The sequence below is a fragment of the Calliphora vicina genome, chromosome 5 (genome assembly GCF_958450345.1).
Source record: "Calliphora vicina chromosome 5, idCalVici1.1, whole genome shotgun sequence".
Lineage (NCBI taxonomy): Eukaryota > Metazoa > Arthropoda > Insecta > Diptera > Calliphoridae > Calliphora > Calliphora vicina.
Window position 1 is genome coordinate 17,134,337 of NC_088784.1, and position 67,808 is coordinate 17,202,144.

General features: G+C 27.6%; 1 protein-coding gene across 1 annotated transcript; it reads right to left on the reverse strand.

Moving 5' to 3' along the window:
• Positions 1 to 5,535: 5,535 nt before the first annotated feature.
• On the reverse strand, positions 5,536 to 50,551 carry Cam (Calmodulin). The gene is made up of 4 exons (XM_065510636.1): positions 50,295 to 50,551; positions 28,941 to 29,115; positions 19,872 to 20,114; positions 5,536 to 7,109 (listed from the first exon to the last, which is right to left on the reverse strand). The coding sequence occupies exons 1-4, from the start codon at positions 50,295 to 50,297 to the stop codon at positions 7,081 to 7,083; spliced, it is 450 nt and encodes a 149-aa protein (XP_065366708.1). The 5' UTR covers positions 50,298 to 50,551; the 3' UTR covers positions 5,536 to 7,080.
• Between the last annotated feature and the right edge of the window lie 17,257 nt (positions 50,552 to 67,808).

Sequence of the window (67,808 nt, forward strand, 5' to 3'; positions counted from 1 at the left end):
AATTGTTGCCAACCTAAAAATAACCTCACTTTTTTGTAACCTTTAAAAAATTAAAATCTACAAATTTTAAAACTGAAATTTTTGCATTTAAAGATTCAAAACTTAGATTCAAACCTTATATGTTTAATAAAACTGATTTTCTACAAGAAAATCATTAAAAATATTTGTTGCCAACCTAAAAATAATAACCTTTAAAAAATTTTAAAAACTGAATATTTAAAAACAGAAATTTTAGTATTTAAAACTGAGTTTCTACCAAAAATTCATTAAAAATAATAAAAATAACCTCACTTTTTTATATCATTAAAAAAGTGAGGTTATTCTAAAAGAAATTTTATGTTATTTTATTAAAAACTTGATAAACCAAAAATTTACAACAAAATATTTCAATTTAACCTCATTTTTCTTTTAAAAATAGTGAAAACTTTAAGTTAACCTCACTATTCTGAAAGATATAATGAATACTTCACGTTAACCTCACTTTTCACTATGAAATTATATAGAAAAAATCTGTCTTTAAGCAGATTTCCCCAAGTCTTTATATTCTTTAATTTCTTTTCTTGATTTCCTTTAAATTTACCCAAATTTATTTGCTAAAAATTTATAAAAAATTTACAAAATTATTGCCTGCTGGATGTTAATTGCTGAAAATGTTGAGTGGACCCTAAATCTTTTTTTTTTAATCCGAGGCTCTCTGTCGCGGATGTTGTTTACAGAGAGTAGAGAACATAGGTATTATTTCTTTATCAATTCAGTAGATGGCGTTGCCAACCAACAAATAGCAATATTATTATAAATTCTTTATAAATTCTTCGGCAAATAAACTAATTTAAATTGTAAAACACAAAACATTAAAAGAAATTAAAAAATACTGGTAATAACATTTAAATAAACTTTAAATCTTTAACATATGAATGAAGTTAATTGAAATTGTTTGCTTTAATAAATCATTTTCCACAAAAAATAATAAAAAATAATCTCAATTTTTACTAAAATACACTTTTAATTTAAACAAAATCTTTAATAAACCTAATACTCCTACAATTTCCTTTAAGAAACTAAGAAAATTTCAACTTAACCTCACTTTTCCTGCAGAAATTTAGAAAATTTCAACTTAACCTTACTTTTCTTTTAGACATTGAAGAGTAATTATAAAACTAACCTCACTTTTCATAGAGAAATTTAAAAAACAGCAACATAACCTTACTTTTCTTCAATTTAACCTCACTTTTCCTAGAGCAATTTTGTCATTTTAAAACATTTAAAAGAAATTGTAAAACTAACCTCACTTTTTCTACAGAAATTGTTTGCTTATAGTTTTTTTTATATTTTTAAGTCACTTTATTTAGCCAATTTAAAAATTCTTTAAGTCATTTGTTTTTCTTGTTCAGCTTTAACTTAAAAAGAGACAGACATATTTACGTTTTAGCTTAAATGTTTTGTTTTAAATTAATGGAATTAGTTTTACTTAATAATAATTTGTTTTAATTATATGTATAGAATAATAAAATAAAGATTTTTTTGTTAGTTTTACCATTAAAGACAAGATTTTGTTAGTTTTAATGAATAAATTAAACGAAAAAAAAAATATTTTGAAATTTTGATAAAAAAAAACTAAAATTTAAAAAACGTAAATATAAGTTATTTTTTTATTTTAAAAGATATTTCGTTGTTTTCCTTAAGAAAATAACTTAATTAAATGATTTAATAAAAAATAAAGGAAAAATTTCACACAGTTTTTGACATAAAAGCATACTTTTGAAGCTTATTCAGCATTGAAATCCGTAAGAAACTTTTAAGCCTTAAAGTAGGCAACAATATTCGAATATTTATTAAAGCAACTATTTGGTTTTCTAAAATTTTGAAGACTTGTTGCTTTTTTTAATGAACTTCTTAGTACTGAAGCCTCTTTTAAGCTTTATAATAAACTTGAAATGCTAAAGACACTGTTTAAACAATTATAAGCCTAAAAATAGGCCATATAATTAATATTTTGTCAAATAAATATAAGGTTTTCTTAACAATTTCTTAAATTTAGTAGTCAAGGATTATTTTACAAGAATACCTTAATAATTTGAGCTATATTTAAGCTCAGCAATGAAGTTGTAATGCTAAATAAACGTTTAAACCATTTAAGCCTAAAAGTATGCAATATTTTGTAAAAACTAAATAGTTTTTTTTTAAGAATTTCTTACATTTTGATAAGTTGGCATAGTTTGCAAGAATTTGTTAACAATTGGAGGACTATTTAAGCTTTACAAAGAACTTGAAATGTAAAAGAAACTTTCAGACGATTTAAGCCTAAAAGTAGGCAATATTTTGTAAAAACAAAATAGATTTACTTTAAGAATTTCTTACATTTTGATGAGTTGGCTTATTTCTGAGAGAATTCCTTGGGTCTATTAAAGCATTGCAATGAATTTGAAATGTCAAAGGGACTTCATAAATTGTAAGCCTAAAACTAGGCAACATTGTTAACAGAAAAATTTAAAAATTTTTAAATTTAGAAAACTATTCTTATCTTTAAAGAAATTCTTAATAATTTAAGGCCTATTTAAGCTTTGCAATGAAATCGAAATTCAAAAGAATCCGCTAAAACTGTTAAACCTTAAAGTAGGCAATATTTTGTTAAAACATTGAATCCTTAAAGTAGCCAACATTCACTCCCTATTAAGTCGTGGTCGACAGCAAAAAAAAAAAATGGAATGTTTATTGATAACAATGGGTTACAAAGTCTGCACAGCGTTTTGTACTTTCCAAAATCTGTCAATAGTAACCAATTGCTATCTATATCGACGAAACATATACCATTTATTTGATGTCGACGTGACTTTGAGTCGACAACGACTTACATACTAGTGGTGATTATTAAAACTTTGTTGAACTTTGCTAAAAATGTTGTTAGAAGATTTAACTTAACAATAAGCAGAAGGGAAGTAATATTTTAAAACCCTAAAGAAACTATTTAAACAATTAAACCTAAAAGTAGGCAACGTTGTTAATAAATAGTTTACAATTAAGAAAAATTTTTAATGTCTGCTTTTAAGCCTAAAAGTAGGCAGTATATTTTTAACAAACAGTTTTAGTAAGCTAATGTTTCGATTATGGATGGCTACTGAGATTCAGTTAAGTTGTCAGTTGCCTAAATGCTATTGCAGATGGCAACTGGCCCTCTATCATTTTCTATTGCCAAATTGGCAACCAGAAACAACCCATAAATTAAGCCTTGAAATAGGCCAACTATGTTTTAAGTTTATGTTTTAAAAAAATAAGTTTTTCGCTTTAAATCATGTTCGAGTTTTTCTTTTTAAGCCTAAAAACAGGCTATAGTTAACAAACATTCCTTTCAAAAATGCTTCGTGCTTAAAAAAATCTTAAATTTCTCATTTTAAGCCTAAAAATGGGTTACAGTTTTAGAAAATTATTTTAAAACCATTTTAAGCTTAAAAAAAGCCTTAAAATATTAAACACTAGGATTTTATTAACGTTTTAAAACAAGATTTAAAACATTTATTTTAGGCCTACGAATTTTCATAAAAAAAATTCTTAAATTTCTCATTGTAAGCCTAAAAATGGGTAACAGTTTTAGAAATAGTTTGAAACATTTATTTTAGACTTAAGAATTTTCTTAAATTTCTGCCATTAAGCCTAAAAATAGGCTATAGTTTTAGAAAATTATTTTAAAATAGATGTTTAGCTTAAAAATCTCTTAAATCGATACTTTTAAGCCTAAAACTAGGCTACATTTTTATAAATTTATTTAAAAATCATGTAAAGCTTAAAAATCTTTAAGACTTTAAAAGGATTCTTAACGTTTTACAACAGTTTTTGCAACTTTTATTTTGAAAATTTTCTAAACTAAGTTTTATGCTTAAAAATTCTCTTAAATTTCAGCTTTTTACCCTAAAAACAGGCTATAATTTAAAAAAAGTCTTAAGACTTTTTATATTTATAAAGAATTCTTATTCTTTTTAAACTGTTTTTAAAACATTTATTTTGAAAAGTTTCTAAACAGAGTCTTACCGCTTATGAATTCTCTTAAATTTTAGATTCTAAGCCTAAAAATAGACTATAGTTTTTAGAAAATAGTTTTAACCTTAAAAATTTTTTAAATGTTGAAAACTTTTAAAGAATTCTTAACGCTTAAAAGGATTCTTAACGTTTTACAACAGTTTTTGCAATATTTATTTTGAAAATTTTCTAAACTAAATTTTATGCTTAAAAATTCTCTTAAATTCAGCTTTTTAGCCTAAAAACAGGCTATAATTTAAAAAAGTCTTAAGACTTTTTATATTTATAAAGTATTCTTATCGTTTTTAAACTGTTTTTAAAACATTTATTTTGAAAAGTTTCTAAACAGAGTCTTACCGCTTAAATTTTAGATTCTAAGCCTAAAAATAGACTATAGTTTTTAGAAACCTTAAAAAAATTTTAAATGTTGAAAACTTTTCAAACATTCAACTATTCAAATTCAATGGGAAAAAACTCCCGGGGAACAAACTCCTCGGAATTTTTTATTCATAATTGGGCTGTTAACGTTATAAAACATTCTAAAAATTTTAAAAGAATTCTTATTCTCTTTAAACAGTTTTTAAAACATTGATTTAGAAAAATTTTTAAGAATTATCTTAAATTTCTGCTTTTAAGTTTAAAAATTGGCTATAATTTTAAAAAGTCTTCAATGTTTTTTAAAGACTTTTAATATTTAAAAGATTTTTTAACGTTTTCAACCTATTTTTGAAACAATTATTTTGAAAAATTTCTAAATAAAGTCTTACACTTAAGAATTCTCTTAAATGTTTGCTTTTAAGCCTAAAACTAGTCTATATTTTTTACAAAATAGTTTTAAGCTTATAAATCTTTAAAATTTTGAAAACTTTTAAAGGATTCTTATCGTTTTAAAACAGTTTTGGAAACAATTTTTTAAATTTAAACCCAAAAAAGAGACTATATTTTAGTAAAGCTTTAAATTTTGTAAATACTTTTTATATTTAAAAGAATTCTTATCATTTTAAAACTGTTTTTGAAAAATTAGGCTTAAGAATTCTTTTAAATTTCAATATTTTTTTATTTAAAAGAATTTTTAAGCTTTCTAAAACTCTTTTCTAAACATTTCTTTTATGATATTCACAAATTTTAATGATTTTCTTACATTTATAAAATTAAGCCTAAAAGTATGCTTTTTTTGTTCATATTTCATAACAAAACAGTAAAATAAAAGAAAATTACAATTTTTACACACAAATTAGTGTATTAAACAAAAAGCCTAAAAGTATGCTTTATTTTTGTTACAAATTTCATAACAAACTGTGTGTTTGAATAAAATCATAATTTCAGTTTGTAAACCAAAAAGACTTATAATTTTAATTTAATTATTAGTTTTAAAGAAAAAAAAATGCCTTATAAAGCTGTAGTTATTAGTTAAATTTCTTACCCTTTATTTTTTGCACATTTAATGCAAGAAATTCAAAATTATTTTTTTTTTATTAAAAAAAAAATGATCATTATCTTAAAAGCTTAAGAGAAAAAGAATGGTTTGTTTTTAGATTTTTTAAAGATTTTTTTGTTTTATTTAAAGTTTTGTTTTTCATTTTGTTTTATTTTTTTTTGTTTTAAATAAAAAGTATGTTGTTGGTTGGTTGGTTACTCGTTTTTAAAGCCTTAAAAACGCATCAGCAAATAGACAGAAGTTAACAATAATAATTATTGTAGGTAATTGGAATATTAAACAATAATTATTATGCATTCTTTTTTTGTATTAATTAAAATTAAATGAAATCTAAGAATTTTTATAGAATTTTTAGGCCTTATGGTTTGTTAAAGCTAGAAACGAGTAAAAAGTAAGAGAAAGTTTTTGTTTAATTATTACATTTATATAAATGTGTGTTTGGTTTTTTGTTGAAAATTTTCTTTTAACATCTTTTTTTTTGGATTTTAATATATATATAGATATATTTTGTTTTCGGTAATATTTTTTGTTTTGTTTGTTTTGCAAATAGAAGTCATGTTAAGAAAGTGTAAGAGTGTTAAATTTTTTTTTAGATTTTATTATTTTTTTCTTTGTATTTAAATTAAATTTAAGTATCTGATTCAAAAAAAGTGTTTTTTTTGTAATTTTTTTTAACTAACTTACTATCAACGAGGACTGCAAGTGTGTTTTTTTTTTTGTTAAGAAAAAAAAACTTTATTTTAATTAGAATTAAAAACATTTAAGAAATTGTTTTTAACATTAATTACTAAAAGTTCTTTTCAGGCTGACTGCTTTGCTTTGTTTGTTGGTTTGTATTTGTTTTTAATAAAATTTAAAATTGAAAAAAAATTTCTTGAAAAATCAAACGCTAATTTAAAAAAAAACTTTTTTTGCAAAAATATCAAAGAGGATTTAAGGTTTAATTAATTAGTAATAATAATTAATTCATAGCTAATTTAAATTTAATTAATGAGAGCGAGCCTTTTTTTGCTTTAGAAAACAACAGTGTTTTTGTGGTAAAACCAATTGTTTTCCATCTCTGCCAAGTTTTTTTTTATTTTTATTTAGCTTTTTGTTAAAACTTTTAATAATTTGCAACTGTTTTGTTTGTTTTCTTTCATTTTTTTAGCTTAAATAATAAAGTTTTTCTTTTTTTTCTTTGTTTGATTTTATTATTATAATATATTTTCTGGGTTTTTTTGTATTTAATTTAAATGTTTTTTGTTTTGTTTTATTAATTTTTTCTTTTATTTATTAATTGTATTTATATTTAAATGTTGTTGTTGTTTTATATATTTGTTGTTGTTTTTTTTATAAATTTAAGTTTTAAGTTGTTGTTGTTGAGGGGGAGGTGTTATTTTTTAAAATTTTCTTGGTAATTTTTTTTTACTCATTTTTTAAATTTATTTATATATATAATATTTATATTTTGTTTAAATTTTTAAGATTTCAATAGTGTTGGTTGTTGTTGTTGTTTCTCCATTTAAATATATTTTGTTGTTGTTGTTTATCCATAGCAGCAGCAATTGCGCGATGTAAATGCGCCCAGCTACAGTCTTCGTCAACATCTTAAAAACATAGAAAAGCTTAAAAAGAAGTAATTTAGCTGCTCACTTTGATGTCATCATAGTCACGAATTCTGTAAAAGAAAGAAAACAAAGAAAAGTTATAAATAAAAGCTCACTTCAATAATTGAAATTTTTACATAAAACATCCAAAAAATTCCACAAATTTGGAATAATTTTCAAAAATAGCAAACAATTTGTTTAAATTTCCTTGAAAATCAAGTAGCACACCCTTAAATTGTTAAAATATCAAGTAGCACACCCTCTCAAACAAAGCTTAGTAACATAACCAACAAGAATCTTCAAAAATATTTCAAAATTTTAGGTAGCACACCCAAAAAAGTTAGCAAATTTGCAATAATTTTCAAGAATTGTAAATAATTTGTACAAAATCTTCAAAAATATTTAAAAATTTTAGGTAGCACACCCAAAAAAATCAAAATTTTGCAATAATTTTCAAAAATTGTAAATAATTTGTACAAAATCTTCAAAAATAATTAAAAATTTTAGGTAGCACACCCAAAAATTTGCAATAATTCTCAAGAATTGTAAACAATTTCATCAAATTTACTCAAAAATAAAGTAGCACACCCTATATTTATTAAAATATTAAGTAGCATACCCTCTAAATGTAAGCATAGTAGCATAACGAACTAAAATCTTCCAAAATAATTAAAAATTTTAGGTAGCACACCCAAAAAATTCAACAAATTTTCAAGAATAATAAGCAATTTGTTCAAATTATCTCTATAATCAAGTAGCACACCCTAAATTTATTAAGATAATTCAAAATTTTAGGTAGCACACCCAAAAAAATCAACAAATTTTCAATAATTTTCAAGAATTGTAACAATTTGTTCAAATTCTCCGGAAAATCAAGTAGCACATCCTAAATTTATTAAGATAATTCAAAATTTTAGGTAGCACAGCCAAAAAATTCAACAAATTTCCAATAATTTTCAAGAATTGTAAACAATTTGTTCAAATTCTACGGAAAATCAAGTAGCACACCCTTAATTTTTAAAAATATCGAGTAGCACACTCTTACAAACAAAGCTTAGTAGCATAACCAACTAAAATCTTCAAAAATATTTAGAAATTTTAGGTAGCACACCCAAAAATTTAAACAAATTTTCAAGAATTGTAAATAATTTGTTCAAATTCTTTCGAAAATCGAGTATCATACCCAAGAAATACAACAAATTTCCAAAAATTTTCAAGAATTGTAAACAATTCTCTCGATAGTCAAGTAGCACACCCTATATTTATTAAAATATCAAGTAGCACACCCTTTGAAACTACAAAATAATTGAAAATTTCAAGTAGCACACCCAAAAAATTAAACAAATTTAATAAAATGTTCCTAAATTATAAACAAAAATGTATAAATTCCCCTTAAATCTTCTTGGAAAAGTTGTTCTCATCATGGGAGTTAAAGTTAAATATGTTTCCAAAAGTTTAACTTGTTCCACTTTTAATTTATTAAATATTGTTTAGATTGCCTTAGTATTTTTAAAGTTCTATCTTTAGTTTTTCTCTCATCCAGACAAATATGTATTGATCTTGATAATTTTTATGACTTCCTTGTTAATAATAATAAATTAAATTGTTTAATAGTTGTTTGATTAAACGATAAAGTTTATAAAACAATACAAAAAAAAATTATTCAAAATTTGCTGAAATTGTTAATATTTTAAACCAAATTAATTATAAACAAAAATATACATACAGGCGGAGAGTATATAAATAAATATATAGAAAAAATTGCGTGTGGGGGTATTATTAATTAATAAAATGGGGAAAATGAACAAAAAAAAAACAAACAATTAAAATAATGGAAAATTACAATTTTTACACACAAATTAAAGTGTTAAACAAAAACATGTACATATTCACTTACTTTTAAAATAAAACAAAACAATAAGTGGCAAAAAAAATGTAGCAACTAAAGAATTTGTTCAAATTCCCTTAAAACTCAAGTAGCACACCCTCTCAATGTATGCTTAGTAGCACTCCAAACAATGTATGCTTAGTAGCACTCCAAACAAATTAAACAAATATGCAACAATTTTCAAGAATTGTAAACAATTTGATAAAATTCTCTTGAAAATCAAGTAGCACACCCTTAATTTATTAAAATATCAAGTAGCACACCCTATCAAACTAAGTTTAGTAGCATAACCAACAAAAATCTTCAAATATAATTAAAAATTTTAGGTAGCACACCCAAAAAATTAAACAAAATTGCAAGAATTTTCAAGAATTGTAAACAATTTTATCAAATTCTGTTGAAAATCAAGTAGCACACCCTAAATTTATTAAAATATTAAGTAGCACACCCTTAATTTATTAAAATATCAAGTAGCATACCCTCTCAAACTAAGCTTTGTGCAAAACCAATAAAAATCCTTAAAAATAATTTAAAATTTTAGGTAGCACACCTAAAAAATTAAACAATTATGCAATCATTTTCAAGAATTTTATAAAATTTTATCAAATTCTTTCGAAAATCAAGTAGCACACCCTAAATTTATTAAAATATTAAATAGCACACCCTTAATTTGTTAAAATATAAAGTAGCAAACCCTCTCAAACTAAGCTTAATAGCATTACCAACTAAAATCTTCAAAAATAAAAAAAAAATTAAACAAATTCCTTATGATTTTCATATATTTCATACTACTTGTTAAGATTTTGCAAACAATAAAGTAGCACACCCTTAATTTAATAAGAAATGAAGTAGCACACCCTTTTAAATTAATTTTTAAAGCTCGCCAAAATAAAATGTCTAAAATATTATCAATAATTTTAAGTAACACAAGCTAAAAATTACAAAAAAAAGATATAATTCCCTTAGATGCAAAGAAATATATAAAATTCTGCAAAAAATTAAGTAGCACACCCTAAATTTACTAATAAATTAGTAGTTTGAAGGTTTCTTAATAAATTGTTAGACAAATACTCTCATAGATTCTAAGAAATTTAGGTAGCACACCATAAAAATTAAACAAATTCCTTATAATATTCATATATTTGGTACTACTTGATAAGAGTTGGCAAAAAATTAAGTAGCACACCCTTAATTTACTAAGAAATTAAATAGCACACCCTTTTAAATACATGTTTAAAGCTTAAATTCTAGGAAATTTAGGTAGCACACCCTAAAATTTAAACAAATTCCTTATTATTTTCATATATTTTGTACTATGTGTTAAGATTCTTCAAAAAAATGAAGTAGCACACCCTCTATTTACTAAGAAATTAAGTAGCACACACTTTTAAATTAATTTTTAAAGCTCGCCCAAATAAAATGTCTAAAATTTGGCAGAAAATTAAGTAGCACACCCTAAATTTACTACAAAAAATTGTGACATGAAGGTTTTATAACAATTTGAAGAGCAAATACATTCTAAATTCCAAGAAATTTAGGTAGCACACCCTAAATATTGCAAAATAATTAGGTAGCACACCCTTTTAAACTAATTTTAAAAGCTTAAACAAATAAAATCTCTAAAATATAAAGAATAATTTTAAGTAGAACATGAAAAAAATCCTTAGATTCAAAGAAATATATAAAATTCGGCAAAAAATCAAGTAGCACACCCTCTATATTAAAATTAATTATCAATTTAAATGTTTCATAGCAATTTCTTAAACAAAAACTTTTATAAAAATCTAAAATAAATTTATTTAAATTGGAATTTGAATATATTTCAGATTTTATTTTCTAAGAAAAATAATAAACCTGCTTTGCCATTCACTGTTTAATATTAGCTTGTTGTTTACACTAATGTATCCCATGATATTGTATTCCTAATTTTTTTATTTTTTTTTTTTGGTTCCTCATTCTTGGGGTATGTTAAAAATGTGTATTTTATTCTTAACAACAAAATAAGACACATACAACGAAAATAAATTAACAAAAAAAAATAAATGAAATTAAATTATTTTTAGCTATTGAATGCAAACACCTGCTAAAATTGGGGGCACAATTTTCAAAATACTAACTAAAATAATGCTCTACTCAGTACATAAAAGAGGAAGCAAGATAAGATGATCTCGGAGGCAGGAGTCAAGACAATTTCTTGTTTTATGTTGCTCGAGATGTCTGTCTTACATTGTACAGAGTCTATGTGTGAGTGTAAATTAATTTAAAACTATTACTAATAGTTTTATTCAAACAAGAAAAGAAAAACGAAACGAAAATCAATTCAACATAGTTATTTTTATTGTGATTAATTTGAAAAATTACCCCAAATAAATACAATATAAATTGGATACATTCCCAGTCACGATTTTGTGGTAAAACAAGAAAAAGTAGTGACAGACAAAGCCTCAAAAAAAAGAGACAAATAAATGTTTGAAAACTACAAAAGATAAAAGACATTTTTGTTTTATACCTGAAAGTGTTGTCATAGGTTGGGATACAGAGAATTAGAAAATTTGTTATGTTTTAAATCATCATGTGGTTTTTTTTAGCAGAAAATTTATTTAAAACATCATTAAACATGTGATATGATGGGTTATTGTTTGAGTCTTATGATTTGTTATACATTTTATTACAATTTATAAAGTAAATAAGCATTAAGAGGTACTTTCTGGGTCTTCCTTCCTATATATCTCAGAAAATCAAGTAGCACACCCTAAATATTGCAATAAATCAAGTAGCACACCCATTAAAATTAACTTTAATACAACACCCAAATGAAATCTGTAAAATATTATGAACATTTTTAAGAAAATTAAGTAGCACACCCTAAAACTTAAACAAATTTTATATTATTTTCATATAATTCCCATTAGTTGGTAAATTTATACAGAAAATTAGGTAGCACACCCTAAATATAGCATAAAATCAAGTAGCACACCCACTAAAACTAACTTTAATACAGAAATCATAAGTAAAAATGCAAAAAATTTCAAAATAAATTTAAATTTTAATAAATTTCTTTAGAAAATTTAGTAGCACACCCTAAAAATTAATCAAATTTTATATTATTTTCATATAAATCGCTTCACTTACTAAATTTATACAGAAAATTAGGTAGCACACCCTAAATATACCAAAAAATCAAGTAGCACACCCACTAAAACTAACATTAATACAAAAATCTTAAGTAAATATGCAAAAAATTTTCAAAATTAATTGAAATTTCTTTAGAAAATTAAGTAGCACACCCGAAATTTAAATATTAAATTTAAATATTCCAATAAATCAAGTAGCACACCCACCAAAACTAACATTAATACAAAAATCTGAAGTAAATATTAATTGAAATTTCAATAAACTTCTTTAGAAAATTAAGTAGCACACCCTAAAATTTAAACAAATTTTATATTATTTTCATAAAATCGCTTTACTTAGTAAATTTATACAGAAAATCAAGTAGCACACCCTAAATATTCCAATAAATCAAGTAGCACACCCACTAAAACTAACATTAATACAAAAATCTAAAGTAAATATTAAAAAATTTTCAAAATTAATTGAAATTTCTTTAGAAAATTAAGTAGCACATCCGAAAATTTAAAGAAATTTCACATTATTTTCATATAAATCGTTTTACTTATTAAATTTGTAGAGAAAATCAAGTAGCACACCCATTAAAACTACCATTAATAAAACAATTAATAGAAATTGCAATAAATTTCTTTAGAAAATTATGTAGCACACCCTAAAATTTAAAGAAGCTTCACATTGTTTTCATATATTTCGCATTATTAGAAAAAATTTTACAGAAATGAAGAAAATTTAAGTAGCACATGCAAGAAACTCAAGAAAATAAATTAAAATTCTTATAAATTTCAAAAATTACATAAAATTTTTGGGAAAATTAAGTAGCACACCCTTAATATAATAACAATTTAACAAATTCTTTTTAATATGTTAAGAAAAACAAGTAGCACACCCTAAAATTTAAACAGATTTCTCATTAATTTCATATTTTTAACATTGCTTCATAAATTCATACCGAAAATTAGGTAGCACACCCACCCAAAATATTGAACTATGACCTATAACTAATAAAATCTCTTAAATATTACAAAAAATTAAGTAGCACAGGAAAAAAATTAAATAAAATTGCCATAGATTTCAAATATTACATAAAACTTTTCACATAATTAAGTAGCACACCCTAGGAAAATGTTACTAATCATTCAAAAGCCACTTTACATGACCAAACATAACCACAAACATTGTTAACCAAATCCTTTTTAAAGGCTCTTGAAAAATTTGCCAAACTTTACACATTTAATTAAAAAGAAATTTTTAATTAAAAACTTAATTTAAAACCACATTATAAAAAACATAAACTCCTCTGTGATAGCCCAAAAACATTATCAATAAAATTAACAATTTAATTTTCGCCAAAAAAAAAAAAATCAGCCAATAATACACAATTATCAAATAGTTTAGTTTAAATTTGATTTGGATTTAGCGGCACCAACACCACCAAGACCCAGAGTAATAAAAACAACAACTATTATCATCATTTAAATACAATTTTTTTTACGGTTTAATATACATTAGACAAAATAGAAGAAAAAAATAGATATAAAATTGTTCAAATAAAAATGATGATTATTTGGCTTAAAGCCAAAACCAAAACGAAAAACAACAATATTGAAAAATATTTGTATTAGTAACAGATAAAAATTAAGAGAGAGAGAGAGTGAGTGAGAGGGAGAGAAGAGAAAAGTTTTGATGAAAAAATTAATAAAAAAAAATTAAGAAAAATAATAATTCAACAAATAATAATACAAAACAAATATGTAAACAAAAAGTGGTCAGAGAAAATTGCACAGAAAAGGCGAAATAAATTGTAATAGAAAATAACGAAAATGCCGGTTTTAGCTGTTCGCAAATTGCTTTTCAATTCTAGCTACATTTGTAGTTCTTTAAGTAGTTAAATTCTAGCTTCAATTGTGGTTCCTTTTGTAGTTCAATTCTAACTTCAATTGTGGTTCAATTGTAGTTCTTCTTGCAGTTCAATTTTAGCTTCAGTTGCAGTTCTTAGTGTAGTCCAATTCTATCTAGCTTCAATTGTGGTTCTTTTGTAGTTCAATTCTAGCATCAATTGTGGTTCAATTGTAGTTCTTATTGTAACTCAATTAATGTAGTCCAATTCTAGCTTCTATTGCAGTTCCTTTTGTAGTTCAATTCTAGCTTCAATTGTGGTTCAATTGTAGCTCTTCTTATAGCTTCAATTGTATTCTTCTTGTAGCTTAATTCTAGTATCAATTGCAGTTCTTAATGTAGTCCAATTCTAGCTTCAATTGCCGTTCCTTTTGTAGCTCAATTCTAACTTCAATTGTAGTTCAATTCTAGCTTCAATTATAGTTCTTAATGTAGTCCAATTCTAGCTTCAATTGTGGTTTCTTTTGTAGTTCAATTCTAGCTTCAATTGTGGTGCAATTGTAGTTCAATTCCAGCTTCAATTGTAGTCCAATTCTAGCTTCAATTGTGGTTCTTTTTGTAGTTCAATTCTAGCTTCAATTGTGGTTCAATTGTAGTTCAATTCTAGCTTCAATTGTGGTTCAATTGTAGTTCTCCTTGTAGTTCAATTCTAGCTTCAATTGCAGTTCTTAATGTAGTCCAATTCTAGCTTCAATTGCGGCTCCTTTTGTAGTTCAATTCTAACTTCAATTGTAGTTCAATTCTAGCTTCAATTGTAGTTCAATCCTAGCATCAATTGTAGTTCAATTCTAGCTTCAATTGTGGTTCAATTGTAGTTCTTCTTGTAGCTTTATTCTAGCTTCAATTGCAGTTCTTAATGTAGTCCAATTCTAGCATCAATTGCGTTTCCTTTTGTAGTTCAATTCTAGCTTCAATTGTAGTTCTTTTGTTGTTCAATTCTAGCTTCAATTGTGGTTCAATTGTAGTTCTTCAATTGTGGTTCAATTGTAGTTCTTCAATTGTGGTTCAATTGTAGTTCAATTCTAGCTTCAATTGTAGTTCTTAATGTAGTCCAATTCTAGCTTCAATTGTAGTTCAATTCTAGCTTCATTTGTAATTCTTAATGTATTCCAACTCAAGCTTCATTTCATTTTTTTCTTTTGTAGTTCAACTCTAGCTTCAATTCTGGTTCAATTGTAGTTTAATTCTAGCTTCAATTGTAGTTCAATTCTAGCTTCAATTGCAGTTCAATTCTAGCTTCAATTGTAGTTCTTAATGTAGTCCAATTCCAGCTTCAATTGTGGTTCAATTGTAGTTCTTCTTGTAGTTCAATTCTAGCTTCAATTATGGTTCTTTTGTAGTCCAATTCTAGTTTCAATCGTAGGTCTTTATATAGCCCAATTTTAGCTTCAAACTTAGGTCTTTATATAGACCAATTTTAGCTTCAATCGTGAATCTTTATATTGAACAATTTTAGCTTCAATCGTGAATCTTTATATTGAACAATTTTAGCTTCAATCGTGAATCTTTATATTGAACCATTTTAGCTTCAATCGTGAATCTTTATATTGAACAATTTTAGCTTCAATCGTGAATCTTTATATTGAAAAATTTTAGTCAATCTTATCTTTAATCTTAGGTCAATTTTAGCCAATTTTATCTTTAATCTTAAGTCTTTCTATAGTGAAATTTTAGCTTCAATCTTAGGTTTTCCATAGTCTAATTTTAGCTTCAATCTTAGGTCTTTCTTTAGCTTCAACCTTAGGTCTTTCTATAGTGCAATTTTAGCTTCAATTCTACTTCCTTTTGTAGTCCAATTCTAGCTTCAATCGTAGGTCTTTATATAGCCCAATTTTAGCTTCAATCTTAGGTCTTTCTATAGTCCAATTTTAGCTTCAAACTTAGGTCTTTCTATAGCCAAATTTTAGTTTCAATCGTAGGGGTTTATATATCCCAATTTTAGCTTCAATCGTAGGTCGTTCTATAGCCCAATTTTAGCTTCAATCGTAGGTCGTTCTATAGTCCAATTTTAGCTTCAATCGTAGGTCTTTCTATAGTCTAATTTTAGATCCAATCCTAGGCCTTTCTATAGTCCAATTTTAGCTTCAATCGTAGGTCTTTCTATAGTCTAATTTTAGCTTTAATCTTAGGTCTTTCTAGAGTCCAATTTTATCTTCAATCGTAGGTCTTTATATGGTGCAATTCTTGCTTCAATTGTAGTTCAATTTTAGTTTGAATTTCATTCCAAATAAGTCAATAAATAACAGCGAATCCAAAAACCCATCCATATCATAATCTTTGTTCTGTTTAGTACTAAATAAATGTTGAAAATTTTGCCATAATTTCATTCTATTTAGTTAATTTCTTTGTGTACTCAGAAATATTAGATCACTCGTTTAGGAATTCATTATTATTGTTATTATTTTCGTTGATGTTTTCTCTGGCCTGCTTTTGGTTGCCACCACCACCACACCACCACCAAAATAACTAAAGTAAATATTTATTCTGCCTTTTTCATTCCATCATTTTCCTCTAATTTCAGAATGTACACAAACATTATTTCTATTTGTATTTATTTAAATGCGTGCCAGTGTGTGTGTGTGTGTATTTTAACTATTGTCAAAAGGTGTGAAATCAGCTCAACATTTTTAGATAAAATAATTGGAAAAAAAACACATCAACACACCACCCTATACAACTTTATAGCCCCTCTCTTTTCTGCACTATATTCTCCCTAGAGAAAATAAAAAGTAAACATTGTTATTACTTTTTTCCTTCATTCTCTATCCCCCAATTCCCTGCCCTTAGTTTCTCTGAATGAAAAAAAAAGCTTTTACCATGTGACGCCGCTTTTATTTTAATTAAATTTTAAACAAAGTTATAATCGTTCATACATACATACCGACCATAGAAAACTATCTCTATCTATCTAATTTAAAAGTTAAATATTATAAAAATGAAGATAAAAAAGAACGCAAAAAGTTTTTATTTAACAAACTTCTTCAATTAAGGGAAAAACACACCTTTTTTGTGTTGTTTACTTTGTTTGTATGCGTAATAAAGTTTTGCCTGGTAGCTGTTATTAAATAAATTTTTTTTCTTTCAATATTTTATCTATAATTTTGTTTATATAATGAATAATTGTAGCTATATTGCTCCAAATTAAATTAGCACAAACTGTTTCCACTAGTTAAAAGGTTAGATTTTTCAAATTCGGCCTTAAACCTGACTTGTCTTGCTGACAAGTAACTGATAGTGATGACAGATGAATAAATAACAGAACAAAGCTTAGTAATGTAGAAATTGCCATACCAATCATGATCTTTCTTCGCCTCAAATTACAAGAAAAAACTTACAAAAATTTAAAACAAAAAATCTACTTTTTAAACAAAAAATTCCTATCGTTTCTGTCATCAAAGAAAATGTGTAAAATAGTATCAGTTCCTGTAGCAAAAGGGATGTTTTGCTGCTGCTTAATTCCATTCAAACGAGAACATTATTAAATTTCAATGTAAAATTCTTGGAAATTCTAACTTTACAAAAAGGACCCCCGGGGGTTTACTGCTTATTTTCTTCCTAAAAGCTGTAATTTTCCAACTACAATGTGTAATTTATACAAATTTGTATAGGAAAATCATTTTTCTCGAATCAATTGAAATTATTCTATAATTTTTTTGGGGATTTTTGGTAAAATTTTGTATCAGCTGAAAAAACAATAGAAATTTTCTGAAAATCATAAATTTTAGCTGCAAAATAGGTTACAAAATGAAGATTGTTACTGTATATTATGATTCAAACGCAAATAATATTGAATTGCAATATAAAATGTATGCAAATTCGAACATTTCAAAAAGGTCCCCCGGGGTTTATTGCTTATTTTTCACCCAAAAGCTAAAAATTTTCAACTATACTGTGTATTTTATACAAATTTGTATAGGGGGGTTATGGTCTCATTCGTTAAGAAATAACTGTTCGTTAAGAAATAAATGTTTAATTCATAGTAAATCGAAGGATTTTCCTTTCAATTGGAAAAACAAAGAAAAAAACTATTGAAATTGTTATTTTTCCAGGGGAAAATTTTTTGTTCTTTTTGAAGAAGTCGTTCATTAAATTTATGTCCGAAAAAGCCACATTTGACCTAAAATCAAACATTATTCAATTTGCTTTATAAAATTAATAAAAATTCGAACATTACAAAGAGAGGTCCCCCTGGGGTTTAGGTAGTAATTTTTATCAAAAGAGAGTAAAAAGTTCCCCCGGGGGAGTTATGGACTAATTCGTTACAAACAAAGTGATTTACCATCAGCCCAATTATGAATAAGAAAGATTTTTCCCATTGAATTTGAATAGGATAAATGGGAAAAAACTCCCGGGGAATTTTTATTCATAATTGGTCTGTCTGTTTAATTTATACAAAATCCCAGCGTTTTAATTTCGAATTGAAAAATGAGGGAAACATATTTGGAAGATATAATTGTCGAAGAAATAATTTTCAAGTAATTGGGACCCCTCAGTCTTTTGTTTTCTTTCCTTGGGGAAAATTTTGTTCTTTTTGTGACAAACTGTCGCTAAATTTATGTCCGAAAAAGACATATTTGATCGAAAAACAAACATTATTCAAATTAGAACATTAAAAAGGCTGGACCCCTGGGGGTAGTTCGTCATTTTTATCGAAAGAGACTAAAAATGTCCCCCGTGGGCGTTATGGTCTAATTCGTTAAAAACAAAGTGATTTACGTAAACATAGTACCAGCGTTTTGCTTTCGAATAGAATTGAAACTTGTTATTTTCATAATTTTCAAGTAATTGGACTCCTCAGTCTTTTGATTTCTTTCCTTTAGGAAAATTTTTGTCAAACGATCGCTAAATTCCTATCCGATAAGTCATATTTGATCAGAAATCGAACATTATTCAATTGCTGTATAAAACTCATACAAATTCGAACATTGCGAACAGGGTCCCCCTGGAGTGTTTGATTCAAAAGTGAAGATTTTTGTATTAAAATCTATAATTCATATGATTTTAAACGATTTTCAATGCGAATCAAAAGAACCTCTCTATCAACATGAAAATTTTTGTTGGAAAACAGGGATTTCGTTGTAAATTCCAACTTTACAGAAAGTTCCCCTGGGGGCTTATTGTCGAATTTGATACAAAACAAAGGATTTGCAATGTTTAATTCATACAAATTCGAATAATAGTTCTTTGTTTTTCTATTCGAAAGGAAAATAGTTTAAATTTTGAAGAAACCGTTTAACAAAATTTAACAAATTCAGGGAAATGGACCCCCTTCAATCAGTTGTTGTCTTTCCTGGCGAAAAACTTTTTCTTTTTGAGACACTAGATTTTATATCGATTTTTTAACTAAAAGCGATTCAATTGCAATAAAAAAATACAAACATTTCAAAAGGTCCCCCTGAGGGACGATTTTTTTTCGAATTGAAAAACAAAGGAAAAATATTTTGAAAAACCTGTTGGAGATTTATGTCGATATTTAATCTAAAATCGATTCAATTGCAATAAAAAATAATACAAAAATTTCGAAGAGGTCCCCCTGAGCGACGATTTTTTTTCGAATTTAAAAACAAAGGAAAAATATTTTGAAAAACCTGTTGGAAATTTTTGATAATTTTCAAGGAAAAGACAAGGATGTCTATTAGTTTCTTTGCTGGGAAAAATTTTATCTAAAATTCATACAAATTGGAACATTACGAAGAAGTCCCCCAGGGTGGTTTGTGGCCTAATTGTATTTAAAAAATAAAATTTTCTATAATTCTTTCCAAAATTCATACAAATTCCATCATTATGAACTAGTCCCCCCTGGGGCATTATTGATGCAAAATACTTTCATATTATCAACATGGTTAGGATGTGCCCCCAAAAGGGATAACCACAATTTCCCTAACAATTTTGTAATAAAATCCTGGGAAAAACTTACCTTCGTAATTGACTTGACCGTCACCATCGATATCAGCTTCTCGAATCATTTCATCGACCTCTTCGTCTGTTAACTTTTCACCCAAATTTGTCATGACGTGACGTAACTCAGCCGCTGAAATGAAGCCGTTGCCATCTTTATCGAATACTCTGAAGGCTTCTCGGATTTCTTCTTCACTATCGGTATCCTTCATTTTACGGGCCATCATTGTCAAGAATTCAGGGAAATCAATTGTGCCGTTGCCTATAATATAGAGAAGGAAAACAAAAAAAAAACAAAAGAAAATTAGTAAAAATTTTAGCTTAGAAACAAAGTTTTCTTAAATAACGTCAAAATCTATATTTTATTTCTATTTTTCTTACATGTTGGCAAAAAAAATAAAAGTTTTCTGTATATAAATTGTGTTTTTTTTATCAAATTTAATGAACCATAAAAATTCCATCATTTTTTTTTTCATTTTGTTGCCCCTGCTACTATGATGCCAAAAAGTATAAATTTCAATTTAATGCGAAGTGGAAAAAATAAGAAAATATTGCAATTTTTTTTTCTTCTGTCAAAAATTCCATAAATATTTAAAATGGTTTTTTGAATGCTCAATACAATCATGGAAAAAAGGGTGTGTTTTTCTTATTTTCTTTATGGCCCGACTTAAACTCTTAGTAGGAAAATATGAAAAAGAATATTTTATTACAGAAATAAAGGAAATTGCTTGCCAACAATCCCCCCTCCTCCGCCTCTCTTGCCACCCTTTTTCCCTATAAAAGGCTATAAGAAAATTGGAGCCAATCCTTAAAAAAAAGGATATTTTTGGGGCTTTGGAAAACAAGTTAAAATAATCTATTTGTTGTTTGCCATAAAACAAACAATAAAATTAAATTTATTTCCTTAAAAACACAATCAAAAAAAAAAAGTTTTTTTATTTGATTAACATTTAAACCAAATAGGATTAAAGAAAACTGATACTAAAATAACATTTACAAAGTGATTTCAAAGTAATATTTAAGGGAAAAAAAAGTAAAGTAAATTTTTGGGAAAAAAAGGGCTACTAAATTTTTAAATTTTTTTCCTGGAATTTATCAAAATTAAAGGAAATTATTGTTGCTACAGGGGCCTCTTTATTGTCATCTGATTCGTAAGAGAACATTTTATTGAATTGGTAACAAAATTCATACAAATTCGTTAATTATGAAAAGGTCCCCATGAGGGGTTATGGCTTAATTTACTTCAAAAAACCAAAATTTTCAAATAACAATGTGGAATTCTTAAAAATCTATTTGATTTTCTATTCGTAAAGCCCCTTAAGTAGTTTGTTTTCACTTCCTGAGGAAAAAATTACTTTTTGTTGAAGCCGTTTCAAAATTTTTTTTTCCAAATTGTTGCTACAGGGTGCTCTTTTTTTGTAATCTGATTCGAAACAGAACATTTTATTGAATTGGAAACAAAATTCATACAAATTCGTAAATTATGAAAAGGTCCCCCTGGGGGTTTCTTGCTTAATTTACTTCAAAAAACCAAAATTTTCAAATGACAATTACGAATTCCTACAAATCTATAAGATTTTCCCTGTGCAAAGCCCCTTTAGTAGTTTCTTTTCACTGCCTGAGAAAAAAATTACTTTTTGTTGAAGAGTAATTTTTTTTTCCAAAAATGGAATTTATCAGATTTAAGAAAAATTATTGTTGCAACAGGGGCCCCCTTTATTGTCATCTGATTCGTAATAGAACATTTTATTGAATTGGGAACAAAATTCATACAAATTCGTAAATTATGAAGAGGTCCCCATGGGGGTTTCTAGCTTAATTTACTTCAAAAAACAAAGATTTTGAAATAACAATGTCGATTTCTTACAAATCTATACGATTTTCTATTCGTAAAGCCCCTTTAGTAGTTTGTTTTCACTTCCTGAGGAAAAAATTACTTGTTGAAGAAGCCGTTTCAAATTTTTTTTTCCAAAAATGGAATTTATCAGATTTAAGCAAAATTATTGTTCCTACAGGGTGCTCTTTTTTTGTAATCTGATTCGAAACAGAACATTTTATTGAATTGGTAACAAAATTCATACAAATTCATTAATTATGAAGAGGTCCCCCTGGGGGTTTCTTGCTTAATTTACTTCAAAAAACAAAGATTTTCCAATAACAATGTCAAATTCTTACAAATCTATGTGATTTTCCCTTCGTAAAGCCCCTTTAGTAGTTTGTTTTTACTTTCTGAGGAAAAAATTACTTTTTGTTGAAGAAGCCGTTTCAAATTCTTTTTTCCAAAAATGGAATTTTTCAGATTTAAGCAAAATTATTGTTGCTATAGGGGAGCTCTTTTTGTAATCTGAATCGAAACAGAACATTTTATTGAATTGGTAAAAAAATTCATACAAATTCGTTAATTATGAAAAGGTCCCCCTGGGGGGTTATGGCTTAATTTATTTAAAAAAAACCAAAATTTTCGAATGACAATTACGAATTCCTACAAATCTATATGATTTTTTCTTCGTAAAACCCCTTTAGACGTTTGTTTTGACTCCCTAAGGAAAAAATTAATTTTTGTTAAAGAAGCCGTTTCAAAACTTTTGTTCGAAAATTTTTTTTATGGAATATTGCTAAAAAATGTAACTTAAAAAGTTACTGTATGTGTAATATCAATTAAAAAAGCATAATATTGAATTGAAATATAAATTTCCTCCAAAATCCTAGAAATTCTTTTATTATGAAAAGGTCCCCCTGGGGGTTTTGGCTTAATTTGCTTCAAAAACAAAGATTTTCAAAGAACATTGTCGAATTCTTACAAATCTATACAATTTTCCCTGTGTAAAGCCCCTTTAGACGTTTGTTTTCACTCCCTAAGGAAAAAAATACTTTTTGTTAAAGAAGTCGTTTAAAAAATTTTGTTTGAAAAATGTTTTTTTATGGAATATTTCGGGCTCTACATTGTAATCTAATTCGAAATCAATCATTATTGAATTGGGAATAAACAAATTCACACAAATTGGTTTATTAAGAAAAGGTCCCCCTGGGGATCTAAGTCAAAAATCAAGTATTTTGCAAAAAACAATATTGAATTCATAAAAATCTATACGATTTTCAATTCTTCAAGCCCATTTAGAGCTTTATTTCCCTCTGTGGGAATAAAATTACTTTTTGTTGAAGAATTTCTTTCAAAATTTTTGTTCGAATTTTTTTTTTTTATTGCTAAACAATATAAATATTCATGTTACAACAGAGGTTAGTGTTCCATGAAAGATAAAATTACTGAATTGAAATACAAAATTCATTAAAATTCCTACATTACGAAAAGTCCCCCTGGGGGTTTACAGCGTAAAAGCAAAGTATACTTCAACTAAATTCGAAAAATATGCTTTTTAATACAACATTATTCAATTGCAATGAAAAATTCATACAAATTCCAACATTTTGAAGTGGCACCCCCAGGGGGTTAAAGCTTAAGTGAAGCCTAAAGCAAAGATTTTTAAATTGCAATATATAGTAATTCATACAGAGAGAATTTGTGGTAAATTTCAGCCAGCTAGCTCCATTCGTTTGGGCCCTATAGTGTTTTAACAGACGGACAGACATACGGATGGACATACTAGATCGTCTTAGAATCTTATGAGGACCCAGAATATATATAATTTTTGGTTCTACGACCAATATTTCGTTGTGATGTTGCAAATTCTTTCCTTCTTTTTTGATTGCGGGTATTACGAAAAGGTCCCACTGGGGGTTTACAGCGTAAAAGCAAAGTATACTTCAACTAAATTCGAAAAATTAGCTTTTTAATACAACATTATTCAATTGCAATGTAAAATTCATACAAATTCCAACATTATGAAGTAGCACCCCCGGGGGGTTAAAGCTTAAGTGAAGTCTAAAGCAAAGATTTCTATATTGCAATATATAGTAATTCATACATAGAGAATTTTGTGGAAAATTTCAGCCAGTTAGCTCCATTCGATTGGGCCCTATCGTGTTTTCAACAGACGGACGGACAGACGGATGGACATACTAGATCGTCTTAGAATCTTATGAGGACCCAGAATATATATAATTTTTGGTTCTACGACCAAAATGTTACAAATTGTTTCCTTCTTTTTTGATTGCGGGTATAAAATTACTTTTTTATGAAGTAGAGGCTTTAAATCCCCCCTCCATTTTACAAGAAATTTAATAAATTCTTAAGCAAAATTCCATTAAAATTTTTAAAAACTTTATTGATTTGTTAGATACCTAATTAAATTGCCTTTGTTTGAAATGAACCAGTATAAAAAAAAGCAGATGTTTAACAAAATATTTAAAGGGGTTATGGATGGGGGATGTGAGGGTTCTATGTTTTTTGCAATTGTTTTCAACTTTTTACAATTTATTCATAAAAATTTCTCATTTAAAAATAGTTTAGCGTAATTTATTTTTTAAAAACAAAAAACCTCACGCCCCTCTTACAACAGCTAGAAAATCAAACAGAGAGAAAAAAAAAAAAATCTTTCATTAAAAATGTCATTTCATTTATGTGCATCCCATGGCTCGCTAAAAATTTAATTTTTCTTGCTTGCTTGGCAATTTAGAATATACGTACAATATATTAAGAACAACAGCAACAAAAAAGAATAAAAGTTTATTTTTGGAAAGGTTAAAATCCTCTAATGTCTGATGATGCTGCTACTACTGCTGCTGCTGTAGTCGACAGCCACAAGTATCCCAAGAAATATGCATAGAATTATTAGTATTTGAAATGAGAAATTCATAAAGAATTTCACCATAGAGTTTTTTTTTTATTAAAATAACAAATAAAAAATAGTAAAGACTCAAAGAATATAATAACAAAATTAGCATTTTTATAATACAAATATTCGAAGAGAGAGGGTGAATTAGTTTTAAACTCCCGGGGGGGCTGTAAAGTCCCCCCATTACTTTTTTATCATAAATATTATTCATAAAGGCAGTAGGAAGAGGAGGTGGTGTATTGGTTTAAACTCCCTGGGGGCTTAAAGTTTTCTTTTTGTCTCGTGTTTTAATGTTTTCCTTCTAAGGGCTGGTTGGTGGTGGTTGATTTGGTAAATCAGGGGTTGTTGTGATACATACTGGAACAACAAAAGATTGCCATGGATTTCTTTTGTTAAATTTAGTGATTTTTTAGGGATTGAAATCTATGCTTTATTTGTTGCAGATTTTTTACCCGGGATTTGGTTTGATATTACAAAATTTATGAGCCATATGACAAAAAGCAAGGATACTTTAATAAATCAAGGACATGCGCAGGATAATATCCTGAACTAGCTCATAAGTTAACAATGAAATTTAATATAGCAAAAGGAACCCCCTTTTCCTTTAAGGGCAATTTAATAAATTGTTTTTTCTTGCACCAACTATCTACTGCCCTATTCTGGAAAACATGCTCAAACATGCTGCAAATTCTTTAACAAATCACTAAACTTTTGCTATAAAATTATTAGAAAAAATAATTAACAGCCATATTTATTCTAACAATTTTAAATTTATTACTAAAACAAGCAAAAGAAATATGTTCTGCCACTTTCCAGAAAAAATCAAACAAAAAAAAAATCATTTTAATTTTTATTATTAAGAAATTCATAGCCACTTTCACTAAACTCACATTAAGACAAATACAATTCCATTAATTTATTCTTCAAAAAAAAAATTTTTTACAAAAGAAAAACACAAGTATTATTTCAAGTCATAAAATAGCAATAATAGAAATGTTCTTATTTTGCAGTTAATGAGAAGAAAAGAACAACAAAATGATGTAGACCGAGCCCCCTCCTCCTACCTCTCCCACACATTTCACCAATAGCCCACTGAAAGCTTCTAGCAAATTAAAATGAAAGTCTTACACTGAATTTTGTGTACCATTTAAATGTAGTCGTTTAATAATGTGTTACTGTTACTATAAAAAAAAATCGAAAAAAAAAAAATATTTTGAAAATTTATGTCTACTTAGATAAAAAATAGCAACAAAATACAAATAATAATCAGCTAATATTTATTATTTTTTAGAAAATCAAACATTCATCACTACTACATTGTGTAGACTAACTAAATTGCCTCAAGCATTTTGCCCGCACGTTTATCTCATCAGTCTAGCTACACGATTAATTTTTTACACTAGCTGTTAAACAACTTGAAATTTTAATCGTATTGGTCTTGAAGAATATTCAATTCTTAATTAAGGGGGGCTAAATGAATTTTAAATAAGCCCTACAATAGTTGCCCTCAAAAGAGGCAACTTTTCCATAGAAAAAATGCCTACGGAAGAGGCAACATTTTGATAGAAAAGTTGCCCTCCAAAGAGTCAAGTTTTCTTGACGTTTTCGCATAGAAAAGAACTAGAACAGAACTAGAACTAGAACAGAACTAGAACAGAACTAGAAAAGAACTAGAACAGAACTAGAACAGAACTAGAACAGAACTAGAACAGAACTAGAACAGAACTAGAACAGAACTAGAACAGAACTAGAACAGAACTAGAACAGAACAGAACTAGAACAGAACTAGAACAGAACTAGAACAGAACTAGAACAGAACTAGAACAGAACTAGAACAGAACTAGAACAGAACTAGAACAGAACTAGAACAGAACTAGAACAGAACTAGAACAGAACTAGAACAGAACTAGAACAGAACTAGAACAGAACTAGAACAGAACTAGAACAGAACTAGAACAGAACTAGAACAGAACTAGAACAGAACTAGAACAGAACTAGAACAGAACTAGAACAGAACTAGAACAGAACTAGAACAGAACTAGAACAGAACTAGAACAGAACTAGAACAGAACTAGAACAGAACTAGAACAGAACTAGAACAGAACTAGAACAGAACTAGAACAGAACTAGAACAGAACTAGAACAGAACTAGAACAGAACTAGAACAGAACTAGAACAGAACTAGAACAGAACTAGAACAGAACTAGAACGAACTAGAACGAACTAGAACAGAACTAGAACAGAACTAGAACAGAACTAGAACAGAACTAGAACAGAACTAGAACAGAACTAGAACAGAACTAGAACAGAACTAGAACAGAACTAGAACAGAACTAGAACAGAACTAGAACAGAACTAGAACAGAACTAGAACAGAACTAGAACAGAACTAGAACAGAACTAGAACAGAACTAGAACAGAACTAGAACAGAACTAGAACAGAACTAGAACAGAACTAGAACAGAACTAGAACAGAACTAGAACAGAACTAGAACAGAACTAGAACAGAACTAGAACAGAACTAGAACAGAACTAGAACAGAACTAGAACAGAACTAGAACAGAACTAGAACAGAACTAGAACAGAACTAGAACAGAACTAGAACAGAACTAGAACAGAACTAAAACAGAACTAAAACAGAACTAAAACAGAACTAGAACAGAACTTGTTTTCCATAGAAAAGTTGCTTCTCAAAGATGCAAGTTTTCCATAGAAAAGCTGATTCTTAAAGAAGCAAGTTTTCCATAGAAAAGTTGCTTCTTAAAGAAGCAAGTTTCCTATAAGAAAGTTGCTTCTTAAAGAAGCAAGTTTCCTACAAGAAAGTTGCTTCTTAAAGAAGCAAGTTTCCTACAAGAAAGTTGCTTCATAAAGAAGCAAGATTCCTACAAGAAAGTTGCTTCATAAAGAATCAAGTTTTCCATAAGAAAGTTGCTTCATCAAGAAGCAAGTTTTCTATAAGAAAGTATCTTTATTAAGAAACAAATTTTCCATAGAAAAGTTGCTTCTTAAAACAGCAAGTTTTCCATAGAAAAGTTGCTTCTCAAAGAAGCAAGTTTTCCATAGGAAAGTTGCTTCTTAAAGCAGAAAGTTTACCATAGAAAAGTTGCTTCTTAAAGATGCAAATTTTCCATAGAAAAGTTGCTTCTTAAAGATGCAAATTTTCCATAGAAAAGTTGCTGCTTAAAGATGCAAGTTTTTCATAGAAAAGTTGCTTTTTAAAGATGCAAGAATTCCATAAAAAAGTTGCTTCTTAAAGATGCACGAATTCCATAAAAAAGTTGCTTCTTAACGATGCAAGTTTTCCATAAAAAAGTTGCTTCTTAAAGATGCAAGTTTTCCATAGAAAAGTTGCTTCTCAAAGATGCAAGTTTTCCATAGAAAAGTTGCTTCTTAAAGAAGCAAGTTTTCCATAGAAAAGTTGCTTCTTAAAGAAGCAAGTTTTCCATAGGAAAGTTGCTTCTTTAAGAAGCTTCTTAAAGAAACAAGTACCATAGAAAAGTTGCTTCTCAAAGAAGCAAGTTCCATAGAAAAGTTGCTTCTCAAAGAAGCAAGTTTTCCATAGAAAAGTTGTTTCTTAAAGAAAAGAAAATAGCTTCATCACGAAGCAAGTTCTCTTATAGAAAAGTTGCTTCATCAAGAAGCAAGTTTTCTTATAGAAAAGTTGCTTCTCACAGAAACAAGGCAAATTCATTAGCCCTCCCTGATTTTTAACAAAATCTATCCCCTTAAATTGAACTACAGTAAACAATAACAACTAAATTAAGTTAAGAAAGAATAAAACGCACGTGGAAATAAATAACATTAATCTGAAACACACAACAAAAAAAAAAACAGCTACCATAAATATTTATATAGAATTAAATGAAAATAAACAGAAATAAAAAAAGCCAGCAACCATGACAACACACACTTAGAAAAACCATAAAAATTATAGAGAAAATCAAAAAAGAAAACGCGAATATTTAAGGGACAGACAAGAAAAACATTCGATATGTTTTTTTTGTTCCACCATAATATTAAATCAATATAGAAATAAATTAACAAAAAAAATAAAAGTAATAATAACAAAAGTATTAAATGAAATTTGTTATAAAGATTAAATCGCATTAAAAATCTATAAAAAAAAGTTCAAGGAGAAGTTAAAAGGTTTGGGGCGTTTTATTAAACAAGAAATCTCGGTTATATTACAAGCAATGACATTGGTTTAACTTTAGTTTAAACCTAATATAATGAGAAGTTTAACAGAGAATCTTAGTTGGTTAAACTTTGGAAAACTTTTGTTTTTAATTTATGTTCCTCTGTGGCCTTATTGTTCTAATAAATATGATTAAAATAGTTTAAAAAATATTTGCTTACCATCAGCATCGACTTCATTGATCATGTCCTGCAATTCAGCTTCTGTGGGATTTTGACCGAGCGATCTCATGACTGTGCCCAATTCCTTTGTTGTGATGGTGCCATCACCATCTTTATCGAAAAGTGAGAATGCTTCTTTGAATTCAGCGATTTGTTCTTCTGTTAGTTGATCGGCCTATAATAAAGAAAGCAAAAAGTTAATAATGTAAAAAAAACCAAAACCTTTTTTTTTAGAAACATCTAAAGAACTTTAAAAAAACCCCACCATTGTTCACGGGCTTTTCCAATAAAATCTGTTTAGTAGCAAAAAATATTAAAACCACAAAACCGTTAAATACAGAAATAATAAAACTGTTATAAATCAGAGTTTGGTTTTTTTTTCTTCTTCCAACAATTTTATTGTGTCAGTTTATTTGTATAGAAATCAAAAATTTGAATTGTAAATCGTATGCCTTTGTGTTTTTTTAAATAATTCAAAAATTTGAAACAAAGTAATATGCAAACTCAACATGGAATAAAAATCTATAACTTGAATAAATTGTAGGCAACATAAAAAGACTGTTAGGAGACAATTGCCAGATACATAAAATATAATAATATTCAAAAGATTCTAACTTCAAATTTAATAAATAACTTAAAAAAAAAAAACATTATCCAAAAATTCGAACAAAAAATTTTGGAAATTGAAATATAGATTTAATTTTATTGAAAATAAAGTAAAAAAATTGGTTTTTACCAAGATTCTTGAATTTCGAAAAATTCGAAATTAAGTTCGAATTTTCGAACATAACAAAAAATGCTGGAAATTGAAATATAGATTTAATTTTATTGAAAATAAAGTAAAAATTATGGTTTTTACCAAGATTTTTGAATTTCGAAAAATTCGAAATTAAGTTCGAATTTTCGAACACAACAAAAAATGTTGGAAATTGAAATATAGATTTAATTTTATTGAAAATAAAGTAAAAAATTTGGTTTTTACCAATATTCTTGAACTTCGAAAAATTCGAAATTAAGTTCGAATTTTCGAACATAACAAAAAATGCTGGAAATTGAAATATAGATTTAATTTTAATGAAAATAAAGTAAAAATTATGGTTTACCAAGATTTTTGAATTTCCAAAAATTCGAAATTAAGTTCGAATTTTCGAACACTACTAAAAATATTGAAAATTGAAATATAGATTTAATTGAACTGAAAATAAAGTAAAAAATATGGTTTTTACCAAGATTTTTGAATTTCGAAAAATTCGAAATTAAGTCCGAATTTTCGAACACTACTAAAAATATTGGAAATTGAAAAATACATTTAATTTTATTGAAAATAAAGTAAAAATTATGGTTTTTTTGAATTTCGAAAAATTCGAAATTAAGTTCGAATTTTCAAACATCTAAAAAAAATATTGGAAATTGAAAAATACATTTAATTTCATTAAAAAAGTAAAATCCTAGATTTCTACCAAGATTGTTGAATTTCGAAAAATTCGAAATTAAGTTCGAATTTTCGAACATATCAAAAAATATTGGAAATTGAAAAATATATTTAATTTTATTGAAAATAAAGTAAAACTTAGATTTTTACCAAGATTTTTGAATTTCGAAAAATTTTAAATTAAGTTCGAATTTTCGAACATAACAAAAAATGATGGAAATATATTATTTAAAAATATATTTAATTTTATTGAAAATAAAGTAGAAACTTAGATTTCTACCAAAAATTTTGAATTTCGAAAAATTCGAAATTAAGTTCGAATTTTCAAACATCTAAAAAAATATTGAAAATTGAAAAATTCATTTTATTTTATTAAAAAAGTAAAATCCTAGATTTCTACCAAAATTTGTGAATTTTGAAAAATTCGAAATTAAGTTCGAATTTTCGAACATCTCAAAAATTTTTGGAAATTGAGAAATTCATTTAATTTTATTTAAAATAAGGTCAAAAATTGTATTTTTTACCAAGTTTCTTGAATTTCAAGAATTTCGAAATTAAGTTCGAAGTTTCGAACATTAATAAAAACGCTGCAAATCTAAATATACTTTAAAATTTTTTGAAAATAAAGTAAAAACTTAAATTTTTGCAAGGATTTTTGAATTCGAAATTAAGTTCGAATTTTCGAACATAAAAAATGCTGAAAATTAAAAACTAAATTTAAATTTATTGAACATAAATTCAAAAATGTGATTTTTACTTAGAGTTTTGAAGTTCGAAAAATTTCGAAATTATGTTCGAATTTTCGAACATCACCAAAAATGCTGGAAATCTCAATAAAAGCATACAGTGTATGAAATAAAGTAAAAAATCTGAATTTTATCAATATTTTCGAATTTTGAAATTATGTTCGAATTTTCGAACATTTCAAAAAATTATGGGAATTAAAGAATTAAATTAAATTTATTAAAAATAAAGTAAAAACTTAAGAGTTTTACCAAGATTTTTGAATTTCGAAAATTCCGAAATTATGTTCGAATTTTCGAAATTCTCTAAAAATGCCGGAAATCAAGTTATCAAACAAAAATTATGGGAACAATGAAAAAAACAAATATAAAATGTTGAAAAATTCCAGAACATTAAATTCTTTACAGCATTTTTTTGCAAATTTAATTCCCCCTTGAAGAATGATTATTATTAAAGTCTCTTATTGTGTCTACAAACAACAATAACTTTGTAGCAAAAAAAGGTGTTAAATTACAAAAATATGTTCTCATAGGTGCCAATTACACACACAAATGAAAAGACGACAAATAGAATATTGAAACGACAAAAAAACTGACGTCAGCAAATGCCTAAAATATGCTAATGATATTTGCATACCTGAAGCGCAAAAAAAAAATTAGACATCCATCTAATGAATCAATGAATGAATAAATGAATAAACCTTATTATTAACATCGTTATTATTGAGTGGAAATGGAAAAAAACAACGTTTCTTTTTGTTGCAAAAGAAAGATGAAAATGATGCGTATATTATTAACATGTATTTGCATATAATAAAAGTATAGCTAGATCTCTGACAAATATTTATTGCATACAAAAAAACAGTTGTTTACGTTTATAGTTCGTTATTTTTTTTAGATCAAATATCGATATTTAAATATTTGTTCAAAAGTATTGAACGAAAAAAAAACAGAAAAACAATAAGTGTATATTATTCATCATGCAATGAATGTATGTATGTATGAAATGTGTGCGTTTTATTTTAGAAAAATGATCATGATGACGATGAGTTTAACTTAAAACTACACTGACATTATAATATATGAATGTACATATGAATGTATCTGTACAGTACACAGTTTAAGCAATTGCAATAGAAACAGTAAACAAAATCAACGTAATTCCAGAAAAATTTAAGCTTTAAATCCAACTTAAACTTATTTTCGAATTTTTCGAAATTCTTAGTAAAAATTTATTTTTTACTATATTTGAAATAAATTCAAGTGTATATTTCAATTTCCAAGTTTTTTAGTAATGTTCGAAAATTCGAACATAATTTCGAATTTTTCAAAATTCAGAAATCTTAAAAAAAATCCATTTTTTTCTTTATTTTTTAAAGATTGTTCAATACAATTGAATTTCCATACTTTCTAGTGATTTTCGAAAATTCAAAATTGATTTCGAATTTTCGAAATTTCAAAATCTTAGAAAAAAATATATTTTTTGCTATATTTTAAATAAATTCAAGAGTATATTGAAATCTCAAGCATTTTTAGTGATGTTCGAAAATTCGAACACGATTTAAAATTTTTCGAAATTCACAAAATTCTAGTAAAATTTAAATTTTTGTCTCTATTTTAAATATTTTTAATCCTATAATTAAATTTCCATTAATTTTAGTGATGTTCGAAAATTCGAACATAATTTCGAATTTTTCGAAATTCCCAAATCTTAGTAGAAATTTATTTTTTGACTATATTTTAAATAATTTTAAAATATATTGAAATTTCAAGCATTTTTAGTCATGTTCGAAAATTCGAACACGATTTGAAATTTTTCGAAATTCAAAAATTCTAGTAAAATTTAAATTTTTGTCTCTATTTTAAATATTTTTAAACCTATAATTAAATTTCCATTCATTTTAGTGATGTTTGAAAATTCGAACATAATTTCGAATTTTTCGAAGTTCTTAAATCTTAGTAGAAATTTATTTTTTTGACTATATTTTAAATAAATTTAAGTTTATAATTAAATTTTCATTCATTTTAGTGATGTTCGAAAATTCGAACATGATTTCGATTTTTTCGAAATTCCAAAATCTTAGCAAAAATCCAATTTTTTTCTTTATTTTTTAAAAATTCTTTCATATAATTGAATTTAGATAATTTCTAAAGATCTTCGAAAATTCGATCTTATTTTCGAATTTTTCGATTATAGCAAAAATTCAAAAATTCTAGTAAAATTTAAATTTTTGTCTCTATTTTAAATACTTTTTAAACCTATAATTAAATTTCCATTAATTTTAGTGATGTTCGAAAATTCGAACATAATTTCGAATTTTTCGAAATTCCAAAATCTTAGTAGAAATTAATTTTTTTTACTATATTTTAAATAAATTTATGTTTATATTTAAATTCCCTTAAATTTTAGTGATGTTCGAAAATTCGAACATAATTTCGAATTTTTCGAAATTCCAAAATCTTAGCAAAAATCCATTTTTTTTCTTTATTTTTTAAAAATTCTTTCATACAATTGAATTTAGATCATTTCTATACATCTTCGAAAATTCGAATTTTTCGAACTTCGCAAAAATTCTTTATTTTTAATGTAATTTATGAAAAAAAAAAAAACTTCAAATATTTTATTTATTTCCTAATTTTATGCCTAACACTGTACTACAGATTTATTGTAGCATTTTCTATATTCATTTTTAAATAAAACAATATGATTCATTTTCATAATAATGAGCCGAGTCAAGTTTTAGCTACAACCACCAACCAACCAACCAACACAAAAATACTAAAAACACAATCATTTGTTTTATTTAGAAAAAAACGATAAAATAAAATTAACAGCAAAAAATAGAAATTAACAAACAGAAAAAGCAAAAAAAAAAAACTTAAAAAGTTGATTCATTAACTTAAACAAACATACATAAAAATGCAAATAAAAATGAAAACTAAAAAAAAAAAGTAATACAAAAAAAACCAGATATAAAAACTAATAAATACTTGAAAACAAATTTATTTTTACATTCAAAATCTTATCGCTTTCTTTAACCAAACCTCTCTAATCAAAAGGATTAATTAAATTGTTTAGAAAAAAAATCTAATCAGCAATTAATTTTATAATATTTATTTCTACCTCAATTTTATATTAAAAGTTTAATAACTATGGTTAAATTCTTTTTCTTATCGTTAAATATTGCTGTGGCTTTTTATGGAAATATTATATATAAAATCCCATAAATTGTGGTAATATTGCAGCATAATCATCATTATAAAATGCCATACTTCTTTCTATATTTATTTCTTATTTTATTGTTATTATGCCTTTAGAAAAAAAATATCAACAAATTTTATTAAAATTTATGACTAAATAAATTACAATCTTTCATGGGCAACAAGAAAATTATTTATAATTTAAAACAAACACATAAAATACATAAGACTTGAATGAAATCAATATAAGTATAACCAGGTAATTACTAGACTAGTCCTTGGTAGTTAACAAGAGAACTAGTTCAATGGATCCAAACAAATCATGTTTTTAAACAATTATTTAAAGAAAACAGAGGTTTATTTTGTAAACAAGAAGCCAAAAATTTGATTTTTACTTGGATTTTTGAATTTCGAAAAATTCGAAATTATGTTCGAATTTTCGAACATCACTAAAAATATTGGAAATTGTACTATACTCCTAAATTTATTTGAAATAAAATATAAATTAGAATTTTTTGCAAGATTTTGGAATTTCGAAAAATTTCTAATTAATTTTGAATTTTCGAACATTGCTAAAATTGCTAAAAATTCAACTATATTTCGAAATTTATTTAAAACAATGTAAAAAATTTGAATTTGGCCAAGATTTTTGGAATTTCGAAAAATACAAAATCAAGTTCGAATTTTCGAATATAGCTAAAATTGCTGGAAATTTAAATATATTTTGAAATTAATTGAAGCAATGTAAACAAATTTGAATTTTGCCAAGATTTTAGAATTTCGAAAAATTCAAAATCAAGTTCGAAATTTCGAACATCACTAAAATAGCTGGAAATTCAAATATATTTTGAAATTTATTTAAAATAATGTAGAAAATTAGAAGATTTCGGATGTTCGAAAAATTCCTAATCAAGTCCGAATTTTCGAATTTCACTTAAGATGTTTAAAATTAAAATATTCGTTAAAATTTATTTAAAATAACGTATAAATTTTAATTTTTGTTAAAACTTTGGAATTTCAAAAATTCAAAATCAAATTCGAATTTTCGAAATTCAATAAAATTGCTGGAAATTCAACTATATTTCGAAATTTATTTAAAACAATGTAAAAAATTTGAATTTTGGAATTTCGAAAAATTAGATTTTTTTGCTAATTTTAAATTTCGAAAAATCTAAAATCAAGTTCGAATTTTCGAACATCACTAAAATTGCTGGAAAATTCAAATATATTTAAAACCATGTAAAAACTTAGAATTTTGCCAAGATTTTGGAATTTCGAAAAATATGAAATCAATTTCGAATTTTCAAAATTCACTAAAAAAATTTAAAATTAAAAGATTTTTGTAAATTTATTTAAAATAAATTATAAATTTGAATTTTTGTTAAAATTTTGGAATTTCGAAAAATTCAAAATCAAGTTCGAATTTTCCAACATCAATTAAAATGTTTGTAATTTAAATATAGTGTAAAATTTAGTAAAAATAAAATTTTTGCTAAAATTTTGCAATTTCGAAAAATTTGAAATCAAGTTCGAATATTCGAACATCGAAAAATTGATCAAATTAATTGAATTTAATGAAAATCATGCTAAACTTTAGTTTTTTTAATAGTTGCCAATTTTGTGTTAAAGAAAACTTTTTAAATATTTAATAAATTGCTTTAAATATTTTTTTATTTGGAAAAAAAGTTGCAAAATTTTCAAAATTTTAAACACGTAAACTAAGCCATATATGTATGTATAACTGACTAGTAAAATGTCTCTTAATTAATAAACAAATCATGCTCTCTCTCAAGTAAAATTTTATTAAACGAAATTCCAAAAAACACAGACAATTGGTTTATATAAAAGGTTTTGGCCTATTTAAACAATTATATTAAAATTATTTACGTTAATTAATAGCAAATGATTATAAAATCGAATATGTATTAAGTTTAATTAAGATCTCTTGGTTTAGAGAGTGTTTAAACAAAGTTTAAACTAGCAGTTTTCTTAAACTGTATTTTTGATCTACTCAGTTTAGTGTTTAAACAAAGTTTAAATTTAATTTAACTAAGTTAGATGAATTTTTTCAAAATTGTTATTCAAAACTAAACAAGCCTTTAGAACTTTACAAAATCGTCTATAAGTAAAATGTTTTAAACCTAAATTTGGAGGGCTGTAACATTTTTCTTTCATTTCTTAATACAGTAAAGGACAATTAATTATGCATAATTATTATTAATTTTATTAACATAGAATATTCATTTGAAACAAAAGCCTTTCGTTTATTACATTATTAATACCTTTAAAAAAATGACTAATATTTTTCACCTATAATTTATTTCATATATAAAAACGCTCTTGAATTATAATTATGTATTGACCTATTTATACCAAAAAAAAACACATAAAATTAATAAATAAATCATAGTTATAATTGATAAAATACAAGTGAACTGAACTAAAATAAAAAAAAAATCAAAACGAAATAGGAAATAAACGTTATCACATGCCATCAATTATATTTATGAGCTCATATTGTCGACTTTTTTCTAGGAACCAGCTGTACTCAATTGTGTTATTCATACTAATAAATACATTTGTTAAGGGTTGTTGTTTGTTGCTAATAGCTATTAATTTGTAGCATATTTAAAAGTGTAATGTTTTTCCTTAATTTGTATTCAATGTTAATTAGAAGGTAGTCAATACAATACAACTTTCTAAATCAGTGATCGGCTCTCATAGCTATCAGCAGTGTTGTTTTCTTCAATGTTGTCTAGTTCAAAGAAAATATTGAGCAATGCGAGCAACAATGGGAGAGAAAAGATCATCAAAACAAGACTTGAGACGAGACTAGAGACTTGACTAGTCTCTAGACTAGAGTTTAGACGAGAGACTAGACTAGAGACTAGACTAGAGAATAGACTAGAGAATAGACTAGAGAATAGACTAGAGACTAGACTAGAGACTAGACTAGAGACTAGACTAGAGACTAGACTAGAGACTAGACTAGAGACTAGACTAGAGACTAGACTAGAGACTAGTCTGGAAACGAAACTATAGACGCGACTAGATACGAGACGGACTAGAGAGGAAACTAGAGACGCCAATAGATACGAGAGAGGCTTACTGATGAGACTGGCTGGAATTGACTATAGAAAACACTTGAAACAAGATTAAAGACTCGACGATAGAGTCGTCTACATCATGTGGATTCCGAGTAAAAAGAACTGCTCATCTTTTGATGCCAAGAATAAATCAAACCAATTTAGAGGCAAAACTTCCCAACCACTTAATTCTAGATACATTTTAACAGGTATTGCAACATTTGGCCGAACATTGTCATTATGGAATATTAAGACTTCATGTTTGGCCGCATATGCTGGGCGTATTTCGAACAATGGTCGCTTCAAACGCATCGCTACAGGTTCCCTGTGTTGGTATGGTCAGATTTCAGTAGCTCATAACAGAGCATTAACTTAGCGCCATGGATTCGATTTGGCTGGTTGACAGGGTTTTACATATGATCTTTTCCGCTTCGAGTTATCCTCATGAATCTATTTTTCATCACAAGTAATGATCGTATCCATTTTACCTGCTTTTAAATGAATCCTGCTTCCTCTCGCAAACGTTTTGAACTTGCTGCTTGAGTAGTTTTTGTTCAGTTTGGAGTAATAAGTTATACCGACACTGGTTACATGTTAACTTCATGTTAATGGCAGTTAATTCCTCTTCAATTTCCAGAAAATTTCGTTCAATTTAGAAAAATATTTGCTGTCAACTCTAAAGTACTACTAGGCTCAGATTATTCCTTTGGATACATTATTTTGTTGGCCTTTTACAGGTCACTGCCCTAAAAATTAATTAAGTTTAAGCTTATTCACACTTTAGCCAGCATTTAGGTTGAACATTTTAAAGGAAATCTAATCTATTTAATCCAATTGGGTTGTCTCGACAAGAATGAATTTTATTTTGTTCAAAACTTTTAGTTTTCAGGTTCTATATTTATTTTATATCAAAAAAAACTATAAATATTTATTTAAATTATTAATTAATTAACATATTAGATCATTTCTTTATTTATAATTTAATAATTCCGAACTTATAAAAAAAATTTCCACCATTTTACTTTTGTTAACTTTTTTTTAACTATTAGCCAAAAAACTCTAAATAAATGTTTAATTTATTAATTAATTAAACTTATTAACTCATTTATTTTCTATAATTTTTAATAATAACTAATTGCTTAACATATTTTAAGAAAAACTTGCCACAAATTCTATTCTAAAAACCTTTGTTCAGTCTCAAACTTCTATTATCAAAAAATTTCTAAATAAATGTTTAAATTATTAATTATTACACATATTAACACATTCATCTTTATTATTTATTTAAATTTCTATACCTTGGTTTCCTATTTATTTAATTATTAACATATTTTTATGCAAAAATTGCCAAACAAATTGATACTAATTTCTTTTGTTTACTTTTTTGCATTTCTGCTGCTTCTTGCAATTCTGCTGCTGCTGAGTTGTGCAGAGATGCAAAAAGGGGAGTATTTCTAACGTTGTAAAAATAAGCAGCATCTTATTACAAAGACAGTGATGTAGGTGGGGGGGAAAACGTAGGAAAATTATATGACTTCATTTAAAATTAAAAAAAATGTTTAAATATGGTGAAAAATAGCTATTTATCTAATTAAATTGCTATATAATTGCAATAAAACCAATAAAAACTTAAATATACCTTAAAAATTCCCCAAAAAAATACATTAAAATGAAAATTCCAGAAAAAAATAAAATTAAAAACCATAAAAAAAATGTACCTAATTCCATTAAAAAAAATCACACTTCATAGCGTTAAACAAAAAAAATAAACTCAACATATTGTACAAAAAATAACGACAAAATAAATATGTAGACATATAAAATAATTAAATTAAAATATGAGCCAACAACCAGCAACAATAACATGTACAAAATCATAAAGAAAAACAACAAACAAATAATAATGAAAGCAAAAAAAAAAAAAAAAAAAAAGTTCAAAAAACCAGTGTTATCAAGCAGAAAACAAGAATTTGTTGTTTATCGCTGAATTTTCTCTTTTTTTTTTGCACAAACAAATCACCAAGCATTTTTATTCATTGTTGTTGCGCTTATCTGTTAAATACTTGGTACATTTTTTTAATAAAGTTTCTTTTTCTTGTTGTTTTTGCTTTGGACGCCAGACAAAAAAATATAAAAAAAAAATGCGAAAGTCAAAGATAAAATAGCAACAAAAAAAAATACTACAAACACAGCAAGTAAAACTAAGAAAAAAAAAACACACAAAGAAAAGCAGGAATAAAAATATATAAACATAAGAATAACCGCAATGCGGCATAATGAAACGGTACGAAACGGTAGAACAAAAAATATAACGAAAACATATGGGAGAAATTGTTGCTGCTAGTAAAAAAGCTGGTTCGTTGGTTGCTTTTGTTGTTGCTGAACACATACAAGCTTTTTTTCTTGTTGCAAAGTGGTTGTTTTTCATGGGATATTTAAAGAGAAGAGCCTAAAAGCAAGAGAGCGTTATAAAATTTCTCCTCTTTTTATTTAATTTATTACTTGGTCTTCTTTTATCTGTTTTCCTTTATATTTTACTTTATTATAAAATGTAAGCCAAACGGTTGAGTTCTGTTAACCTCAAGAGAGAGAGAGACAAGAAAACAAGAGTAAACTAAGAGAGCAAGCGAAACGGTTTGTTTTGTGTGTTGCTAAATTCGTATGTATGTGTGTTAAGCAAAAAATAAAAAAAAGCCGAAATAATAACAAACAAAAGTAAATGCAAAAAATAAGAAGAATAAGAAAAAATATCTGCTAATTTCTTTTGAACAATTAAACAAAACATTTTTATTCCTATACTTTCTTGATTCTTTGAAATTCCTAATAAAATTCTTTTACGTTTATATCATGTTTTAATGTTGTAGCGAGAAATTGTTCATCTGAGGTGGGTATTAAAAATAATAATAAAGAAAGAAAAAATAACCTCAATTTATTTTACACTTCTTCTTCGCCCATTTTTTAGCAGAGAAGCCAAATAAAGTAGGCATGAAGAAAAATAGTAGTAAAAGAAAATAAGCAGAATGCCAACGTGTTTATCTGTAATTATTACAAAGGGGAAAAGGGGGGAGGGTCAATGGATAATCACCCAAAAATCACTTAAATTAAGGAAATTAGCACAAATAAAAACAACATTTGGAAATTTATTAAATAAAATAATGACAAAAACATTAAATTCTTAAAAGAATTATTTCAACAATTTTTTAAATTTTATTCCGTACTTAGCATAAAAATTCAGTTTTTAACAAAAAAAAAATACAATTCCTAAATTTAATTTAAAATTTTTTTTTAAAACAAAATTGTAAAAAAGTATTGAAACCCCAAATAAAATTTAAAAAATACCCCAATTAGTATTTTATATAAAATCCTCAAAATCTAAAAATTCCTAAAGGAAATTATAAAATCCCAGAAATGGGGAAACGTTAAAAGTTTAAAAAAATCAACAAATTTTTTTCTCAAATCAAATAAAATTAATTTTTTTATAAAGCCCTTATAATATTTTAGAAAAAGCATCAAATTTTAAAAATTCCTAAAAGAAATTACAAAATCCCCCAAATGGGGAACAATGAAAGCACAAAAAATCAAACAAATTTTGTATGATTTCAAATAAAAATCTATTTATTATAAAAACCACGTAATATTTTATGAAAAAAAATGTAAATTTTCAAAATTCCTAAAAGGAATTATAAAATCCCACAAATGGGGAAATTTTAAAGTACAAAAAATCAATAAATTTTTCTCTCAAAACAAATTAAATTTAATTTTTTATAAAGCCCTTATAATATTTTACAAAAATAATGGAAATTTAAAAAATTCTTAAAAGAAATTACAAAATCCCCCAAATGGGGAAACATTAAAGTACAAAAAATAAACTATTTTTTCTCTTAAACCAAACTAAATTATATTTTTTATAAAGCCCTTATAATATTTTTCAAAAATAATGTAAATTTTAAAAATTCCTAAAAGGAATTATAAAATCCCACAAATGGGGAAATTTTAAAGTACAAAAAATCGAAAAAATTTTCTCTTAAAACAAATAAATTTTAATTTTTTATAAAGCCCTTATAATATTATACAAAAATAATGAAAATTTAAAAAAATTCCTAAAAGAAATTACAAAATCCCCCAAATGGGGAAATTTTAAAGTACAAAAAATCAAAAAATTTTTCTCTCAAAACAAATAAAATTAAATTTTTTATAAAGCCCCTATAATATTTTACAAAAATAATGCAAATTTTAAAAATTCCTAAAATAAATTACAAAATCCCCCAAATGGGGAAACAAAAAAATTACAAAAAATTAACAATTTTTCATCTTAAACCAAATCAAATTATATTTTTAATAAAACCCACAAATTTATTAAGAAAAATATGCTAATTTAAACAATTCCTAAATAAGAATACAAAATACCCCAAATGGGGAAACCTAAAAAGTGCTACAAATTAAAAATTATTTCTCTTAAACCAAAACAAATTATATTTTTTATAAAACCCACATAATATTTAATGAAAAAATTTAAATTTGAAAAATTCCTAAAAGAAATTTTAAAATCCCCCAAATGGGGAAACATTGAAAGTACCAAAAATTAAAAAAAAAAATCTATTAAAGCAAATTGAATTACATTTTTTATAATATCCACTAACATTTTACTAAAAAAATGTAAATTTTAAAAAATCCTTAAAGAAATTATAAAATCTCCTAAATGGGGAAATAAAAAAAATGGAATTAATTAAAAAAATGTTTTCATAAAACTAAATAACTTTGTATTTTATATAAAAACCACAAACTATTTTATGAAAAAATCCATTTTAAAAGAATTCCTAATGAAAATATAAAAATCCCCTAAATGGGGAAATAAAAAAATAGAAATAATTTAAAAATTTGTTTAGAAAACTAAATAACTTTATATTTTCTTATAAAAAAACAAAAAATATTTTAAGAAAAAATCCATTTTAAAAGAATTCCTAAATGAAAATACAAAATCGCCTAAATGGGGAAATAAAAAAATAGAAATAATTTAAAAATTTGTTTAGAAAACTAAATAACTTTGTATTTTCTTATTAAAAGAAAAAATATTTTAAGAAAAAATCCATTTTAAAAGAATTCCCAAATGAAAATATAAGAATCCCCTAAATGGGGAAATAAAAAATAGAAATAATTAAAAAATTGTAGATAAAACTAAATACTTTCTATTTTTCATAATTTCCACAAAATATTTTAAGAAAAAATCAAATTAAAAGAATTCCTAAATAAAAACACATAATCCCCTAATGGGGAAGTTAAAAATTGTAATAAATTAAAGATTTTTGTAAGAAAAATAACAAAATTTTATATTTTTATTAAAGAAATGTTAATATTTTTAAAAAAAATCTAAAATTTAAGAATTCCCAATTAAAATATGAAAATCCCCAAAATCCAACATTTTTGAAAATTACAAAAAAATTTTTGAATTTTTAATGAATTTAAAGCAATATTTAATAGAAACAAATTAAAAAAATTGAAAATTTAAGAATTCCCAATTAAAATATGAAAATCCCCAAAATCCAACATTTTAGAAAATTACAAAAAAAATTAAAATTTTTGAATTTTTAATGAATTTATAGCAATATTTAATAGAAACAAATTAATAAGCACCTACTATTCTGGGTAATTTTTTAAAAATTTTGAAATTTTTTATGAAAATCATTAGGGATTAAGCTGCTAAACTAAATTATAGCTATTTTACCTAGAATTATCACCTATTTTACATTTGTTTTGAAGGTTTTTTCTTCTTTTTTTTAATTTAATCAATTAAAATTTAATCTATTTAAAAAACCCTCGATTAACTATAAACCTAATCAAAATTTTGCTGCAGTAATTTTTGAAATACAAAATTTTCAAAACGTTTTTTGTTTTTTACAGATAAATAAAACTTGTATATAGTACTTCACACTCTTAAGTTGAATAATCTAATTAAAAACAAACAAGTTATAAACTTTATTTTCATTCTGCTTCTATATATTAGATTACAAAACATTCAATTGTTATCAAATAAGCATTGCAGGTAAATACCCAGTACCTACTATATAAAAAGTTATTGCTTTAAAGTACTTGAAATAAAACAGAAATCAATATAGAGGTACATTCCATAAGTATTTATGTATTTATTTTAGCTAATCTTATACATATTTCTTTATAAAACCATAAAACTGATAATAAATTATTGGCAGTTTTAATAGATACTCTAAAAACTCTTGCAATTTTCCATGAAATTATATAACATTAACACTATAATGATTTATAGAATTGAATTTTAATTAAAAATTCAATTAAGAATTACTTCATTATAAAACGAAACTAAATTAAGCGAGAATTTCTTCGTATACCTGAATAAGAAATTTTTCAAATTTTCAAAATTTTATTTTTCGAAATTGTTTTTTTAAATTTTTTTAAAATTTTTTTTTTTATTTTTTTAAAATTTTAAGTGATTTTATCGAGTTTTAATGAGAATCTAAATATGAATCTAAAATTTTCAATTTTTTTTCCAAATTGTTTTTTTAAATTTCTTTTTTCCAAATTTTTTTTTTTTAAATTTTAAGTGAATTTATCAAGTTTTAATAAGAATCTAAATATGAATCTAAAATTTTAAAATTTTTTTTTCGAAATCTTTTTTTTCAAATTTTTTTTTTATTTTTTTTCAATTTATGGGCCGATTTTCTCTATTTTAAATAGCAATCTAGGTTAAACTATAGCTATTATATTGATATATCCATCATGCAAATAAATTATTTGAGAGCTTGATTTCAACATACAGACGGAAAGCTCCAGTACTACATAGTTTGACAGGTTTTGCATTTTAAACTAATTTTCTGATTAGTTCTGATCATATTTCTGTCTAAAATCTGTTAATCATTTAACTACATTTAACTACAGTTGAAATTCAAAGGGGTCTCGAAAAGTTTATCATAAAATGTAAATGAATTTTCCGGAAATCAAAGATGATTGAAGTGATTTTATCAAGTTTTAATAAGAATCTAAAATTGTCAATTTTTTTTTTTCCAAATTGTTTTTTTCAATTTCTTTTTTTTCCAATTTTTTTTTAAAAATGTTTTTTTTATTTTTTTTAAATTTTAAGTGATTTTAACAAGTTGTAATAAGAATCGAAATATGAATCCAAAATTTTCAATTTTTTTTTTCGAAATCTTTTTTTCAATTTCTTTTTTTTAAAAAAAAATTTTTTTAAATTTTAAGTGAATTTTTCAAGTTTTATAAGAATCTAAAATTTTCAAATTTTTTTTTCGAAATCTTTTTTTAATTTTTTTTTTATTTTTTAAATTTATTTTCCTATCTCAGCCATTTATGGACAGATTTTCTCGATTTTAAATAGCAGTCTAAGTTCAACTATAACGATTATATTGATATATCCATCATGCAAATAAATTATTTGGGAATTTCGAAAACTTGATTTCAACATACAGACGGAAGATGAACAGTACTAGATATTTGCTCCAGTACTACATAGTTTGACAGGTTTTGCATTTTAAACTAATTTTCTGATTAGTTCTGATTATATTTCTGTCTAAAATCTGTTAATCATTTAACTACAGTCCATATATTTTGAAATCCAAAGGAGATTCGAATAGTTTATCATAAAATGTAAATGAATTTTCCGGAAATCAAAGATGATTTAAGTGATTTTATCAAGTTTTAATAAGAATCTAAAATTTTCAAATTTTTTTTTTCGAAATTGTTTTTTTCAATTTCTTTTTTTTCCAAATTTTTTTTATAAATTTTTTTTTTTATTTTTTTAAAATTTTAAGTGATTTTAACAAGTTGTAATAAGAATCGAAATAGGTATGAATCCAAAATTTTCAAATTTTTTTTTTCGAAATCTTTTTTTCAATTTCTTTTTTTCAAAAAATTTTTTTTTTTAAATTTTAAGTGAATTTTAATAAGAATCTAAATATGAATCTAAAATTTTCAAATTTTTTTTTCGAAATCTTTTTTTAAATTTTTATTTTATTTTTTTAAATTTTTTTTTCCTATATCTCAGCCATTTATGGGCCGATTTTCTCGATTTTAAATAAAAATCTAGGTTGAACTATAGCTATTATTATATTGATATATCCATCATGCAAATAAATTATTTGGGAGCTTCGAAAAGTTGATTTCAACATACAGACGGAAAGATGAACGTACTACATTTGACAAGTTTTGCATTTTAAACTAATTTTCTGATTAGTTCTGATTATATTTCTGTCTAAAATCTGTTAATCATTTAACTACAGTCCATATATTTTGAAATCCAAAGGAGATTCGAATAGTTTATCATAAAATGTAAATGAATTTTCCGGAAATCAAACATGATTTAAGTGATTTTATCAAGTTTAATAAAAATCTAAAATTGTAAATTTTTTTTTTCGAAATTCAATTTCTTTTTTTTTTTGCAAATTTTTTTTAAAAATGTTTTTTTTTATTTTTTTTAAATTTTAAGTGATTTTAACAAGTTGTAATAAGAATCTAAATATGAATCCAAAATTTTCAAATTTTTTTTTTCGAAATCTTTTTTCAATTTTTTTTTTGGAGCGATTTTCTCGATTTTAAATAAAAATCTAGGTTGAACTATAGCTATTATTATATTGATATCTCCATCATGCAAATAAATTAAATAAATAAAATTTTAAATTTTTTTTTTTTATTTTTTAAAATTTTGAGTGATTTTATCAAGAATCTAAATATGAATCTAAAATTTTCAAATTTTTTTTCGAAATCTTTTTTCCAAATTTTTTTTATTTTTTTTCAAATTTTTTTTTCTTATATCTCAGCCATTTAGGAGCGATTTTCTCGATTTTAAATAAAAATCTAGGTTGAACTATAGAGATATTATTATATTGATATATCCATGATGCAAATAAGTTATTTGGTGGCTTCAAAAAGTTGATTTCAACATACAGACGGAAAGACTAACAAGGCATATATCGAATCCGCTGCTATCTAATATGTACAAATGTAAATTTCACTGCAAATAATTTAAATTTGTAAAAATTTTCAAAGGTTTCTATTAATTATGCAAATACGATAGCAATTTTTTTTGGAAAATTTTCAAAAAAAAAAATTACTTGTGAAGGAAGTCGTTGTTCTTTGATCATATCCCAGAGACAATAGTGAACCAATTTTGCTGATTTGAGCACAATGATTGTAAATGTTGTTCTAATAGATACCTAGGACCACAGAAAATTTTATATAGAAACGAGAGAGACACTCCGATTTGTTAAAAAAATATGTATAACAAAACATATGACTGATTTTCAACAAAAAAAAATACATTCAGCACAATCATAAATAAAAAATCCTTGGGAGTTTTCCCCTTTTCCTATTCAAATTCAATCAGCCCAATTATGAATAAAAAATTCTCTGGAGTTTTTTCCCTTTTCTCATTTTTCCTATTCAAATTCAATGGGAAAAGCTCCCGGAGAACAAACTCCATCGGAATTTTTTATTCATAATTGGGCTGATTGAATTTGAATAGGAAAAGGGAAAAAAACTCGCCACGGATTTTTTATTCATGATTGGCCTGATTGACTAGCATATATTTTGTTGTTGCCAGAGTTAGGTTTTAGATAACAAAGTTAGGTTTTTGACAATTACTTCTCGTCTCTATTTTACCCTATGTCTGGGACTGTCGGAAAATTGATTTCAACTTTTTAGTGCCTTCCAAAGAACACAATTTTATAAAAATAATTTTTATTTTTATCATATGACTAATTTTTCTTTCATTTTTAACACTATTTTTAACAAATCTTTTAGAAAATATTCAAGAAATTGACAAATTGTTGGTTAAGACATTGTTCTTTGATCATATCCCAGCTATTTATGAACCGTTTTTTCTCATTTTCACCCACATGTTCTAAATTTGATTCCGTCAGATATTTGAGACCATAGAGAAATAGACATAGAACAGAAACCAAACAAAAAATTTTAAACAAAAAATTACTCAAAATAATCACACGTACGAGTGTTGTTTTTCTTTTCACATAGTTCTTTTTACTAAAAAATTCTCACCACTTAGGTTTTTTACAACTGAGTTAGGTCATTGACAGGAGAGTTTCCGATCTATGAGTATTTTATCTATGTTTGAGGACTTGGACAAGTTGATTTCGGAACATCGGAAATCTTTATATATTAGGATCTAGAATACTTTTATAGTGTCGCCATTGAATTTTGTATAAATTACAAATAGACTGACAAACTTACATCTCTTTCAGACGTCTATTTTTTTCGAATTCCCTTTTGAGAATCTTCCAAAAAATCATGAACATTTACCAATTATCGGCAAACATGAAAACAGACGTCTGGGCAAACATGAAAATAAATCATCGTGTGAATTGTGTGTTAGTGATCGTTATCGATATACGACACAGTTTAAAAACGTTCTGCCCGGCCGATGACCTTCTATTAAAACAATTGTTCCGTCAAACCAATTTTTAAACCCCAGCAGTAGAGGTAAACTCAAATTTGTTTGTAATAATAGAACTTTTGTACCAATTCAAAACCTTTCAAATGATGTATATAGTTTAGACTGCAATCGGATAATTATTATTTCAAATTCTAAGTGAGTTAGGGATCACAATGAGTTTTATTTATTAAAAAGGAGATACATAAATACTGATACCTACAATATGGATTATTAACAGAAATGATCAATATATTCCCTGCTATCGGCAATAACATGTGAAATTTATGTTCCCATGAAATATCCATTTCCCTCGAAGGCAAAAATTGCTATCGTGATCTTCCCATGAACTTTTCATTCACAATAGTTGATATAGTTCGTAACAGCTGTTTATTGTTTATAAAATTCCATCTAAAAATTTCACAATATGGGGAATTTAGCAAAAAAAAAAAAACATGTGAAATTTATGTTCCCATAAAATATCCATTTCCCTCGAAGGCAAAAATTGCTATCGTGATCTTCCCATGAACTTTTCATTCACAATAGTTGATTTAGTCTGTAACAGCTGTTTATTGTTTATAAAATTCCATCTAAAAATTTCACAACATGAGGAATTTTTTTCAAGTGAACAAAGTTAATGAATGAAAAATAGGAAAAGTTAACATATTTTATGTGAAATATTGATTCGCTTTAGGTTTGATTATGAAAAACAACCCAATAAGCATTTTCAAGTTGAAAGCAAGTGTAATTCAAGCCTTGAATTATAGTGAAGCAATTGAATTACAGTTCTATTACATTTTATTTAATTTTTTCAAATATTTTTCAAGTTTAAAACATAATTACATTTGCTTTCAAATCAAATTCAACCAATTGTTCAAGTGCTTGAATTTTTGGGGCTTTGGTGCTTATTGGGAATATATTCCCTAAGATATACTAGATATTAAAAGGTTGCTATGTTTATCAAAACTCAAATTATCATCAATAATCACCCCTATCGTGAAAAACATGTGAAATTTATGTTCCCATGAAATATCCATTTCCCTCGAAGGGAAAATTGCTATCATGATATTTCCCTAAACTTTTCATTCACAATAGTTGATTTTGTTCGTAACTGCTGTTTATTATTTACAAAATTTCATCTAAAAATTTTACATGGGGAATTTTTTCACGTGAACAGAGTTGATGAACGAGCAATGGGAAAAGGGAACATATGTCATGTGAAATGTTGATTCGCGATATGGCTGATTGAGAGCCAAAGATTTGTAGTGCTTAACAATTTCAAAGGTTCTTCATCAGGCTAAATATTCAATGTTAAATTCGAGTCATTAGAAAAAACAAAACATAACCTTACATTTCATTTGATTTAATCCCAGACAATTATTTCTGGATCATTCCATTATTCCCTTAAGATCATCATTTATCAGATCTACTACATAGGTATCGCAGATTAGAAATTTGTAAATACGCCAATAACTCAATATCATCAGCGTATGTGATGATTACGATCTGTCAAGACAAGTTTAAAGCAACATGAACTTAAACCAAACAGATTGAGAAGCTTTCCAATTAAATCTTTAATAACAATTAAATCAAATGCTTTACAAAAGTCCAAAAAAATTAATTTGAAAATATTTCCTCTATCTACAGTTATTCTTATCGCCTTCTTAATGTCCAATAATTCCTATGATTCCTTCTAAAACTCTAAAATTTATTCCCTTAGTAAAATATAACTCCTAGCCCCATTTTCTGAATCTCTGGTTATCGGTTTTTGTAACGATATACTTCCAATTATCATCAAATAACCAGAAATGAAGAAAATTGGGCTTACTTGTTAAATATATCTATAAAAGTTTAATAAAACAAAATTTTCATACAAAAAAATTTGTTTTTTAAACCTTAAATAAATATAAAAATTGATGATTAAGACCATAATAATATTTCTTTTGATTAGTCACTGTACATAAAAAATTATAACTAAATTTATTAATAATCTATTAAAATAATGTTTGTAAACTACTATATATTGTTTTAAAAGGGGGGTTAAACAATTTACAGCACAAATATAACTAAATTTATTAAAATTTTCAATTAAATTGCTTGCTTTTCATTAAAAAAAATCTCTATATCTTTGAAAAAAATATGGTAGCTCTCTCTAAATATGGTAACTCTATTAAAGTCAGTCATCTCAATTACAAAAAAATAATGGTTAATGTTGTTGTTGTTGCTGTTTGCTACTCCACACCCTTTTTAACGGAATTTTTTTTTTGGTTACTCTGTTCATTCTGTTATCTCTCTGTTAAATAGCAACAGAAGTTTAAAGTTGGATTAAATGTGTGTAGAAGAGTGTGTGTATATATAAATATAGTTAAAAAGTTTAGTCATCTTTTGCCTTTAAAAATGCCCGGTTTTTTTAAAGTTCTTTTTTTTTGTTGTTTAAATTGAAATCTTTAACATTTTACTTACCATATTTAATGTGTTGTGTTTAAGGTTTTTTTTCTAAAAAAAATTAAAGCTGTTTGTTGTAGTTGAAAGTAGTTTAAAATCCTTTGTTAAAGAATTAGAAAACTACTAGGGTTTTTTTGCTGGATTTTTATTTTATTTAAATTAAAAAAATGCTTGCGTTTTTTTTCTTTTAAGTCTTTTACGGCCTTTAAGTGCTACACACCTTTGCTAACAGTCTTACAAATAAAAACTGTTTAAATTAGTAAAATTTTCTTTAAATTTTTTTTTTCTTTTCTCAAAAAAATAATTTAAAAATGCGTGTATTTTTTTCTTTTTTCAAATAAATTAAAAGCCAATTTGCTTAAGTATTTCGAGAGGATGTTAATGATTGTTGGCTGTTCTTAAATACTTGCTAATTTTCGTATTTTTGAGGTTTAACACGTAGCTATGTACGAAAAAACTAAAACAGAAATATGTAAAAGCAAACCACAAAAGAAGATGTAAGAAAAAAGAGCTACAAACAGCACAAGAGAGATGAAAAAATCTATCTCTCTCTTTAAGATGAGCAAGCTGTGACTTGATTTTTTTTTTTGTTTGATGAATTTTTAAACCGTTTCGTGTATTTTTTTTTTTTTGGGGAAATTTACTTTTGCAACAACTACAAACACGAGCCAACAAAAGTAAGAAAAAAAAATCACCACCAATTAATTTGGCTACTGTTACTAAAGCCAGAAAAATCAATATAAAAAAAACTTTTTTAAAAGCAACATTTTATTAAAATGTTTAACATTTTAAACAAATTATTAGCCACATTTAGCAAAAATGCCTTGCTTTTTCTTTTGTTTAAAAAAAAATTTAAAGAAAATATATTTAAAGATATTAACGTAGTATTTTTTTTCTTTTTAAACCATATTTCTTTTTTTTTTTGGTTTTAAACAACAAATTTATTATATTTTTTTTAATAAAGTTTATCTTTTTTTTTATATGTATATTAAATTACTAATAAAACTTTATATTACAATTTTTCTTAGTTGTATATGTGTAAACTTTTTTCCAATATTTTTTTTCTTTTCAGTATTTTATATATATTTTTTGGTTTCTAAAAAAACTTAAACGGGGGAACTCGCTAATAATTCAAGTCCGCCACGGTCAACAACTCAATTGCAACTGAGCTGTTTTATGTACGACTCTTCTATGTTTAGCTGACTTATTTTTTTTCCTTCTTCATTTCCTTTTTCATTGGCTTGTGCTTCTTCTAGTTATTCTTGTGTGCTTTTCATTTGGCTTTATTTCGGTTTTTTTCTGTTCATTTCTTCCTCAAACTTTTTTATTTCATTTTGTTGTCTTCTGTACTCGTCTACACTGTAAACAGATTTCTGTAGGGAGTGTGTGTGTGCTTTGTTGCTCTGTTAATTTGCCTCTCTGCTTGTTGTTGTTGTTTTGTAAAAACATGCGTTTTCTGTAAATTTCCCCTTCTGCTCATAACCGTTTCGCATGTCTGTTTCTTTATTTGTTGAGTAGTTGCTCTCTATTGTATTTTGTATACTTTGTGTTTAGTTTTTGTTGCTTTTTTCGGCAACAACCACCACCTGGTGGCAGACGAGAGTTGCCATATCAATTTGTGTACATAATTACCGTAATATTTGCTTTAGAAAGGCAAGAAACTTTTGCTTATAAATTCAAGGGAATTATTTACTTTTAAAAAAGAAAAAAAACATTTTTCGGGTACAAATTTACTGCAGAATTAAAAACAAATTTATGTTGTTCAATTTCAATCGTAGGGGTGTATTTAGTCCAATTTTAGCTTCAATCGTAGGTCTTTATGTTGTTCCATTTTTAGCCTCAATCGTAGGTTCAATTTTAGCTTCATTCGTAGGTCTTTATGTGGGTCAATTTTAGCTTCAATCGTAGGTCTTTATGTTGCTCAATTTTAGCTTCAATCGTAGGTCTTTATGTTGCTCAATTTTAGCTTCAATCGTACTAGGTCTATATTTAGTCCAATTTTAGCATTAATCGTAGGTCTTTATGTAGTCCAATTGTCCAATTTTAGCATCAATCGTAGGTCTTCATGTTGTTCAATTTTAGCATCAATAGTAGGTCTTTATGTGCTTCAATCGTAGGTCATTATGTTGTTCAATTTTAGCTTCAATCGTAGGTCTTTATGTTGTTCAATTTAAGCTTCAATCGTTGGTCTTAATATAGTCCACTTTTAGCTTAAATCGTAGGTCTTTATTTAGTCCAATTTTAGCTTCAATCGTAGGTCTTTGTGTTGTTCAATCTTACGACTTTTAGTTGTTAAATTTTAGCATCAATCTTAGGGTTTATGTTGTTCAATTTCAACTTTAACCGTAGGTCAATTTTAGCCTCAATCGTAGGTCTATATTTGGTCCAATTTTAGCATCAATCGTAGGGGTTTATGTTGTTCAATTTTAGCCTTAATCCTAGGTCTTTATGTTGTCCAATTTTAGCTTCAATCATAGGTCATTATGTTGTTCAATTTTAGCCTTAATCGTTGGTCTTTCAGCTTGAATCGTAGGTCATTATGTTGTTCAATTTTAGCCTCAGTCGTAGGTCTTTATGTGGCTGAATTTCAGCTTCAATCATAGGTCTTTATGTTGTTCAATTTTAGCCTCAATAGAAGGTCTTTATGTTGTTCAATTTTAGCCTTAATCATAGGTCATTATGTTGTTCAATTTTAGCCTCAATCGTAGGTATTTATGTTGTTCAATTTTAGCTTCAATCGTAGGTCTTCATGTTGTTCAATTTAAGCTTCAATCGTTGGTCTTAATGTAGTCCACTTTTAGCTTCAATCGTCGGTCTTTATTTAGTCCAATTTAAGCTTCAATCGTTGGTCTTAATGTAGTCCACTTTTAGCTTAAATCGTATGTCTTTATTTAGCTTCAATCGTATTTCTTTATGTTGTTCAATTTTAGATTCAATCTTACGACTTGTAAGTTGTCCAATTTCTGCTTCAATCGTAGGGTTTATGTGGTTCAATTTCAACTTTAACCGTAGGTCAATTTTAGCCTCAATCGTAGGTATCAAAACGTTGCCACGTACTCATATCTCTGACAGCAATGTTGTGTTAACATCAGCATGGATATACCATTGAGGAAGCTAGCCTTGGATGGAAGGCTTCTGCTACTTCAGTTGACATATGAAGATGTGGTGTATCCGAGATTTGAAGGTTGTGATGTTTACGAACAATTATTTTCACCTTGCGGCTCTCAGGTATCTTTCGGTATCCTATCATCCGACTTCGTTAGGTTGTAGACACACCAAACTGAAGACCACAACTGCTAAATTCAACTTGTAGTTCTTCAAATGATCAAGCCATTTTTCAGATTGTTTTCATTCACCAACCTCTTATTGTCGCTATTAACTTAGCGATCTTTGTATCGACAAGATTGCAACTTCGGATGTAATCACGCTCGTCTGAAAGTCTCGCTAATTTGACTGGGATCCATTTTTCCGCCTATCTTTATTTACTAATCTGCTAATATCTTGATATACGATTGCGGCTTCTTTTGTTGAGAACAGAGGCCAAACTAGTGAAAGTCGACCAGCATGAAACAAGTGGCTGCTGTGGTGACAGTTTCGCTGAACTGCCTCTCTGTTACCGAAATAACTGGAATTACCGTTACCACGAAATAAGCGAAAATAATACCGTTACCTCAAAAATCCTTTAATTCATTCTATAAATAATTCTTGGGCCTGGATTTTAAACATAATCATAATCAATGTTTAAATATATTTTTTCCATGCAAAAAAATTATTTAAACATTTATTAAGCTAAACTATGTTTAAAATTTTGATAAGTTACCCGGCCTTAATAATGAAAAAGCCCTTTTTTATTTTCCATAATTCTGCTTATTTACAGTACTTAGTTGAAATGTAATATAATAACAAATTTGTTTATTTATTTTTAATTTTTGAATATTTTATTACGTTACCGAAATAACTGAAATTACAATATTTTTACTTTATTAATCATTAAATCAAATCACCGTTTCCGAAATAATCCAAATTTTATAACAGTTTGTCAGTAATAAAACTTAAGTCGGCCCGTTACCGAAACTGCAGTCAATACTTAATACCAGAATACGCCAAAATATCATTATATTTAAATCACCGTTATCAAAATAATTAACATTTTCCGTTTAATCGATTTAAACGGGTAAAATCATGAATAAAACTTCAATTTTAGTTAACTTGTAAAATAGAAACTAGTACCTAATTAGTATTATATTTCCCCCTCTTTTTAGATCTATTTAAAGAAAATTACCTTAAAAAAAATTTATTTTAATTAATTTTACCCCATTTTTTTATGTAAATGACATTACAGCCCCATCTGGCAATACCTTCACAACATAGTTGTCTGTTAATAACAAGTCTCTGTGTCGTATTGCTGTTAATATGTTGTACTAATACAAAAACAACAACAAAAGAACACACTAAAAAGCTATAGAAAAAAAACTCCCCTAATTATGCTAAAGAAACTAACAAAAAAACAAAACCAATAACAACCTAAATATTTCTCCGTATTGTCTGCATTTCTGCACACAACACCAATAACAACAACAAACCTTGTGTTTATTCTTTGGCACTTGCAAAAAAAAAAAACAAACGAAAAAGAGTCAAACATATAAACAAAAAAAAAAGAAAACCAACAAGAAAATATGCGAAAAAATGTGCAAGAGCAAGAAAAAAATTACAACAACTACAACAATAACATGTATTTGCACGTACATTAATAACTTTGATCAACATGTAACAGAATGTTTATCAATGATGATGACGATGACGACGACTACGACGACGATGATGATGATACGACAAATACAACAAAACAAATACACATGACCGAACGAACGACCACTGACTGATTTTTATTGTTTTTCTTTGTTGCTGTGTTTGTTCGTGTGTGTTTGCAAAATGAAGAATGTGAAAATGAGAAGAAAATAGGAAGAGGAGAAAAGAGGAAACTGAACAAAGTTTTGCACTCTCTGTATGTACCTATACGAAAGATTATTATTAGTATGGCTCCATTTGCAAATGTAATAAACGTGTTAAAGTTCAGCTTAAACAGCAGCAAAGTGAATTTGTAATAAATTGTGATGCAATAAACTGCATAAAATAGTGAATTATTCAATTGAATATAATAAAAGACTGTGATTTATACATTTGTAAACAAGTTTCTGCAGAGTTCCTATGTTGGCCAGAACTGTTGGGCAGTTTTTAGAATCAAGCCTTTTTTTGGAGGAATTGATTAAAGAAAAGCCATGCTTCTATAGAAATTGCAGAAGCTCTGGTATAGTGATGGACAGGGCTAGTGATTTAGTGAATTTAGTAACAGAGTTGAAGTCTGAAATCGTTTACACGGAAACCTTCCTTGCAGTCTACTGAAGGAAGAATTTGACATCAACTAAGATTTGGACATGTTGCAAGAATCTCCACATATAGACTATCATGACTAGTGTTTCTACAAGGGAAATAAGAAAAAAGTGAGTCAACAGAAATGGCTAAACTCAATGCCGGCAGCATCCCGGCAGAGTTACTACATCTTCCGGCTGTGTGCTGTACGTATACAGTAGCGAAAATGCTTTGTATGGAATGACCTCACGGAAAAGTTAACAGCAATATATTAGGTAAGTAATAAGTCCATATGTAATTTAAAATCGCTTAAGAAATTGTGAAATACCCGGGAACCTTACAATAAACATATTTAATGAAATATTATAATTTTCAAAACTGATATTAGGAATTTACAAAAATAAACTAAAAATTAAGTATTTTTTATAAAATAAAACTAATTTTTAATGAAAATTTTTAATGAGGAAATTTTAAAAATGCATCTTTTTAAAAAGCATAACTATATTATTACCAGCAGAAATTATACATTCCCAGGAAACAAAAGTCAAGCCCAGTTAATGAAATGGGGGAAGTTTTAATACCGGAATTAAGAATTCACAAAAATATTTAAAAACTTAAGTGTTTTAACAAAAAATAACTGATCATAGCCATTTTCAATTCATTACTGGAGAAATTTTTAATTAAGGGGATTTTGAAAAACTAAATGGGAATTTATTAAGTCCTAAAAAAATACCAGGAAACTTATTAAAAAACATAAATTTATTATTGCCCGAACAAATAATCAATTCCCAGGAAACTAAAAACTATCCCAGTTATTGAAATAGGGAAATTTTAAATACCGAAATTAGGAATTCACAAAAATATTTCAAAAATTAGTGTTTTAACAAAAAATAACAGATTTTGAAAAAATAAATGGGAATTTATAAAATCTTAAAAAAAAGACCAGAAAACTTATAAAAAAGCTTAAATTTATCATTACCGGTACAAGTTATTAATTCCCAGAAAACTAAAAACAATCCCAGTTAATTAAATAAAGGGATTTTTAATACAGAAATTAAAAATTTATAAAAATTACTCAAAAGATAAATATTTTTAACCAAAATAACAGTTTATAGCTATATAATACTCATTTCTGGGGAAATTTTTAATTAAGGGGATTTTGAAAAACTAAATGGGAATTTATAAAATCCTAAAAAAAGACCAGGAATGTTATTAAAACGCATAATTCTATAATTGGTGCTACAAATTATCAATTCCCAGAAAATTAAAAACAATCCCAGTTAATGAACTAGGAGGATTTTTAATACCGAAATTAGGAATTCACAAAAATATTTCAATATGTAAGTGTTATAACAAAAAATAACTGATCATAGCCATTTTCAATTCATTTCTGGGGAAATTTTTAATTAAGGGGATTTTGAAAAACTAAATGGGAATTTATAAAATCTTAAAAAAAGATCTGGAAACTTATTAAAAAACATAAATTTATTATTACCCGCACAAATTATCAATTCCCAGGAAACTAAAAACTATCCCAGTTATTGAAGTAGGGGAATTTTAAATACCGAAATTAGGAATTCACAAAAATATTTCAAAAATAACAGATTATAGCCATATAATACTCATTTCTGGGGAAATTTTTAATTCAGGGGATTTTGAAAAACTAAATGGGAATTTATAAAATCTTTAAAAAAGACCAGAAAATTTATTAAACAGCTTAAATTTATCATTACCGGCAGAAATTATGAATTCCCAGGTAACTAAAAACAATCCCAGTTAATGAACTAGGGGGATTTTTAATACCGAAATTAGGAATTCACAAAAATATTTCACAAATTATGTGTTTTAACAAAAAATAACAGATTATAGCCATATAAAACTGATTTCTGGGGAAATTTTTAATGAAGGGATTTTGAAAAACTAAATGGGAATTTATAAAATCTTTAAAAAAGACCAGTAAACTTATTAAAAAGCCTAAATTTATCATTACCGGCACAAATTATCAATTCCCAGGTAACTAAAAACAAGCCCAGTTAATACCGAAATTAGGAATTCACAAAAATATTGCACAAATAAAGTGTTTTACCAAAAAAATAACAGATTATAGCCATTTTCAACTCATTTCTGGGCAAATTTTTAATTAAGGGGATTTTGAAAAACTAAATGGGAATTTATAAAATCTTAAAAAAAAAGACCAGGAATGTTATTAAAACGCATAATTCTATAATTGGTGCTACAAATTATCAATTCCCAGAAAATTAAAAACAATCCCAGTTAATGAACTAGGAGGATTTTTAATACCGAAATTAGGAATTCACAAAAATATTTCAATATGTAAGTGTTTTACCAAAAAATAATAGATTATAGCCATATAAAACTGATTTCTGGGGAAATTTTTAATGAAGGGGATTTTGAAAAACTAGATGGGAATTTATAAAATCTTAAAAAAAGACCAGGAATGTTATTAAAACGCATAATTCCATAATTGCTGCTACAAATTATCGATTCCCAGGTAACTAAAAACAATCCCAGTTAATGAACTAGGAGGATTTTTAATACCGAAATTAGGGATTCAGAAAAATATTTCAATATGTAAGTGTTATAACAAAAAATAACTGATCATAGCCATATACAACTCATTTTTGGAGAAATTTTTAATTCAGGGGATTTTGAAAAACTAAATGGGAATTTATAAAATCTTTAAAAAAGACCAGTAAACTTATTAAAACGCATAAATATATCATTACTGGCACAAATTATCAATTCCCAGGTAACTTAAAACAAGCCCAGTTAATGAAATGGGGGTATTTTTAATACCGAAATTAGGATTTACAAAAATATTTCAAAAATTAAGTGTTTCTAGATAAAAATTAAAAAATATTTTGTGAAAAAAAATTTTCTTTTGAAAAAAATTTAGCTGAAAAAAAATTGGTGAAGAAAAATTTGTTTTGGAAAGCCTCTACTGTAGAGAGATACTTATAGAGACGTTTTTTTTTTGTCCTGGAGAAAAAAGTCAGATTTGGACTTGTCAAGGGCTTTAAGTCCTACGTTGGACATGGCGGAAACCAAACAAGTGCAGGCTGGGGATCTTTGTAGAAGAGTTTTTACTAAAGTGTGATACTTATGCGGAGTTTATAAACTACTGATCCTGGAGAAACAAGTTGGATATGGAAGGAACCAAATTGTTACTATGATTACAGAATTGCAGTCTATATTATATGGATAATACTTATGAGGAACTTGTAGACTACTGATCTTGATCCTGGAGAAGCAAACTTTGTGGCCTAATTCAGTCAAGGCAGTAATCAAAGAGTGATCTTCCTAGATCAGTCTCTACTAAAGAATGATACTTATGAGGACCTTGGGAACTAGTGATCCTGAGGAAGCAAGGTCATCTCCAAGGTGTCAAGGGCTTTTTTCTCTAAGTTTGAAATGGCAGGAATCAACCTGTTATTAGATTTGGACAAGCCATGTTTCAGGATCTTTGTAGATTAGCCTCTACTAAAGGGTGATACTTATGTGTACCTTGGAGACTAGTGATCGTGGAGAAGAAAGGTGGACTGCAAGGTTTCAAGGGCTTTATATATCCTATGGAAATGGCAGGAACCAAACTGTTATTAGTTTTGGACAAATGAATTCTGAGGATCTGATACGTATGTGGACCTTGGAGACTAGTGATCGTGGAGAAGAAAGGTGGACTGCAAGGAGTCAAGGGCTTCTACAGTTATTAGTTTTGGACAAGTGAAGTCTGAGGATCTTAGTAGATCAGCCTCTACTAAAGGGTGACACTTATGTGGACCTTGGAGACTAGTGATCGTGGAGAAGAAAGGTGGACTGCAAGGTTTCAAGGGCTTTATAGATCCTATGTTGGAAATGGCAGGAACCAAACTGTTATTAGTTTTGGACAAATGAAGTCTGAGGATCTGATACGTATGTGGACCTTGGAGACTAGTGATCGTGGAGAAGAAAGGTGGACTGCAAGGAGTCAAGGGCTTCTACAGTTATTAGTTTTGGACAAGTGAAGTTTGGGTATCTTTGTATATCAGTCTCTACTAATGCAGACCTTGGAGACTGTGATTGCTATAGCACTAGTAGGATCATTGTCCGCGGTTACAATAGCACAAAGTTCCCACGGCAGTTGGAACTTCGATCCCGAATGACCCGAGTCTCACTTGGACAAAGATTTCCAACCAGAAAGTGTTTCGCTAGAGAAGAACTTTTTGACTGAAATTCCATAAATATTCCCTTTAGAGTTCATTAATGAAAGGAAGAACTGTCAGTTTGGAGCCCTCCTAATATACATACATGAACGTGCAAATTTCAATAGCCATAAAATATTAATGTTTATGTAAATTATGTTTATGAAGTTTATTTTCATATAAACTTAACTAAAATACATAATTGAGCTTAACTAATACCACTTGACCAGGTAAATATGTACGTTATACATACCTACATATTTAGTTAAATATTTCTATTATCTGTCAAGTGCTAAAGAGAGTGAGAGCCAGCAAAAGAAAAGAAAACAAAACAAAACAATTAAAATCAATCTTTCAATAAAAAATGGGAAATTTTTCATACAAATTTGATTGATAACATTTTGCTGCAGTATTATGGAGGGGGAGTGTAAGAGTGAATATCATAAAATAACGTTTTATTAACGTTATCAATTGAAACGGTTTGGTGTTAAGGTGATATGGAGCACACTTGTTGTTCTCAATAAAAAAAACTTCAATCAAGCAACAGTGATCAAGCAATGGACTTTGATAATTAACCCTTTAAGAGAAAGGGGGTCATTTGAGAAACCTTTGTTTAAATTTTACGCAATTTATTTCAACTGACTGTGATTTATTTATCTTTAATACTTTAATACTACACCTGTAACCTTCAAGACTTCAAGACCGGATAGACTTACAAGTGGTTTAAATAGCAGAAAAAGAAAAATCTAAAAATAAATCTAATGTCATTTGTATAATTCTAATGTGTTGCTGTGATTGTTTTCACTTTCACCTTTTGCAATTGTTGGCATTTATTTTTTCTTATTATTCTCTAGTACTTATGTAGTTTGGAAGTGTTGCGTCTAAGCCTAACGGCCATTGCTTCAAATGCAATTCAACTTAATGACACGCTAGTGGAAACCACTAAATACACACACCAACCTTTTGTGTTTTAACGCTGCAATTCGAAAACATGTTGTCCAGGTTAATCCAATAATAAATGTAAACGTTGTTGGTCAGTACAAGTACGAGTATTTAGTGGATTTATTTCCACTAGGAAGGAAGGTTGGTTGGTTGGTGGTCTCACTCTCTCCCAAAACCACATAGCAGTTACTCATACTTGTATAGTTAGTAAGAGGAGACACACCAAAGCGTAACCGAGAAATGTATGTAGAAAAAAAGATGTCCCATGGGTGTAAAGCATTTTTACCGCATTGTCATATATCGGGTGACAACTAAAGCAATATTACAAACACATTCTCACACACACACACACCCAACACACACTCTCTTAAACATTGACTTGGAAACTTTGGAAAATTTGTCGCAACATGTCGCAACATGTCGCATTTTGTTAGCCGCATTTCTTCTTTATACATTTACATTCTTACATACATACGTGCGATATTTTTCATTCCTCATTTGTTGCTGCCTCTACTACTGATGGTTTTGTTGCTATTGCTATTGCCATTGTCTATAGAACGGCAAATTCATTGTCAACATTGACTGTCTAACCAATCAATGTAACAACACGCACCCTGCACCGGCCCCAGCATTTTATAAATTATGTTAACAATAATTTCCAGCGCAGCAAATAAACAAATAAAACATTTTTAGAGGAAGACAATGACAAAATATACATAAATATTTGTTATAAATACTTATTATATGCATATATCTATGGACGTACAACTAGACAAATGTTAAGTGTATGTGCACATGAATATTTATAGGCAGAATGAGAAAACGGCCACCAGATTTCAAAGAACCATAAGCCAAAGTGACGACTACCGACAATAACAGCAATGCGCCAATTTTTATTCTTCTTGTTAACCTCGTTGCTGAAATGTCCAAACTATTTGTTGCAGTGCCCGGCTGTTTGGTTCAATTGAAGTTTGATTTGTTGGCAGTTTAGTTCTGGAACGGACTTGATGTTAATTCTGCGATTTGAATCGATTTTGACAATGGCGAATGGAGGCCGCCCTCTAAATAAGTATCCACCCACAGGGGATGCTCTTAAGAAAAGAGCAAATAGGAGAGTGATGCCTTCGTGGATTCCCCAATCGAAAAATCCAGAAGCGTCTGACCCATATTGGGCGGCTATCTGGTCTGTGTCTGACCTCAGGAGAGGCTGCAGAATTTACATTGAATCGTCTCTATGGCATTAAGATCGAGACCAGTAAGATCTTAATTATGGCATACTGGAACACATGGATATGATGAGGATGAACCCTTGGCCTGACGACTGCAGTATTCCGGAACTTAAGTATGTAGAAGTGAAACCCTACAGAAATGGCTTCTGGGCTAATATTGCAGCTGCCTCCGTCCCACTAAAACCCGGGAAGTCTCGAGACACGCTCTAAGTTCGTCGCCATTAAGTTGGTGGTGTAGGTTCAGTTGACGTTGTCCTGATTAATACGGGTCTGGCTCTGAACACAACATCTCATAAGGACGTTGTGTCAACCCTCGCATGGCCTCCCTGCTTGCAAAGATAACCATGAGACCAAATAACGTAACTATACATCGAACTTAGATAACGGTTTTGAGTTGGGACCCAGTGAAAATATGAGTACCAATGATAATATTAACAATATGAGTGAGATAAGAGAGGAAAATCCTTTAAAAAAGAGGTAGGATACGAAGATCACCAGCTAAGAATGATGTTTCCCAATCGTACAACGCAGGAAATACAACAGTCGAAGAGAGACATCTAGAACATCTTAAGATGGAAGAGGAAACAGCGTTCGTTGACCTTGGTAACAAACTGAGTGCAATGCACACCATAGTATGCGAGGCTAGAAACATCCATAAGCCTATAAGAGACAACCGTCTGCAGGCTGTTGCATTATATCAACAGCTTCGACAGTAAAGAGAGGCAATCGCCCTGAATCTCATTCTGGATACACCATAGGGTATACCGGACGTGGTAACAATTAATAAGGGGACTCAAACGGAGAAGGAAACCTCTAAGGTCGTTACTAAGAGAGCAGCCGCCTTCACACCAGAGAAAAATAAACCAACTAAGAACATTCGCACATCACAACCAGAAGGAGAAGGTGTAGATGCTGAAAACGACAAACAGTGGTCCCTAGTAGAAGGAAAGAAAGGGAATCGAAGCTCCAAGAAGAGACGCAGTAAAAACGCGATTAGAAATAAAGGTGAAGCAATAACAATTAAGGCTGACGGTTCAAGCTATGCTGATATATTGAAGGAAATGAAGATTGCCATTAAACCTGAGGAAATTGGCATTGGTATAAGGAAAATTCGAAAAACCATAGATGCAAACGTCCTAATAGAGATGACGAAAGGAGAAGGACAAGCGAAGAAACTGGAAGGAGCTATAAAGGGATCCTTTGGGGAAAATGTTCAAGTTCAAACAATTGTAGAGAAATTTCGTCTTGATATTAGAGATATGGAACAAACTACCGATAAAGGGGAAGTAATAAAGCTATAAGAATGCACGTTAAGATACTCCAGGTAAATCTAGGGAGAGATCGTGAAGCGCAACAGCTGATGATAAAGAACGTTATGGAAAAAGAGGTAGATATAGCACTAATAAGTGATAGGTAGATAGATAGATAGATGGATGGATGGATGTATAGATGGATAGATGGATAGATGGATAGATATATGGATGAATAGGTGTATGGATAGATGGATGGATGGATAGATGGATTAATGATTAATGGATTAATGGATGAATGGATAGATGGATAAATGGGTAGATGGATGAATGGATAGATGGATGGATAGATGGATAGATGGATAGATGGATAGATGGATAGATAGATAGATATCTTGTGAATTAACCGTACATAATATAGAGAACTGCTTATATCCGGATCACGGTTGCACTAGTCCTTCATAGGCTCCGAATACTATACTGAATCTAACAAAAGTTAGCACCAATTATCCATTACTCTGGCGCATAAATCATGCTGAATTTGACCGATGGCATGGTTATGTTGTCTTTGAGGGCCGCTGTGTTTTTTGGCTTTTTGTTTTTGGAACAGCACTCATGGCATGACCTATACTCATGCAAAGCATTGTGTTGGAACTGGAAAAATAGGTTATGGGAGGGAGTATGGAGGGAGTAGCATATGTATACATTTGAATTGAATTTTCCTATATTGAAATTTACAGGAAAGACTTCAGGAGGAAGCTTATTCTGTAATGTGCGATCCACTGTCCAGTCGACAACGAATTGATGAGCCCTTACCGAAGATCGTGTGTTGCGTAAAAAACTACGGCTTTCGGGAACAAGTTGCCTAATTTAAGCAAAGCACATAACATTATAGTATTGGTAGAACAGTGAAACACAACCCACATTGCGACGATGTACCAGTCAGTCAATAGATCTGGATACTCTACTGTCACCGATAAGCACCTTCCAAAATAGACTTTGAAGCACCGCTCACACATGAGTGTTGTATTCCATTTTAGGTCGGATATAAGTGTTGTAAATAGTAAGGAGATCAGATGGAGTGAAGTAATTCCTATACCGTTTCAGAAAACCGAGACGCTTTAATGCTTCATTCGTCACTTGGAAAATGTGTTTAGACCAGCGGACATCACATTGTATTATAATGGCCAGAACATCAAGAGCGTCTTATTCCTTAATATTTACACCACCCATAAAAACAGATGGAGCAACATGATCTGTTGTGCATTTGTGTGTTAATATACAACATTGAGTCTAGCGTGCATTGAAATCGACTCTATTCGCACAACCCCATTCAGAGATTGTCACAAGATCTTGGTTAAGCGTATCATTCATGTTTTCCATCGTTGCCCCAATGAAAAGCTTGGCCTTTGATGAATGAATATGAATGGCAAATGTTTCTGTCACCTGCAAAAGAGTAGATAGGGCAGGAAGTTTGACGTAGAATTACATTTATAAAGATAAGAAATGGAGTAGGAGAAAGGTCGGAAAGGCCATGCGGTACCCCTGAATTAATCTTGAACTCGTTTGATGACATTCCATCTATAACAACTCGTATAGTGCGATCTTTGAGAAAGCTCGATATAAATCTAGATTGGTATCGTTCCAAGACCCATTACAATAGAACATTACTTAATGGCCATATCCACCGGTACTACGGTGAGACTATCTGCTTCTGGAAGCAGGGAATCTAAAATGTATGGGCATTTAGGATCTTGTATATGATTCCCTCGTTCCTGAATCAAAACTCTGACTACATAATGAATCCAACGGACTTGGATAGAATGTTCTTATTCCTTCTAGATTGAAATGGAGTGGGGTAACATGATAAATATATATAACATTGCATATAAACTGATAGTTATAATATGAGCTATGACCTCTTCTGTGACGAAATAGGATTAAAGTTCTCAATACGTCCTTTACGTAAGTCTAGTGTTTTTCCAACCGAGATATTGATGACCAGGAAGCCATGGAAAGAAATATGTGGAAGGAACGTTAGGTTGAGCAGTGTCACTTATATCGTATACCACGTTTTTAACTTAGCCAGATAGTTTAATGGAGAGTATGTACGTCTATCTGATATTACCCAAGTTTGGGTCCTACTTAAAGAAAACTCCGGTCCTCATAGGTGCCCTAAGTTGGCCAATACTCTCTCCAATTCTTGTCTTTCTTCTACTCAACTAACTATGAATATGCCGTATTGATAGTTTTCTTTGATATGACTTTGTATGACTGCAATTGCGACTATTTATTGTCTGTATGTTTGCATGAATGAATGACTGTATTTCAGTTTAGTTTGTTAACATTAAATGACTACAGAGATGGGTATGTGTCATAATGTCAAGGAGGGTGAACAATGTAGTCATGTGTCACGCGTGACATTAAACACAATCTAAAGAACTTATACAACTGTATGTTTATAAATAATAATTGTAACAACATTTCTACATCCGGCCAATAAACGGCGTAAAAGTTTTTTTTGTTTATTTATTTCAATGAATATTAAATAGTTTTATGTAAAAGTTTGAGTGTGTGTTGTGTGTGTGTGAAGAAGAATGCATAATTGTATGTGTAGTTACGAGTATGTATGTGTGTGTTTCAGTTTGTGTAACCTTTATAAATTGTGCCATCTCTTGTAGATAGAAAATTTTTCGCAGTGCGACAACAATTGCATCAACCAACCAACTGCCATGAAAGAAGAACTGAAAATGTATGGACAGAATGCAGAATATATTTAACATATTCAATGAACTTATGATACATATGTATTTAGGTTAGGGTAGGTAAGGATGGTTGTTAGAGTCCAAGCCAACCTTTAAGGAGCTTTAGGTCCATTATTGGTTACCAAGCGAAGCTGCACAAAATTCGTTTCCATCCTACAACCCCAATCTAAGCATTTAAGAAGCTTGAATTCATTTAGATCAGAGAGTTCATCGCAGATAGTTAAAGTTCCATGAAGACTATTTCTTTAATTGTCAAATCGAAACAGAGGCAGATGTAATGTTTAACATACTCCTCTTCGTTCTCCTAACCACAGCATTGATAAACCTCAATGTATTTAATAATGGTTGAGTTAGTGTCCAGTTATTACAGATACCAACATAGAGATAATGTTCCTAGTCATCGAAACTAACGAGTGTTAGTAAGCCCTATATATTGTCAGTCCTAATCCGAAGTCTAAGTTAGCAAGAGGACAGTGTTAAATTTCGTTATAGCGTGAATGTGATCCACCATCAATTCTAAACTTTCAGTACCTATATACAAACAGCAAATCCAATGTCAGTTAGTTTTTATGTAAATTTAACGCTTCTGAGTATAAAGTATTGAGCAGTACATCGTAGGAGAATTATTGAGTTCAGCTACATCTCCTTCCAAATCCAAAATTAGAGTACAAGGTGAACGAATTACTGAGTCCATCTCTATCTCCTTATAAATTCAATGGCAGTAGGCTTTGGAGTATATCTAGGGCATCTAAGTATGAAGCATTGGGGTTACATCGAAGACGAATTATAGAATTCATCGCCATCTCCTTCCAAATCCAACAGCAGTGGATTATTGAGTACATCTTGAGCTTCAGAGTATGTAGCAATGGAAGTTACATAGTGGACGAATAATTCAGTTCATCGCCATATCCTTAAAAATCGAAAAGCAGTAGGTTGTGAATTATATCTAGCGCTTAAGAGGATGAAGCATTGGAAAGTGTATCGTAGACGAATTATTGAGTTTATCGCCATCTCCTTGCAAATCCAATGGCAGTAGGTTATTGAGTCTATCTTGCTCATAAGAGGATGATTCTTCGGGAAGAAGTTCATCGTCATCTTCTTCCAAATCTAATGGCATTAGTACTTGGAGTTTGAGGATGAGCGTCATCTCCTTCGAAATCCAATATCGGTAGGCTATTGAGTATATCAGCGCTTCTGGGTATGAAACGTTGCAAAGTAATGTAGACGAATTATTGAGTTCATCATCATCTCTTTCCAAATTGAATAGCAGTTGGTTTTGAAGTCTCTCTCTTGCACTTAAGAGGATGATGAATTGGGAATAATTGACATCTTCTTCCAAATCCATTGGCAGTAGGTTTTGGAGTCTATATAGCCCTTAAGTAGATGAAGCATTGGGAAGTACATCGTAGACGAATTATTGAGTTAATCGCCATCTCCATCCAAATCCAATGTCAGTATTTAGTTCTTCGCCATCTCCTTCTAATTTCAATGGCATTAGGCTTTGGAGTCTATCTAGCCCTTAAGTAGATGATGAATTGCGAAGAACATCGTTGACGAATTATTGAGTTCATCGCCATCTCCTTCTCCATTCTCCTTCCAATTGCAGCAGGTTTTGGAGTCTATCTAGCCCTTAAGTAGATGAAGCACTGGGAAGTACATCATGGACGAATTACTGAGTTCATCGCCATCTCCATCCAAATCCAATGTCAGTATTTAGTTCTTCGCCATCTCCTTCTAATTTCAATGGCAGTAGGTTTTGGAGTCTATATATCGCTTA

What these genes read in the sequence shown, in the direction of transcription:
- Cam (XM_065510636.1), bottom strand. An exon ending in CAATGAAGTCGATGCTGATG is followed by an intron (nt 20,115 to 28,940) that starts GTAAGCAAATAT and finishes TCTATATTATAG; the next exon opens with GCAACGGCACAATTGATTTC. An exon ending in CGGTCAAGTCAATTACGAAG is followed by an intron (nt 7,110 to 19,871) that starts GTAAGTTTTTCC and finishes TTTCTTTTACAG; the next exon opens with AATTCGTGACTATGATGACA.